The sequence below is a fragment of the Lolium perenne genome, chromosome 4 (assembly GCF_019359855.2).
Source record: "Lolium perenne isolate Kyuss_39 chromosome 4, Kyuss_2.0, whole genome shotgun sequence".
In the NCBI taxonomy this organism is placed as follows: domain Eukaryota; kingdom Viridiplantae; phylum Streptophyta; class Magnoliopsida; order Poales; family Poaceae; genus Lolium; species Lolium perenne.
The window spans coordinates 53,616,190-53,688,278 of NC_067247.2; the positions used below are offsets into that span (position 1 = coordinate 53,616,190).

Sequence of the window (72,089 nt, forward strand, 5' to 3'; positions counted from 1 at the left end):
GGATGATTTGTAATTTTTTTTTGTCAAGTCACAGTTTGAACATTGAGATTTTGTTTTTTGAATATGTCGACATCTGAATCTGTTGCAATAGGACATCATGTGCTCTATCTTCTTGCATGCAGGCACGCAGTGGACAGCACCATTATGTGGAGAATGGCCAAGTTAGTTTGCCCGTGGATTTCTATCTTAAGAAGCTCCGCGGAATTTTTGTAGGAGGTTTCGCTGCGCAAGCCCCGCTGATTGAGCTTTTGGCGTGCCTGGTGCGTGCAGCCCCTGGTTTGCTGCTTCTCAAGATCGACCCACATCACCATCTTTGTAAAGCAATGGGTAAATGGGCCAGGGACGATGTTGGTGACGAGGCGGCGAGGGATCACGCGCGGAACGCTGCAAGGGAGACCATCGGCCCTAAACTCCCACCCTCTGTGAAGCTCATCATCGAATGATTCGAGTAAAGTGGTGAGTTAGGATCTCATGATTGGGAGAAGGGCCTGCAGGATGATGATTTTCGTTTTCATTTCATTTTGTTGGCCTGGCTAGTGTCATGTGCCGGTGATGGGTGGATTTATTTTGAGGGATCATCAGTGTAGATTGCATGCCATATTGTAGGCTTAGAAAGCTCTGCTTGTTTCAGAATGGACGAAGTGAGGAGAAACTGAACTGGACTGAAATGCGACCGCGCTCTGTGGTTCAAGCTTTTGTAGATCAGCATCCATGCCTGAGTAATCTGAAGAATGAGGTAGACGCAGTGTTTCTAGCGGGGCACGATGCCCGCATGCATCACCGTGCTCAGCTTCAGCCTCCGCCAAGCAAGGCTTTCGCCCCGGCCAAGCACTGTGGCAAGAAGATTGCCGAAGCGGGAATGGAGATGGGTGGCGCAGATGAAAGCCATTGGCTTGAGCCACCACCCGAGAGGATAGGAACACCAACGTAGGAGAAGGGTGCCGACCACCACGGCTATAGAAGCCTAGACTGCCACCGCTAGGACCACCTCGGTACCAGCCAAGGCCACAGTCGCGCATGCCTGCTGCTGCGGCCAGAAACACCGGCCCGCCCAAGCCCATCTGGGACCGAGCCGGCCCAGAGCTAACTATCACACCTGCAGGAGCGCATCCGCCGCGAGGCAGTCGAGCCAGGACCGTCGCCATCGAAACACGGTCACCGTCTCTCCGCTGGGCCACGCGCCGTCACCGCCGGAATCCTACCGACAATCGCCGCAGTCGCTGCCTGGGCTTTGTCTGGTGGGAAGGGGGGGAGGGGGACAGGAGAGGAGGACGCCTGCGGCTGGCGGCGCGATCGCCCCGAGCTGCCTATGTTTGGGGGTCGGGGTCGGGGAGCTGAAAAGTGGGAAGCACGGGGGAGAGAGAGAGAGAGATAGAGAAGGGTTGAAATTGCCACCGACGAGTAGTCCCCCTCTCCTTTCGCCGTCTGGTCTGCACTTGGATTTCTCCTAGCTAAGAGATGATCTTCCAATAAAAAAGTTGTATCACCTCCTAGCTAAAAGTCTACATGCATAGGAGATCTGCCCTCCATTATTCTAGCACTTCGTTTTCAATTATTAGCAAAAATCAAAAGGAGAAGTGAGAGCCGTTCGACTGGAATAGATGGCAGATTTTAACTGCATACAAGAATAACAGTACTGTAGTGTAGAGGAGCCGAGCCCGTGAAACTGTATTCTACTAATCATCCTGCGGAATTGGGACGCTCGCGACGTTAAGTTCTTCAGAGACGATGACAGAAAACAAATGTAAGCCTAGCAAATATTATATGTAACATCACTCTCCCTTTTTTTGCTATGGTTTTACAGGTTTGTAAGTCCTGAACAGGAAAGCTTGATGTGCTAATCCGGCCTCCGGCGCGATCACATCATGTATATCATGTACGTAATATGTAATCTGGTGCTAATTTTCAAAAGTAATCTATTCAGGTGGAGACTCTCCAGAATTTTTTTGGATTGCAAAGCTTTGGTGCTTTATATATTGGAAGGTTTGCGTCTGCCCAGACAAAAATTGGGGCTGCCTTCAGTCCAGCGGCCTGACGCAAAGTGATCCGGCTATCTGCCGAAATGCAAACGAGGCCCAAATTAGGGATGGAAATGCGTCCGTGTGAATGAGCGACGAGTCCGCGTGCGTCCTCCTCTTCCTCCTACATGGCCAGTGTGAAAGTGGCACAGAAGCCACTTCCACTCCCGCCACCTCAAATATCATATTCACACGGCGGCAAAAACCCTACCACCCAACGATGGATGCTCTCGCTGCCGTCTACGCCATAAAAGCCGATGAAGCCAGCACAAAATGCCGCCCTAGCCAGCCAAGAGGCCGCACCTATGGCGGGCTCAAAGTGTGCTGCCTCCGCCGACCGCGATACGAGACTCAAGGTGCTGAAGAAGATGCTCACCAAGCAAGAGAAGCTTGTCAAGGCCAAAAGGCGACGGGACTGCCGCGCCAATGCACGGATACCCTCAAGTACAAGGAATCATCGTAGCACAATCTAATTACAAAAGGTTGTCGAACCCAAGAGGAACTGAAGTTAAACTATATATTCTCTAAATCCCTATAACTCACTTATACGACCTTTCGTGCAAAGAATTAACTACAATGTGTAAGCCTATAAGGTAATTTTAACTTATAAGTAAAAAATAGTTAAGTGTTGAAAAATAAATGCAGAAAGTAAAACTAGTGCAAGTAAGGTAAAATCAAGTAAAATAAAGAGAATATGTAACTCAAGGGAGCAAGTGTTTAAGTAAATTGTTTATTTACGTTTATTTAGTTGTCACAATTAGTGAAGCTCATAAAAATTTATACCATCAAGATGCCACATCTATCTTGCGTTAATAAATAAAGTTCATAGTTTCTTTTAGGAGGGCCATAAATAGGTGCAGCCAAATCCATTTGCAATTACGCCACAAGCAAACATAAAAGTTATTAAGACATAAATTCCAACCACTCGACCACTCCACAAAGTTCTAAGGTCCCATTAGATTATGCCCCCGTTGGTTAACCATGAATTAATATAAAATGCATCTTTAAGATTTAGGATCCGGTTTCTATCAATCCTCTATTCCTTCTCCTATCAATATGCAACAGTGGCAACCTTATGCATCCACCAACATATGTGTGCACTCATACATCAGTACATAAGACAATCATAGAAGATAACAAACTTGTATATAACCATAAACAAACTATCTCACAATTTCCATAAACAATTCACCACTCAAAACTAGACATAAAGACATAACAGATCATGGGAGAATGATAGATTGCATCACACATCATGTTTACCAAGAGATTACAATAGGAAGATGAAGGATGTTGTTGTAGGAGTTAATGAACATGTTGATGATGACCACGCCGTAGGGGGTGGAGCCAACCGGAGGCAATTCCGGCAGCGTTCCCCCCCTCCGAACTCCTTTCGATGGTAGCCTTCTGTCTCCCTATTTCTTGTTTTCAATCTCCGCCTCGCTTCGTATTGAGAATGCCCCGGGGACCCTTTTTATAGAAGGTTTTAGGTCAAAACGAAGAGATTGGCGGTGGAATCAACGACATATGAGGTTCGATGCTCCAGATGGACAAGGTGGCGTGGTCCCATCTTCTGACCGCTCCACCTGAGCCTTTCTGGGCCACACGAGGTTCCTCATGAGGTCCAAGACCTCCAGGTGCTTCTCTTGACAAAAACTTCTCCAGAAAAAATCCCGGGTCATTTTTTTGTTCGCGAAGGTCCTATCCTGCAGAGTTATAACCAAAATAAAGGAAATCATTGAAAATTTCCAAAAATCAATCTAAAAATGGATATAATGAGAGATAACACGCCAATATGATGGAATATGTGATAATAAACTAAAAAGTTCATGTATGCATTTTGCGTGCATAAATCGCCGATGACGCCGCAATGGTGGTCCACTCGATGGCCTTGAATATGCAGGCCAAAGCCAACGCCCGTGTGAGGCTGGCGCCTATTGTGGTGGAGCCATGCTCCTCGTCAAGCAAGAGGGGATCACCGGCCATGCTCTCCAGGCCTCGTTGGTGAGCTCTGCTAGTTCCCAACTGCCAGGGAAAACCTATGTAACGGCGGCCATCAAATTTTCTTCTCGCAACACCCTTCCCCGGTATCCAGGTCCACGCACTGTCCTACTTCTCCACCTCCAGCTCGTCGCCGGCTGGACTATACGGCGGGGCAGACTTCATGGCCTTATATCCGGACCTGAACCGCATGCGGGCAGGGACTCGGGTCCAGGCCCTGTTCGCAAGACTCTAGCGGTGCTGCTGGAGACGTGTCGGTGCCCACAATCTATATGCTGAATGACAGAGCCTTCCCCGACGATGGAGGATCCAGTGCGCACCCTCGATCCCGCTCACGTGTGCTTTATAAAGCACCGTATTCATCTTACGCCCGGTGAGCCATAGGCATACTAGGACAATCACGACGAAGAGTCCATGCATGTGTTGATCTATGGAGGTGGCTTTTTCCACGAAGGCCTTGGGACACATACCAGACCCAATACCATGGGACTGACATCGATTGGGAGCCATTGCTCGACGCGTATACCCAGGCAACGGAGCAAGCCACAGCTGTGTGCGATGATAAAAATGAGCGAGGAGGGCGGGGACATCTTGGGGCCCGATGATGTCGCAGATGATGGGGGTGATGCCGGTGTTGGCAAGAAGAAGGGGGAGAGGCCATAATACCGGTGGCTTCACCGACAAGGTGGACCTCGTGCTCTGCAAATCTTGACTGACCTGTAGCCAAGACTCTATATGCGGCGTCCAACAAAAAGGCAAAGCATATTGGCCGAAGGGGGCCCAAGAATTCCATGATATACGGCTACACAAGTTCCGTGAGATTTACAACACCCACAACGAAGAGTCCATCAAAAAAAGGTGCAACTACATCAAACAAGAGACCAATAAGTTTTGTGAGGCGATCGACCATGTCGTTAGCCACCCCGAGAGCGGCGTAGGCGTTGTGGCGGTGGTAAGGGCACGAGCATCATCCTTCCATCAATGTACTTACATACCCAACAATCCTAACATTTTGCATTTGTTGGTGCCCCGAGCCTTGGAGTATTTCAAGGAAAAACATAAGATTGGCTACCACGTGGTCCACCGTTGGAATGTGTTGAAGGAGGCTGCCAAGTGGAGGCTAGGCTATGTTGCCTACATGTCCAACGTCAAGAATGGCACAACCGGGGTCACGATGCCCGTCAATGGAGAAGACGAGCCTCCTGGATGGAATGTGTTTCCATCTTGTCCAAGGGGCACAAGTCCACCAAGGCTGGTCTCGTCCGCGAGGCTTCAGCCATTGCTTTGAGCGATACCTTGAAGTCGATGATGGCCGAATCTCAGGACACCATGGCCAAAAGGGACGAGAACAAGCGCCCGGAGAAGGAGGCCTCCGCTGCATCTACATCGACCTCACCAAATAAGCCATAGAGGTCCAAAGGCTTGATGCCCAGGCCAAAAGGCTTGACGCCGATGCCAAGTCTTGCGCAGAGGATAACCAGATCCTGCTCGCCGACTTGAGCATCATGGGTGCAGACCAACAGTCTTGGTTCGAGAAGATCGAGCAAGGAGACACATGATCCCCCCGTGTCTACGTCAAGAGCACTACAACCTCCTTCTACCTTTGCTACTCATGGCCCTTTTGTGTCCCTTTTGGATGCTCATTTCGTACTCTACCTAGTGAACTTTGTTATGGACTGAATTAGGCATATTTTTAGCCACTGATGCCATGATTTGAATTACCTAAATGTCTCTTAAATTTGCCCTTTTTTATGCATTTGTTTGATTCAAGCATACATAGGCTCAGGCAGACAAAATGCTTCGGTTCGCTGAGGCTACCTCTCGACGTAAACGGGCAATCATGATCAAATAGCCAATTTAATGTCTACAGCTCCAAACGGACAGACCTTTAACATTTATTTTGCGGCAGACCGCTGGAGCCTTTGAGCTTCTACACTGTGTCTGCTTAAAAGGGGAGCCAGGATTGGACAATCCTTGTGGAACGGCAATTGGTTTTGCTCACCACGTGTTATTCCAAATAATAAAGAGTTGTACTCGTGTGCGGCCGTCGCGAGAAGGAGGTCTCTGCTGCCATCTACATCGATATCACCAAATAAGCCATAGAGGTTCAAAGGTTTGACACCTATGACAAAAGGTTTTACACCGAGACCAAGTTTTACGCAAAGGACAACCGGATCATGCTTGCCAACTTGAGCACCATGGATGCGGATCAACGAGATTGGTTCAAGAAGAAGCGAGCCGAATCCGGCAACGAGATGCCTGATCGCACGTGTCTATGTCGAGAGCACTACAACTTCCTTCTACGTTTGCTACTCATGGCCCTCTTGTGCCTTTTTGGATGTTCATTTCCTACTCTACCTAGTGAAGTTTGTTATGGACTGAATTAGCCATATTTCTAGCCACTGATGTCGTGGTTTGAGTGACCAAAATGTTTTTTAAATTTATACTTTTTATGATGCATTTGTTTGATTTAAATATACATGGACTCGGGCGGACAAAATGCATCGGGCTGCTGAAGCTACCCTCAACGTAAACTACAATCATGATCGGATAACCAATTTAATGTCCGTGGCTCGGACGTTTAACATTTGTTTTGCTCAAGGCCGCTGGAGATGGCATTTGAGATTCTACACCGTGTGTGCTTAGTGCATCTCTAGCAGAGCCCGTAAAAACGCGAACTGAAAAAGTGAAGTTCAGTTCACCGAACTCGTGTATTCGGGTCGTAAAATGGCTGGCGCAGAATAGAGCTCGTAAACCAAAACCGTAAAAACATGGTTTATCAAAAAACTTTGCATACGCTCAAACAAACGACACAATCAAATGCAAACAATTCATACATAGTTCATAGTGCAGACATTAAAGGACACAATCAAAGCAAACAGTTCATAGTTCACCATCTCCTCTCACCACCGGCATCAAACCTAGGTTGGCCTGCCGTGACCATCATCGCAGCACCTCCTGGAGTCACATCGCCAGCACCTCCAGGAGTCACCGAGCCACCACCTCCAGGAGTCACCGAGCCACCACCAGTTGCCTCTTGACGAGCTAGTCTTCGTCTTGCCGTGATCTCCGCCGAGGCCTCCTTCCACCACTCCAGTGGCCGTCGCGGCACCGGATTGCGGGACCACATGCGTTCCCGCACGCCGCCGCTTCACCACGCTCGTCGACGAAACCGTGGTTGCTACCTCCGCGGGGGTCGCCGGGGTGGGTGGTGGTGCGGCGGAAGCTCCGGCGACCGCGGGAGAGGGTGGCGGCGCCTGCGAGCTAGCAACGGCGGCCGGCTGGGTCGATTCGAGACTCATCGGGGAGAAATCGGACGACGGTGGCGCAGAGGAAGGTGAGGACGCACAGGTCGGCGACACTGAGGAAGGTGAGGGCGCACAGATCGGCGGCGGCGGCGGTTGGGAACCTTCACGCGCAAAGTAGAGATTGTGTTCGGGCTGCGTTCGGTTCGCTCTGTTGGCCCCTACAAATACAGGCCGAGTATGGGTTTCGGTCTCGGAAAAGATATTTTCAGTTTTGCTTCATTTACGGTTACTAATCGGCGCCATTTTTCAGCTTGAATCCGTAAACTGACAATTATTTTTTGGTTTGGACCTTTTACCGGTTCTGCTAGGGACCAAGATTAGTGAATCCTTGTCGAACGGCAATTGCTTTTTTGCTCATCACGTGTTATTCCAAAGACAGAGTTGTACTCGTGCGCGGCCGTCGGAAGGCAAGTAGGAAATCGGATGGATCGGACGTCTGATTCCCAGTGCTAAATAAAATCCCTGCTCCCACCGCTGTGCCTGCCGGTACTGTAATCTCCAGCCCCTCGATCTTCCCATCGCGCTGCGGCTCCCCCTGTCGACGTCTACCTCGCTGGCGGCATGAGCAGCGCGCTACCGCCGCCGCCAAATTACCAAGAGCAAGAAGGTCTCTCTCTCTCCATGTCGATCTCGATTACCAATGCCCCCGATTGCTACCCTGCCTTAATTAATTGCTATTGATTGATTGTGCCGAAGCCCAAACGCGATTTTTCCATGTTATTACGGCTGTCCGCTGGGGGATTAGAGTCTGGAATTAGTGATTTTGCTTCAGGAAATTTGGTGCTTCTGAACTGCTATCGATGCTTGAAGTATTGTAGTATCAATCGAAAGTGGGGGAGTTGGAAGTAATGTTGGTCGTCAAGTCATATTGGGAGTACTATGTTTTTCGGCCATGAGTTGTAGGATTGCGTCATCTTAGGTCTTCCTTCTCTTTTTTGGGCGGAGAAAAGAGAGCTTTATTAAATGGAAGTAGAATTAGAAAAGAAAAGGAAGTAATGTTGATTGTGTCTTTGAACAGTTGGGCACGGTATCTCGTTCTGAACTGGAACAATGTACGGTATACTCTTTTTTTTCCAGGAGATTCTCGCGAGGACAAGAAGAGGAGATTACATCAAGGCCACGCTCGAGAATCAACTAGCAGACAACCGGATGAAGATCTGGAAAACATGTTCTCCTCGTTAACGATTGATAACATACTCTCTCAAGGAACTTCAGGTTGCGCTACTCCCACAAATCTGCTCAAGATGATGCCTAGTACAGGAAATCCACATTATTATACTGGATGTGTACCGCTTTGATGTTTCAACTGATAAATCTACTTCATATTGCTTTCAGGAGATTGTTGCGAGAATAGGAAGAGGAAATGATGCCAAGGATCCGTTGGAGATTCAACTAACCCATCACCGGATGATATATTGGAAAACATGTTCTCAGCGCTTGCGATCCAAGATTCCACATTTAATACTTCTGTTTCTAGTCGACCGAGGGAAAAGAGCTCTATTCTTCTATTCCGGGAGAACACTATTTTCTCCGGGGAAAATTCAGGTCGCGCCACTACCATTGAGTGCAATGATCCAGACTCTAGGAGTTCGAGATCAGACAAATTCATTGATAGAGTAAATGACCGGCTGCTGCGCCATGTCGGAACCGGGGTTAAAGTTTTTGAGGTTCATTTTGATCTGAACTCCACCCATGCTGCACACCTTGACAAATGGGTCCAGTTTGCGTCAAAGTCAGATGCAAAACTTGTGAGACTTCACTTGTGTAAAAATGGAACACCTTGTTCTGGGCATTCTGTGACTGCAAGTCGTTATTACTTCCCTTTGCATTGTTTCGGCGATGGACAAGGATCCTCTTTGTGGAAGCTATCCCTGACGAACTGCATACTCCGACCATCGATGCATTCCAGTACCGTTTCCTCTCTCAAAAGCCTTGATCTAATGTGTGTCACAATAGTTGATTCTGATATCCAAAACATTTTCTCTTGCTGCCCTCTTCTCCGCTATTTGAGATTGGGAAGGTGCCATGATTTGGTTAATATAAGGATTTCCGTTGAAACACTGATACAATTGGATATATATAATTGCAACAAGTTGGTGAGTATTGAGATTAATTCCACCAGCCTAGCCTTCTTTGGCTATGATGGACATGAGGTGCACATCAAATATGCGAGTACACCCAATATGAGGACAATAGTAACAAAGTTCCGGAACAAAAATTGTTCTCTTTCGAAGCATTTAAACGACATGAAAAGGATCAAGAGCGTCACCTTGACATTTCTTTCACCATGTGAGGTAAAGATGGTTCAAAATTTTGTTTATGCTACTGTAAATTACTGGGTCAACAGCTGTAGTAATCAATTCTCATATTTTTTTTTTGCAGGAGCACGGTTTCATTATGTACGCGAAGAAATTCTCTGTATTAAAGTTTATCAACTTGTTTATTTTGCCATCTTGGAATAATGTTCTTGCAGTAGCTTATCTCCTTGAAGCAACTCCTTGTCTTAGAAGACTGCATCTAGCAGTACGTCCTAATTGCCTCCAATTTTATTTTTCTTTGCAGATTTTTTTTTTAAATTCCACACCCTAGTGAATTATTTTCGTAAGCCCTCTTTGTAGTACTCTGGCTTGCTTTACAAGATCACGATAGATGAAACTACATCATACAGCATGCTTGGGATAACACATCGACTACTAGAATTTATCATTAGTGATCTTTATTTTGTTGTTAACATAAGTTTGTTAGTTTTAGGACAATTTTTTATTATGTCATCAGATAAATGTCCTATGTTTCGTTTCCATATCCTGAAATCAAGTCGTCTAACATAAAAATTATGAGGTACCACTTGTCACCTCAATTTATCATAGAAATGGTTTACCTTTACTGACATCAAGCATCTGTGTTAAGTAAAAGTCATGTAAATCGTCAAATTTTAGAGGCCTTTTCACTTAGGCTTGTGCCTCGCAAGAATTCACATGCCAAACTTGCTTCCTATACTTTGGTGGTCCTTATAGCTTATTCTAGTGACTGCCAGGATGATTACATTGGGGGATTTATATTTCTTATCAAGTCACAGTTCAAACACTAAGAATGAACTTTGAATATTTGAACTTCATGCAGGCATGCAGCGGACAACACCATTATGTGGACAACGACCAAGTTAGTTGGCCCATGGGTTTTTCTCTTAAGAAGCTCCGTGTAATTTTTGTAGAAGGTTTTGCTGCGCAAGCCCCGCTGATTGAGCTTTTGGAATGCCTGGTGCGTGCGGCCACTGATTTGCTGCTTCTCAAGATCGCTCTACATCACCATGTTTGCAAAACAATGGGTAAATGGGTCAGGAAGAACGTTGGTAACGAGATGGCGAGGGATCACGCGCGGAACGTTACGAGGGAGACCATCGGCCCTAAACTCCCACCTTCTGTAAAGCTCCTCATCGAATGATTCGAGTAAAGTGGGGTGTTAGGATCTCATGATTGGGAGAAGGGCCTGCAGGACGATGATTTTCGTGTTCATTTTTTGGCCTGGCTATTGTCATGTGCCGGCGATGGTTGGATTTATTTTGAGGGATCATCTGTGTAGATTGCATGCCATAGTGTAGGCTTAGAAAGCTCTGCTTTTTTCAGAATGGACGAAGTAAGGAGAAAACATGGGTCTACACATTCTCGCAGTAACAGGTCCTCCTCTGTCTATACTCAGTGTAGAGAAACTGAACTGAACTGTGAAATGCGAGTTAGGCAAAGGGGTGAGCCCCACGCTGTGGTTCGAGCTTTTGTAGATCAGTATCAGTGCCTGTGTAATCTGAAGAATGGAGGCAGACGGCAGTGTTTCTTGCAGCGCACATTCAATGGTGCCAGCTAGGAATATAATAGCTGGGTTAGAAGAGAGAGGAAAAAATATTCTATCGGCTCTTAGCTAAGAGATTATCTTCCAATAAAATAAATCTGGTACAAATATTTACATTCAGAAAACTCTACCTGAGAAACTGGTTACTTGGCAATTCTACCTAAAACCAACATAAATCCTACTTCGGCTCCATTGCTGCCAAACACATGTAAATGCCTTCTCAAGTTACCCAATGCAATGTTACGAATAGGAAATCCACCTTTTTTTTTTGGCTTGGTCGATGGCTTCTCCCTAAGCCCTAGCCATTGTTTTTCATGTCATTTACACTCACCACCTGAACCCAAACGGTCTTGTTATTGCAGAATGTGACTGAAATAAACCCATGTTACGGATTAACTGCATCTGTGTGCAACAAGCTCTCTTCTCTCTATGTTCTGTTGCAGACTCACTCGTCGTCTGACGCCCGGTCAACGTTGAACAAAGCTCCGTTACTACACGTTGTCAGCTCCATGGCGACAATATTCATGTTTTCGGAGGTTTTCTACACTTAGACAGGCTCAACACCGGGCAGAAAACTTCACCGCAAGAACATCATCGTCACCACTGTTGTGACGCTCAACACTCTTCCTTTGCCTCCTCCTTCAGGGACATCTAGTCAGCGAGCGTGCCCTCGCACGTCCCCGGTGGTGTGTGGGACTGTATTCTACCAATCATCCTATGAAAAATTTGGGATGCTCACATGGTTAATGTCTTCAGAGACGATGATCACCTTCCAAATGTAAGCCTAGCACTAGCAAATATTTTACATGACATCACTCTCTCTTCTTTCTTTGGTTTTACAGATTTAAAATTCCTGAACAAAAAGGCTGATATAATCTGGTTCTAATTTTGAAGTAATCTATTCAGGTGGAGACTATCCAAAAAAAATTGTAATTGCAAAGCTTTGGTGCTTTATATATTAGTGTGTATGGAAAAGAATTATTTTTAGGGGTTTGCTGGAGTTGCTCTCATAGCTTCTGCAGCGTATTTTTGACAACTTGATCACTCTTTATTTATTATACACACGAGTTACATCATTTAACAGGATTTGTAAAATAAAGCCAGGAGGATCATCCAGCCAAATAGATGGAGGAGAATTCCTAACTGATCTAGCTAATTCATGAGCCACTACCATTGCTTCCCTTGGGGCATGCTCAAATGATATTTTCATGAACTCACATGCGATGCAGAAGCAATCGTCAAACACCACGGCTGCAGCTCGGTGGCTAACAGCTCCATTTATCATTGTCTCTACTACTTTTAGACCATCTGAACCGATGATAATCCTGTGGCATCCGACAGTTTGAGCTAAATTCAGCCCTTCTCTTAGAGCATTCACCCGCATCATAGACATGCTCGATCTTGGTGTTGCTCGCTGCAATGAACTGTCCTTTGTTGTCCTGGATTACAGGTACTGTGGTACCTTTTAGTGTATCAGCATCAAACGATGCATCAACATAAACTCTGACATGGTCCAGGGGAGGTCTCATCCAAGTCACTTTCTTAGCTTTGGCATGAGGGGAATATGCCTGCTCCGTAGTTTGCAATCAGCGAGCTGATAACCACTGCCGATCTTTTTAGGTTGTACCTTCTCACCATTGACAGCTAGTCGACGCTCCCACCATAACTACATGCAGGTAATTGCAACCCAGAACTGAAGTTTGCTGTTCAGAATAAAGGAGATATTCCAATACCGCTAGTCCTGCAAGATCCAAGGCGCAAGCGGCACGCCTCATCTATCTTGAGGTCAAGTCCAACATTTTGCCTTACTAATTTTCATTTTACCATTGTTTAAACAAATAAAAGCTACACTAATTGTTTAAACAAATAAAAGCTACACTAATTTTCATTTTTTATAAATGATGAATGTAACACAAAACAATAAATAAAGTTACACTAATATTGTGTTTACAATTTTAGGATAAAAATTAGAAAGTAAAACAAGACAAATAAAATAGCTTTGTGGAATATAGAAGGAAGTGAAGCTCACAACCAAGATATGTGCCATATAGATGTTGACATGGGATCTAGGATGGTCAGCAGGACCCCCCAACAAGACTCTAAGAGTCCACATCAACAACGCTACTAAGAGTCCACATCAACAACGCCACAAAGAGATCTTGAGGCAACATGCTAAGTATACCGATTCGTTCAGACTCCAATTGCAGAGTATTGCATCACGTGGCACTTTCCCCACATGAATGGAGGGAGCAGGAAAGTCAGACGTGCATATTTCAAAAACCTAACTCCTCGAATGAATTGTTTGTGGAATTTCCTAAGCAGTGTATGATTGTCCTAGCCATGTTGTTTACTATCGAACGCTGAATCTCTTCCATTTTTCTCCTCACATTCCCCAAACAAACACCGCTACTTGCTAGCCATCCTTGTGATTGAAGCGTGTTAGGAGCCCAATTGATAACCCCCAAGTGCTGGGGATAGTTGTAGGTGCTCTCAATGTTGAAGTATAAAGGTATCTAACCACAGGAACAAGAAGGTAAAGTTATAAAAAAAAATCAAACGTGAGTGCCAATTCTAGTTATCTATGCACTAAAGACGTTAAATAATAAGGAGCGATAGGTTGCTTGGAATTAAAATGAAAAAAAAAATGCAAAGACTGGTCCAATCCTGTAGAATGCAAGAGGACATGACGAAGGTTAATTTACTCTTATGAAACAATGGAAATTGGGTTTGTTTGATCTCTCTCAACAATGGTGACATGGTTATGAGAACTGAATCCTACGTAAGTGTTATGCAAAATAATCACATGGACTATATTTCCTAAACAAGTGAAGTTGAGAAGGAAAATACCATATGAGTTTGATGTCAGTTCGATGTCACTGAGTGTGCAATTTTTTTTCACTTTGCCCTAAGTATTTGTTCTCCATTATCCCTAGATGCATGTATATCGGAGGATGTGGTGCTGCTGTCACTCAGTGATGTCATTTTATCACTAGGCTAAATGTCTCAATACTGCTAATACACGTCATACTCGTCATTCTATTACACTTAACATAGATGAACTCTATAGATTAAAACTAGAGTGTGATGGTAAATAGGTGGGGACGTTTATACTTAAAATAACACCCTAGTGATTGATCTTATAATCATTGCTGAGTAAACAACGAATGAATTAAGAAGAATGTCCAACTAGTGGATAAAATTTTGAGGTCCCATAAATCCCCCACAACATGCATCCAAAGAATTAGCTCGTGGTTTCCTTCACCTCTGACTAAATCATTTCTACTTCAACAAACTATAATGCAATACTATCTATATGCAAAAATAATGAGAGTACAACATGCATATATATAACATCTCAACATAACAACACGTCCATCATATTGTAACCAAAGATCTACCATAGGAATTAAAATATTACACCGTAATCATGTAGGGCAGATCATATGGACTAACATGATGGTAATACATAGAGAGATGCGATCAAATTATTACCACAACCCCCAAGTCTTGGGTCCTAATACTCCCTCCCTGTGGTGGAGAGCGACATGGAGGCATTGATGAAGGAGGAGATTCCGGTAGTCGTTTCCGATTCCAATATTCTTCCTCTCATGGCGGACTACATAACTTCCATTTAGTCTCTCCACCTCTGTATATCGCGAAATAAAATTCTTAAGGGTAAGATGGTTTTAGGTCTAAACCAATTTGATGGCACGAAAACAAGGCAATCAAACGGGAAGTCACTAATGCTCTACTTTGGCTTGTTGGATCCTTCTTGAAAATTCTAAATCATACTCTTTGTCTCTTAACCTTACCCTTTTTCGAGTCCCGAAGCTGCCTAAAAGTTAAAAAAAAACACTAACATGAGATTTTTGTTTCATCCAGAGTTAGATACCAAGATAATGGGATGTTGTGAAAATTCCTGTAAACCATTTAAAACAGTGGTAATACAAAAAAAAAATTAAATAAGATGTAAATATGTTGGAATATGACCTAATAAACTACATAGGTCATTGATACATTTTACGTCTATCATCAACACATCGATCAAATTAATTATTCAAAAAGTCGGGAAACATCACTTTTACATGGCAATGCAGTGAGCCAGCGCGTGCCCGACGTCGGTAAGGGGTGGTAAATCAAGCTCATTAGTTAACATTTCTCTTTCCATTATCTCGCATGAGTTTGCACGTCCTCATGATCTGTCGGCGCCCAAGATAACTAACTTGTTAGATTTTTTATTCCAAAAATGCATTAACCAATTTACAAGCAAATAAAGCAATCCTTTGCACGCATAATATAATAATCACTTAATAATAAGATCAATTGTGCTCACCCGGCCATACAAACTATTGAAGACCGAAATTAGTAACCAAACTAAGTAACAACATCACATACATGTGGTATGGAAATATTTAAGCTTGTGCTTATTGGAATTCGAGACCATTAACAAAAATGCATGAACCAAACAGATTAAGCAATCCTTTGCATGCATACTTTGGAACCATTTTGTTAAAACAACCCAATAGTAGTCACAGTTCTCAACTTAATAAAATAAAGGAACTATCGGTGTAAGCTTGTCAATATTAAGCAAAAAACTTGAATGCATAAACCACCAGCAAACAAATGAGCGCCATCATTTCCATATATACTATCATTGCAAGCATCTAAAAATTTAAAATAAAAAAGAAGATTGTTGTTGCAAGCATCTAAAAAATTAAAATTAAAAAGAAGATTGTGGTTGCAAGCATCTAAAAAAATTAAATAAAAAAGAAGATTGTAGTTGCAAGCATCTAAAAAATTAAAATATAAAAGAAGATTAACTTGAATGCATAAACCACCAGCAAACAAATGAGCGCCATCATTTCCATATATACTATCATTGCAAGCATCTAAAAATTTAAAATAAAAAAGAAGATTGTGGTTGCAAGCATCTAAAAATTTAAAATAAAAAAGAAGATTGTGGTTGCAAGCATCTAAAAAATTAAATAAAAAAGAAGATTGTAGTTGCAAGCATCTAAAAAATTAAAATATAAAAGAAGATTGTAGTTGCAAGCATCTAAAAAATTAAAATATAAAAGAAGATTGTGGCTGCTGGGATTCGAGCCCAGGTCTCCACGGCCACAACGTGGAATTCTCACCACTAAACTACAGCCACATTTTGTGTTATATTCCTGATGGAAATCTATATCTCTGAAAGGAAACAAACTTTTCCAAAAGCATTTGCCTTCCTATTCTTTGATGCCGATCAGGAGACCAGAAACCCAACGCAGAACTCTCATCTCGAGAAAAAAAAAAAGCAAGAAACCTTCCCTCCCATCGCCGCCGAAGATGCCTCAGCACCAGCAGCCGGCGACCGGCTCCCACGCCCTGGACTCCGCGCCACTTTTCGCCATCATCCTCGCCGCCGTCCACGTCCTAGCCCTCGTACTACCCCACATTTACCATCTTGTTTCCCTTCCCCCTTCATCGCTCGTCCGATCAGCTGGCCTGACCATCCCGCCCTTTTTACGCATTCTTCCGCAGGTGTTCTGGATCTACAAGCTGGCCTCCCAGAAGCAGCCGACCCGGACGAAGACGCACTGACCGATCGCATCTCACGATCTTGTGCTTGCCTTTTGTGATCGGTAATGGTTCCGTTCCATGATTCAGTTCACCCTCATCTCGTTTTTTTTTTTTTTTTGTTCCCGTTCTCCCCTTGATTCAAGGACTGTTGGGGTGGTGCAGATTTCGTCGGCTAGTCGCAAGGAGTTTGATGGGGTTGGCTTGGTTCGTTTGCTCCAGCCAGGAGGCTTTGCCATCTCTAGGGTGATCAGTGAAGATGGTGGCTGATAGTCTTCATGTGTCCACCTTTTTACTGGCAGAATGCTTAGCTATATTTTCTTTTTTCCTTTCTGTTTTGCATTCTCTTGTATTCTGAACTCCAAGTTTTCAAAAGATATATGGTGTGTATGGTTTCTTGATTAATATTCTTGTCCATTAAAGTAGCAGAGTACTGGATGATGATCTGGAAAACATGAATGATCCGGACTCTAGTAGGGCAAGTCATGACGGTTCATTTGATCTGAACCCCGCTCATGCTGTCCAACCTTGACAAATGTGTCTAGTTTGTGTCAAAGTCATATGCACAATGCGTGGGACCTCAGTTGTGTAGATATGAAATTGTGCATTCTGTGACTGCAAGCCGTTAATAAATTCCCTTTGCATTGTTATGGCGATGGACAAGGATCCTCATTGTGCAGGCGGTTGCAACATTTTCTCGTTCTACCTTGTTCTCTGCCTCTTGAGAAATGTACCTTCAGCTGTAATCACTTAGTTCGCAGTTTCCAACTGTTGCAATAAATTTTTTCGACAAAGAACGCTTTATTAGTTGCAGTAATAAATTACTGTCACCGTTTCAGTTGTTCTTCTACATGAGCCCAGTTTCATGCTAGATGCAAATAAATTTATTGTATTGCAGTTTGTTAACCTGGTATGTGTCGTCCATCCCTTGCAGTTAGTCTCTAATCAGTTTTTACCATTTGGAAAGTGGGGTAATTAGAATTTAGTAACATGTTTAATATAACAATGTACCGAAAAACCAGATCTGAACCCCATCTCATATGCTCCTGATTGAATAAACAAATTCAAAAAAATAGCAAACAAATTTTTTTAAAAAATCTGTAATTTTTGTACAATGAACAAGAACAAGTGTTCTAACTGCACGCCAAAAATCTCAGAGAAAATACATGCGTAGTGGTCTGTGCAAAAAAAAAAGACAAAATGCGGTGCTATTTCGAACATCTAGATTTGTTGCTGACAGCACTCCGATTTGTCTTTTTTGCATAGACCACTACATATGTATTTTCACGGAGATTTTTTGTGTGCTGTTAGAACATTTGTTCATGTTCGTTGTGCAAAAATTTCAGATTTTTTTGAATTTGTTTTCTGTTCTTTAGATATTTTTTACTCAATCATGAGCATATGAGCTCGGGTTCAGAAACACCTCTCCCCAATTGTAAAAACAATTTAATATTTGGAATCACCAACACTTGGGGAGCAGGCCATGGAGTAGTTCTTGGTTTTCATGGAGCGGTTTCTTGACGCCCCAATGGTTACCGCGCCATGGGAACTAGACCGTGCTGCAATGATGCTTCCGCAACTAAAGTGCGTCAAGGACTGGCTCAATTCTTTTGGAAATCAGCAATTCTGCCCATCAACGCACATGACGACGGTGAGGAGGCTTCCTCCATTCACCGACATGAGTGTGTTCTTGACCAATGTATGTTGCGGTGCACACGTTGATAAAATAATTTCAGTCCTCGCCTTTTTCATCTTCCGTATGGGCCTTTAGTCTTTTGATTAAATATGTTAAATACACGGAATCGACCCAAAACTACAAGCAAGGGAATCAACTATTATCGCCATAAAGGAAAACATCACCCCTTTCCTTTATATATAGTTCGCCAAGTAGCCTTCATAGGTTTCTCATGTGGAACCATAGAAGGAACTCAAGGAGAAGAACCCGGCTCGGTAGGTGAAGCAAAACCAAGTCAAGATGCTATGGTTTGATGGAAGTTAAAAAAATTCCTGTGGCCTTGTTGTAGAATTGTGATTGGCAATGGGAAAATACACGGTTCCTGGTAGATCATTGGCTCCATAATCGCCCTCTCTCTGGACTTTTCCTAGACTATACCCAGTTTCACTAAACCAAGAGATCACTGTTAGTAAAGCATTTTCTACCGGGATCAGAAATCTTAGATTCGGAAGGGCTATGGTTAGACAAAGAAAAGAACAATGGCTAAGAATGTGTGGTGTGTGTGGGGATGTGACTTTGTCATAAGATTCAGATAAGATGTATTGGAAATTGTCCGAGTTTTCATTGTGAGATCTTTTTATTACGCTCTACAGAATTATGGGGTAGTGTCGTACATGTTTATGTGAAATGTTAAGATTTCTATGCGAGTTAAAACATTTCTTTGGCTTGTGCTGAAAGGTAGCATCTGTACAAGGGATGTTCTCTTGCAAAGGGGTGGGTCATTTTCGAAGAGTTGTTTATTCTGTGGAAACAATGAATCGATTGACCATCTTTTCTTTTCTTGCCCTTTAGCAAGACATGTGTGGAATGTGTTGAGTGTTTCTTTCACTTTCAACTGTCTATTCACCAATGTCCATATTTGTGTGAACATCTGGCTTAAAGGGTTGCGGGGTCTGGACCGAAATGTTGTTGCGGTGGTGATAGCAGTGGTTTTCTAGGGATTTGGAAAACAATAAACTTAGCATGTTTTTAAAAGAACTGCCCAGATGAACCGATTGCAGTGGTATATAAAATCCGCTATTGGATTAATTTCTGGAGTTCTTTGCATGTGAAGGACATTGCAAAGGATATGGCAAAGGATCGATTACAATGGCTCGCAAAGCTGGTGGAATGAATCGCAGCTGAGGTGTTCAACGCTTGGAGGAGATGGGGGTCATGGACCCCAAGACTGGCAATGTAGAAGAAAGTAGACAAGAAGGCATTTTGACAAAACAAAAAAGACGAAGACCTGAAATCATCGAAACCTGTAGCTTCAGAGAGAATGCTTCAAACGTGAGGGTCCACAACTCTAGGATGTGTTGCTTGTAATCTATACACCCCTTTGCTCTTGTGTATTCTCATCATCTGGCTTGGACTGTTTAGTTTCTTCTTTCTTTCAAACAAACTCTCCGGAGGAAACCCTTTTATTCAAAAAAAAAATAGAAAGAATGATGTCAATCTCTTTGTTGGCAATTCCAAACATGGAATTGTTCGGACCTTTGCAATATTGAATGTGTTCGTGACCGACTGTGTAGAGATGATAGAATGAAAAAACAAAAAGTGCTATAAGGGCATGTACAATGGGATATCCTTAATTTGATGCTTACAAAAAGAAACCAGTTTTTGTTGAACAGTAGTACTTCCTCGACGGCGGACGGCGAGGGAGCTGCAGAGGCGGGGGAGAAAGAAGACCGGAGCGGCGCCAACGTATGAAGGAGCGCGGCTGGCAAGCCGGTCAGCCGCCAGGTCGAGCCGCCCCGTCTAGCATCGGCGACCTCCTTCACGCGTTCGCGATGGTGGCGCCATCAAGCTCGTGCGAGTCCTAGATGATGGAGTCCGGGAGCTCGTGGGCGTCTGCAGTATGCTGGCGTGCGGCCGTGGACGTCCGCGGTAGGCCGACGTCCGTGCGAGGAAGCAGGCCAGCGACGGAGCTGAGGATCGACGGCGACGGAGAAGAACCCGTTTTTGAAATAGGATTTGAAGCCCAGATTTAAAGCACTTAGGATGTATCGCGGGGGTTATTGCAAAAGTGAAAATGAACTGCGGGAAGGGAGAGTTGCGACATCTTTAACGTGACGGAGGGAGTAGTACTTATCTAACTAGACACATGCCTAATAGGAGCCTTTCATGTGCAAACAAATAAGAACATATGCTTATGAAAATGCTTGATTTATTTTTGTAAATACCCCTTTAAGGAAAAATGTGGCTAAGATTAAAATTTTGTGGATCAAAATATCAAATGATAAAACTCGGATTAGGTTATTGGGGTCGGTTATAAACTTTCCTCAAAAAGAAAAGCCTATTTGGGTCGGTGATAGTGGGCGGCAGGAAAACCTACGGAGTATTAGAATTGGAATTCCTCCTCCGGCTCCCACCCTTCTGCAATCACCCTTGTGCCGAGTTTCCGCTTCCGTCCTCCCCCCTCGCGCTGCCGCTACCTGGCATGAGCCGCCCATTAACGCCTCCTCCGCCGCCAAACTACCAAGAACAAGAAGGTCTCCCTCTTTCTAGATCTCGATCAGTAATGCCGATTGCTACTGTAGCTATCTTGCCCCAGGGAACAACGTCAGTAGTCATCAAACGCGATTTCCCCATGTTAGGGCTGTCCGCTGCGGACTGATTAGTGTCGGCGGCGTGCGTATTAACTGATAGTTGCTCCTAACAAGTGATTTTTTTTTCTCAAAAGAAAACTTGATTTTTCTTTTTGTACGGCTGGGCCTGACATCCAGTATTCCGGTGTACATTATACCCTTTTCCAGGAGATTGTCGCTATGATAAGAAGAGGAGATTACAGCAAGGCCACGCCGGAGAATCAAGTAGCCTACTACTACCGGATGAAGATCTGGAGAGCCTCTTCTCATCGTTAACGATCGGCAACATCGTCTCTGAAGGAAATTCAGGTTGCGCCACTTCGATCCGACATTTGCTATCTGGTTTCTAGGTGTTCTAATACCAAAAGAATTTATGCTGCCTTTAGGAGTCACAAAGCCATTGACTTGTTGTTCCATGGTTTTTCTAGTCGAATTTGCATATTTAGGCTTTGTACAGGAAATCGACATTCTACAGCTTTTAGGAGTCACAAAATTTGTCAAATCAGGATGTGCATTGCTTTGATCATTCGAGTGAGAAATCTACTTCTTATTGCTTTCAGGAGATTCTTGCAAGAATAGGAAGAGGAAATCTGGCCAAGAACCCGCTGGATATTATTTAACTAACAGATTACCTGATGATTCGTTGGAAAAGATGTTGTCATCGCTTGCGATCCAAGACGCCGCAGTTACTAGTTCTGTTTCTGGACGACCGGAGGAACAGGACTACTCTCATCTTGTATTTAGTGGGCACAATCTTTTTTCTGAGGAAAGTTCAGTTTGCACCACCTCCACCGAGTGCAATGATCCAGAATCTTGGAGTTTGAGATCAGACGAATTCATTGACAGAGTAAACAACCGGCTGCTGTGCCATGACGGAACTGGTGTTAACGTGTTTGAGGTTCATTTTGATCTCAACTCCACCCATGCTGCCCACCTTGACAAATGGGTCCAGTTTGCGTCAAAGTCAAATGCACACTCTGTGAGACTTCACTTGTGTAAAAGTGGAATATCATGTTCTGGGCATTCCAGGACTGCAAGTCCTTATAACTTCCCTTTGCATTTTTTCGGCGATGGACAAGCATCCTCTTTGCTGAGGCTATGGATGACGAATTGCATATTCAGACTATCAATGTATCCCATTAGCTTTTCCTCTCTCGTAAGCCTTTGTCTAATGTGTGTCACGATAGCTGATTCTGATATCCAAAGCATTTTCTCTTGCTGCCCTGGTGTCCGCATTTTGAGATTGGGGAGCTGCAATGATTTGGTTAACATAAGGATTTCCGGTGAAAGACTGTTCCATTTGTATATATATTATTGCAAGAATTTGGTGAGTATTGAGATTCATTCAGCCAGCCTAGTCATCTTTGAGTATGATGGACATAAGGTACTCATCAAATATGCGAGTACTCCCAATATGAGGAGAATATCAACAAAGTTCTCGAACAGAAATTGTTCTCTCTCGATGAATTTAAATAAAATGAAAATGATCGAGAAAGTCTGCTTGACATTCCTTTCACCATCGAAGGTACGCTAAGATGGCTGATACCCAATTGTTGAGTTAGCAGTTTCTATCTGTCATAATAATCGATTACCATAATTGCTTTATCTGCTCTTCTGCAGGAGCCCAATTTCAAGCTATATGCGAAGAAATTCACTGTATTGAAGTACATCAACTTGTATATTTTGCCATCTTGGAATAATGTTCTTGCAGTAGCTTATCTCCTTCAAGCAACTCCTTTCGTCACAAGACTCCGTCTAGAAGTACGTCCTAAATGCTCTTCATTTTTTCTTTGTTTGGAGTAAAATTAGAATGTCACATAGTCGGGCCATGGATAATGTTCTCAGTCCTATGTTTGTATATGCTACTGGCTTACAAGGTTAGGTTTGATGAATTACTTCATACAAAATGCTTGAGATAACAGGTAAAATGCTAGAATTTATTATCACCTGTGGCTTATCTCCTTGAAGCAACTCCTTGTGTTAACATAAATTCCTTAGCTCTTGGATAATTTTTGCTTATGTACATTAGATTCCTTGACTGGTATGTAATAAGCTGTGTTTCGTTTCCATGTCCTGAAATGAAGTCATCTAAAATATATACCAGTACCACTTGTGATCTCAAATATCCTAAAACAGTTTAACTCCAATGGCATTGAGCATTTATGTTAGATAAATCAAAGTCATATAATTCGTCAACCTTTAAGAGAGCTTGTTAAGTCACAGTCCAGGCAATTGTAAAGAGCTCACAACAGTTGGGTCTTCCTTGCATGCAGATGAAGGCATACGGCGGAGAACAGCATCATCTGGAGAATGTACAAGTCAGCTGGCCAGAGGACATCTCTCTTCAGAAGCTCCATTTGATTCTTGTAGGAGGTTTCGCTGCACAACCCCCGTTGATCGGGCTTTTGGCGTGCCTGGTGGGTGTGGCCCCTGGTTTGAAGTTCCTCACAATCAGTCCACGCTACCATCGTTTGAAACGAATGGGTACATGGGGGAGGGAGAAGGATGGTGCCAAGGCGGCGAGGGATCACGCACGGAAAGTCGCGAGGGAAGCCATCGGCCTTAAGCTCCCGTCGTCTGTGAGGTTTGCCCTCCATTGATCTGAGCGGGGCAAGCCTGGTGCTGAAATCGGACGATTTTGATGGTCCGAGAGCCCCGGTGAAGCTTTTTCTTAGGGAGAAGAGGGCTTCAGAATAATGATTTTTTAGTTTCCCTTTTTCGTTTTGGTGGTCTTTTCTCCCCGTGTGTGGTGTGGTGCTGGCAGTGTACAGAGTTTATTCCGGGGGATCATTAATTTGGCTGGATTGCATGCACTCCGTAGGCTTATACCATATGGTTTATTGTTGCGTTTTGCTAGAGCTGTCGATGCGTGTTTATTTGTGGTGGTGTTATCTGTTTTGCTGCTGCCTGTAAAACAATGTGGGGCAAGTTAGATGTCGTTGCCCCAAGTGCTTTAATAATACTTGCGGTTTCTTCAATGGAACCTGGGCGTGACCCTTTTCCTCTAAAAAGAAACATGGGGCACACATTTTCTTGCGGTTGCTCTCTATTTATAGACTTCAGAAACGTATGATTGTGTGAAATCAGGGCAGCCAACAGTGTTTAATTTGTTTCGAGCTTTGGCAGAATCATCATCCATGTCGGGCTGCCGTGTCTTATTTTGTTAGAACATGATTAGGACCTGCATATCTGAACCTGAAGCCACCTGGAGAATGGAGGCAGGCGTCAGTGTTTTGACCAGATATCCCCGTGTCCGATTTTTTCATTTCGATACCTACTGCTCCTCTTCTTCCGCTGTGGTGCACAGCAAACGTTTTCGTCTTCTCTGTCGTTTGGAGTCGACCAAACTGGGAATCAGAGCTCAGAAGCTAGTCTCGAATAGAGACGCCTATTTCCACTGTGTGCAGTGTGGGTGGAGCTTCGATTGCCAGAAAAGGGTGTTCTCTTAGATTCCATTTGAAATGTCTCCGAAGAATAGAAGCTGCGCTCAATCTCAAAGATGGTTCAGGCTTCCTCAGAGTTCCATCCTCTGATATCTGAATGTTGAGGCAAAATCAGTCAAATTTCCTGTATTGGCATGGGTTCTTTAATAATATTCCGGGTTTATTACACAATAAGGTTTCGTGGTGTAGTTGGTTATCACGTCAGTCTAACACACTGAAGGTCTCCGGTTCGAACCCGGGCGAAGCCATACTCGTTTTTAAAATTTTCTTTTTGTCGCTGCTGAAAAAAAATAAAAAATTCTAAAACGAATCAACAAAACACAGGAGCTCTAAAATGAAGCAGGGGTTTGGACATCGTCTCAAACTGTCGGCGACCACGCCAGTACGCTGCCTGGCCATCGACAACGCCAAAGACGTTTTTAAAATTTTCTTTTTGTCGCTGCTGAAAAAAAAAAAAAATTCTAAAACGAATCAACAAAACACAGGAGCTCTAAAATGAAGCAGGGGTTTGGACATCGTCTCAAACTGTCGGCGACCACGCCAGTACGCTGCCTGGCCATCGACAACGCCAAAGACGATGCATGACCCCGGCTGAAGGTACATTCAAAATCAATGTTTTTTTTAGAAACATAGCACAACGTAGATGCTCATATTTTTTTCTTTGTGAAATACATTCACATGCACACACGCGCATACACTCACCTCTATGAACGTATACACGCACACATTAGAGTGACAACCACCCAACCTCAGGTTGGTTCTCATTCAAAATCAATGTTGATTGCGCTAGGGCGTCTCTATCCATACACAGACAGTGCGTGGCATTGTTCTACGCTTCTACCATGGCGACTAAGTGACGAAATGTGAACATAACTAGTTGAATGCACGTGGAAGACCTCGTGAGCGCATCTCTAACATCTCTAACAGAACTTGAAAACCCTACCGTGAACTTTTTTGGCCAGTTTACGGGTTCGTGCCGAAAGTGGCACAGACTAGAGCCTAAACTCGCGGTTGGCCCGTAAACTGAGTTCGGGGGCCCGAGAAACGCGACGCGCGACCCTATTAAAACGGGCCACAGAGGGGAGTTAGGTTTCCAAACCCTACTCCCCTCCGCTGCTTTGCCGTCTTCCACCACCTAGCTCCGACGACCAATCCGTCCACCTCCTCCGCCGCATTCTCGAAACCGCCACCTCCCCATTGACGCCATGGCTAGCCGGAGGCGTTCGGATGGGCGGCGGAGACTTGCCGCCGCGTCCCCCACATTTTCCGCTCGAATGAGGAGCGCCGGAAATGCAACATGTCTGAGGGCGCGCGCAAGCGCAACGCCCGGAGGTGGACGAACTGGGGGCTCACACCCCCGGGGAAGCTTGACCGCTACGCAAATGGCGGCGAGGGCTCCTCTCCGGCGGGTCGTGTCGTCCCCCTCTTTCGCCGGTCTACGCGAGCAACTCAGAGGTCGAGGAGGACGCGGCGCCGCTACATCTCTCCCCCGGCGACTACGTCCACGACGACGAGAAGGAGGAAGCCGTAATCAAGCAAGTCGTGGCTGTCTCCGAGGTGGAGGCGCGCGCAAGGTTCCACCGGGAGGAGGCCGACGTTGTCCGCCTGATCCACGAGTATGAGATAGCGCAGAGGGAGGCACGCGTTCGTCGCGTGAAGCTCGAGATCGTCGAGTTCAACGCAGAGTAGGCCGCGCACCTCGCCTTCCTCCGCCTCCCCGTCCTCCGCCACGCGTAGAGGCCTGCCGGGGCCAAATTTTGTTGAAATTAGGTCACGCTGACGGAGGAGTATTAGTTAATTTTACGTTTTATGTAAAATTATGCACGTATGCTGCTCAGTCGCAACAACAAACTATCCTTGTTTCGTAATTTCATCGCCGAATTCTCCCGTGAAATTTTAATTTTATTCATATTACGGGTACTATTCCACGCGAGTGCCAAGCTCGACTGAACCAACGATTTTTAGGAGACTGAATTCACCGTTTTCAATTTTCAGTTTCGGTGAGTTCAATCTCTGTTAACATCAGGAAGACTTGGCCATACCCAAATTGACCTACGAGGCGAAGTACATCACGACATCCATATGCTCCTCCCACGTTCTACACTTCTACCACGACGACTAAGTGACGAACTGTAAACATAATGCATCTTCTCATACATGAATGCTGAGGCAAAAACAGCCGAATTTCCTGTAACACGACCGTGTGTTTAAATTTGGTTCAGGTTTTAATAAATAAGAAGGTTCCGTGGTGTAGTTGGTTATCACGTCAGTCTAACACACTGAAGGTCTCTGATTCAAACCAGGGCGAAGCCATTATTTTTCCAAATTTCCTTTTTGCCGCTGCTGAAAAAAACATCAAGTTCTAAAACGAATCAATGAAAACAATAGAGCTCTAAAATGAATCAGCATTTCTTTCTCCTCATACCAACACTTCCGTGATTTGGACTTCGTCTCAGAGTCTCAAACTATCGGCGAGCACGCTGCCCTGCCAGGTTCAAAATCCTCATGAACATAACATTTGTCCTCCTTTGGTAAGCATCAGGGCAATCAAATAATGTAAGAGATAAAGAGTTACTCTCATTAGAAGGTAGGCATGGGTAGCTAATCTATTCTTTCTCCTTTTGTTCATCACTCTCCTCCTCTTTTTCATCTAATGAGCTTTCAGGTTTAGCAATTTCCTCTTTCATGGGTTCCTGCAAATTGTGGATACATTTTTGTGAATAATTGAGTCTCTCTTTATAATCAATGATATACGGAGTAATAATTATTGCTGAAATTTTCTGTGCAATAATCAAGGATAGAAGAGACATAATCTTTAAGGTTATGACAAGCAACACAAGTTTCATAATTTTTAGACATGAAGGATTCTATTTCAGAGGCTCCCATAAATAAGACAAATTGTTCTACTTCTTCGAATCCAAGATGAATATAGTTATTCCAATGATAGTTCGAAATTAAAACTTCTTCACTAAAGCCACATTGGAATTTAAGATGTTTAGTATCCTGTTTAGAGCAACAATTTATATCATGACGTTTAACCAAAATTTTAGCAATTGTATCCAACTTTTTCAACATGCCACTCATTAGTTTTCCCGTATATGATTCTCTATACTTCATAAATAATTCTACAAGTTCCATAGAGTATAAAGCAGGTCCTTCCATAACAACAATTTTTAGTTTTTTTGAATTTTCAAATTTTTATGGATTTTCAGATATATAGGAAAAATAAAACAAGACAAAAATAAACTAAACAAAAAAATGAAATAAAAACAGCGAGAGAGGTGGAGTGTACTCCCCAGGTAAACTTATAAGTAGAGTTATGCTCCCCGGCAACGGCGTCCAAAAATAGTCTTGATGAAATATAGGGGATCGCAACAGTCTTCGAGGGAAGTAAAACCCAAATTTATTGATTCTACACACGGGGAGCCAAAGAATACTTATAAGTCTTGACAGCGGAGTTGTCAATTCAGCTGCACCTGGAAAAGCACTAGCAACAGGGTGATGTGAAAGCAGTGGTAATATGATGCGGCGCCAGAAAATAGTTGGTACTACTTTAATGGCGTGTTGACAGGGAAATGTGATGCAGCAGTAATATGAGAGCAATAGTAACACAGCAGTAGCAGTAACACTGAGGCAATAACACTGAAAAATATCCCAACGTGTAGTTGATTGAAAAGCAATGATGATAAAATAAAGGACCGGGGTTCCCGGCTATCTGCACTAGTGTTAACTCTCTAAATAACAAGTGTTGGGTGAACAAATTACAGCTGGGCAATTGACAAAATTGAATTTAGCATTAAGACAAAATATCCAGTCTATTAATATCGTAGGCATGTTTTCCATATATATTCATACGTGCTCGCAATGAGAAACTTGCATAACATCTTTTGTCCTACCAGCCCGTTTGCAGCGGGGCCTCGAGGGAAACTACTGGTAATTAAGGTACTCCTTTTAATAGAGCACCTGAGAAGAGCATTAACACTTGGTGAAAACATGTGATCCTCACATCAAAGCCATCCCCTCCGGTTATACCAATTCGAGATCACTTTGGAGCCTCGGGTTCTGGACAAAGACATGTGCATACAATTTGTAGATACAATCTAAACAACAATTATAGAGCCTAGATCTAAGACCATGCCACTCGTGCACTAGTGACAAGCATTAAACATAATAATATTGCAGCAACAAATACTTCACAAACTTATAAGATATGCTGAACATAATGATCAATCCATCGGATCCCAACAAACACAACACCGATTACATCATATGGATCTCAATCATGTAACGCAGCTCATGAGATCATTGTATTGAAGTACATGGGAGATAGTACCATCTAGCTACATCCAAGAACCCATAGTCCCTGCGGGAACTACTCACAAACCATCAAGGAGTCGAAGTGGAGGCGATGGAGTCGATGGTGATGGCTCCGGGGGCACTTCCCCGTCCCGGCAGGGTGCCGGAACAGAGACTTCTGTCCCCGGAAACTTGGTTTCGGTGATGACGGCGGCTACGGAACTTTTCGTGGACGGAGGGTGATTCGTTGCGGAGTTTTTAGGTCAGAGGGGTCTTATAGGTGAAGAGGCGAAGCGAGGGGGTGCACGAGGCGGCCATACAACCCCCAGGCACGGGCCAGGGATGGCCGCTCCTGGGCCTTGTATGGGCGGCCTGTAGCCCCCCTCCGGCTCTCCTTCTGACTCCCGGGGTCTTCTGGTATATTAGAATTTCTGTGATTTTTTCAGAGTTTTCCGAGCACTTTCATTTTTGGACATTTTCTGCAATAAACATACATAATAAACAAGAACTGGCACTGTGGCACTTGTTAATAGGTTAGTCCAATAAATGTCATAAAATGATGCAAAGTGCACATAAAACACATAGGAATTAATCTTGAGACTACCCGTGTTATGATGATTGCTTCCGCTCTTCCGCCGCATTTCTGGGCTGAGGCTGTCGCTACATCGACTTACCTCATTAACATGCAGCCTTCTGCTGCCCTTCAAGGTGGCATTCCTCTCGAGCGTCTCTCTGGTAGTTCTCCAGACTACTCGACTCTTCATTTATTTGGTTGCGTTTGCTATTTCCTCCTACCTCCTCGCGAATGCACCAAACTGACCACTCAGTCTGTTGAGTGTGTTTTTCTCGGATACAGTGATGAGCATAAAGGCTATCATTGTTGGGACCCTGTTGGTCGTCGGATGCGCATCTCTCGTGATGTCACATTTGATGAGACGCGTCCCTTCTATCCTCGCCCCACCTCTGGTACTTACCCGGTGGATGATATATCTTTTCTTCTATTTCCTGATGCACCTCCCGCTGTCCCTTCTTCTCGACCTCTTAGTTCGGACGCGCCCCCTTCGACCTCGGCGCCATCCTCTGTTTGAGATATGCCCAAGAGGCAATAATAAAAGTGGTTATTATATATCTTTATGTTTATGATAAATGTTTATATACCATGCTATAATTGTATTAACTGAAACATTGATACATGTGTGATATGTAAACAACAAAGAGTCCCTAGTATGCCTCTTAACTAGCTTGTTGATTAATGGATGATTAGTTTCATAATCATGAACATTGGATGTTATTAATAACAAGGTTATATCATTATATGAATGATGTAATGGACACACCCAATTAAGCGTAGCATAAGATCACGTCATTAAGTTATTTGCTATAAGCTTTCGATACATAGTTACCTAGTCCTTATGACCATGAGATCATGTAAATCACTTATACCAGAAAGGTACTTTGATTACATCAAACGCCACTGCGTAAATGGGTGGTTATAAAGGTGGGATTAAGTATCCGGAAAGTATGAGTTGAGGCATATGGATCAACAGTGGGATTTGTCCATCCCGATGACAGATAGATATACTCTGGGCCCTCTCGGTGGAATGTCGTCTAAATGTCTTGCAAGCATATGAATAAGTTCATAAGAGACCACATACCACGGTACGAGTAAAGAGTACTTGTCAGGAGACGAGGTTGAACAAGGTATAGAGTGATACCGATGATCAAACCTCGGACAAGTAAAATATCGCGTGACAAAGGGAATTGGTATCGTGTGAATGGTTCATTCGATCACTAAAGTCATCGTTGAATATGTGGGAGCCATTATGGATCTCCAGATCCCGCTATTGGTTATTGGTCGGAGAGAGTACTCAACCATGTCCACATAGTTCGCGAACCGTAGGGTGACACACTTAAGGTTTGATGTTGAAATGGTAGAACTTGAATATGGAATGGAGTTCGAAGTATTGTTCGAAGTCCCGGATGGGATCCCGGACATCACGAGGAGTTCCGGAATGGTCCGGAGAATAAGATTCATATATAGGAAGTCATTTTATAAGATTTAAAATGATCCGGAAGATTTTATGGAAGGTTCTAGAAGGTTCTAGAAAAGTCCGGAAGAAATCAAATTGGAAGGCTGAGTCCCGAAGGGACTCCACCTCCCATGGCCGGCCAACCCTAGTGGGGGAGTCCAAGGTGGACTCCACCTAAGGGGGCCGGCCACCCCCCCCACATGGAAGGGGGGAATCCCACCTTAAGTGGGAGTCCCACCTTGGGTAGGTTTCCCTACTACATGGAAGGTTCTTGTGTTGGGGTCTTATTCGAAGACTTGTAGTCCAACACTTGGGGATCCACCTATATAATGAGGGGCATAGGGGAGGGGGCCGGCCACCCCAAGACCACAAGGTGGCCGCACCCTATAGTGGCCGGCGCCCCCCTCTCCCAAACCCTAGCCGCCCCCTCTCTCCTCCACCTCTCCCGCACGCTTAGCGAAGCTCCGCCGGAGTTCTCCACCACCACCGCCACCACGCCGTCGTGTTATCAGATTCAAGGAGGAGCTACTACTTCCGCTGCCCGCTGGAACGGGGAGAAGGACGTCGTCTTCATCAACACCGAACGTGTGACCGAGTACGGAGGTGCTGCCTGATCGTGGCACCGTGATCAAGATCTTCTACGCGCTTTTGCAAGCGGCAAGTGATCGTCTACCGCAGCAATAAGAGCCTACTCTTATAGGCTTTGGAAATCTTCAAGGGTGAGTCTCGATCATCCCCTCGTTGCTACCGTCTTCTAGATTGCATCTTGGCTTGGATTGCGTTCTCGCGGTAGGAAATTTTTTGTTTTCTATGCAACGAATCTCTACAGTGGTATCAGAGCCGTGTCTATGCATAGATGGTGATGTATACGCACACTCCTTTTCCTGTAGACAGTGTTGGGCCTCCAAGACCAGAGGTTTGTAGAACAGCAGCAAGTTTTCCCTTAAGTGGATCACCCAAGGTTTATCGAACTCAGGGAGGAAGAGGTCAAAGATATCCCTCTCATGCAACCCTGCAACCACAAAGCAAGAAGTCTCTTGTGTCCCCAACACACCTAATACACTTGTCAGATGTATAGGTGCACTAGTTCGGCGAAGAGATAGTGAAATACAAGTGGTATGAATGTATATGAGCAGTAGTAACGGCACCAGAAAATAGCTTGATGCTACAACTGGCGTGCAGTCAATGGTGGTAATATTGCAGGAAGTACAAATGCAGTAGAACAGTAAACAAGCGATGATTGCAGTATTTGGAAACAAGGCCTAGGGATCATACTTTCACTAGTGGACACTCTCAACATTGATCACATAACAGAATAGATAAATGCTATAATCTACACTCTCTTGTTGGATGATGAACACCACTAATTGTGTAGGGCTACGAGAGCACCTCAATGCTGGAGTTAACAAGCTCCACAACATTCGATGTTCATATTTAAATAACCTTAGAGTGCATGATAGATCATTGCAATTACACCAAGTACTAACATAGCATGCACACTGTCACCATCACACTATGAAGGAGGCATAGATCACATCAATACTATCATAGCAATAATTAACTTCATAATCTACAAGAGATTATAATCATAACCTACGCCAAGTACTACACGATGCACACACTGTCACCATTACACCGTGGAAGAGGAATAGAGTACTTTAATAACATCACTAGAGTAACATAGATGAATAGTGATACAAAACTCATATGAATCTCAATCATGTAAGGCAGCTCATGAGATCATTGTATTGAAGTACATAGGAGAGAGATTAACCACATAGCTACCGGTACAACCCTTAGCCTCGATGGAGAACTACTCCCTCCTCATGGGAGACAGCAACGGTGATGAAGATGGCGGTGGTGTCGATGGAGAAGCCTTCCGGGGGCACTTCCCCGTCCCGACGGCGTGCCGGATTAGAGACTCCTGTCCCCTAGATCTTGGCTTCGCGATGGCGGCGGCTCTGGAAGGTTTCTCGTACCGTGGCTTTTCCGTATCGAAGATTTAGGCCAGGGACCTTTAAATAGGCGAAGAGGCGGAGTCGGAAGGTCGACGAGGCGGTGACACCATAGGGGGCGCGGCCCACCCCCTGGTCGCGCCAGCCTGGTGTGTGGGGCCCCCAGGGCTCCCCTCTGGTGGCTCTCGGGTGTTCTGGAAGCTCCGTGGAATTTTAAGATCTTGGGCGTTGATTTCGTGCAATTCCGAGAATATTTCCTTACTAGGATTTCTGAAACCAAAAACAGCAGAAAATAGGAACTGGCACTTCGGCATCTCTTCAATAGGTTAGTTCCGGAAAATGCATAATAATGACATAAAGTGTGAACAAAACATGTAGGTATTGTCATAAAACAAGCATGGAACATAAGAAATTATCGATACGCCGGAGACGTATCAGCATCCCCAAGCTTAGTTCCTACTCGTCCTCGAGTAGGTAAACGATAACAAAGATAATTTCTGAAGTGACATGCTACCAACATAATCTTGATCATACTATTGTAAAGCATATGAGATGAATGAAGTGATTCATAGCAATGGTAAATACAATGGTTAAACAATTGAATCATATAGCAAAGACTTTTCATGAATAGTACTTTCAAGACAAGCATCAATAAGTCTTGCATAAGAGTTAACTCATAAAGCAATAAATTCATAGTAAAGGCATTGAAGCAACACAAAGGAAGATTAAGTTTCAGCGGTTGCTTTCAACTTATAACATGTATATCTCATGGATAGTTGTCAATGCAAAGCAATATAACAAGTGCAATAAGCAAGCATGTAAGAATCAATGCACAGTTAACACAAGTGTTTGCTTCTAAGATAGAGAGAAATGGGTAAACTGACTCAACATAAAAGTAGAAGAAAGGCCCTTCGCAGAGGGAAGCAGGGATTAAATCATGTGCTAGAGCTTTGTAAGTTTTGAAATCATATAGAGAGCATAAAAGTAAAGTTTTGAGAGGTGTTTGTTGTTGTCAACGAATGGTAGTGGGCACTCTAACTACCTCGCCAACCAGACTTTCAAGAGCGGCTCCCATCACTACTAGGGAAAGGCCCATTGCCGGCGCACCTAAAACGCCCATTGCCGGCGCACCACGAGCCCGCCGGTGCGAACGCGCCGGTGATAAATGGGCACTGCCGGCGCACCAGGTAGTGCGCCGGCGATATGTCGGCTACTGCCGGCGCACCACCCAAGCTTCGCCGGCAAAGATATATTCCACCGGCGCACAATCTGGTGCGCCGGCAGTAGTGCTTCCAGCACTGGCGCATGCCACGTGCGCCGGCAGTATGTCATTTAGGTGCGCTGGCAATTAATTCGAAAATTCTTTTTTCCAGCTTTTTTCCAGCATATTACAATACATATTTGACAGCAGTATATATTTACAACGCAGTTCATATTTATACAGTATTACATGCAATATGAGAAGCACATAGAGAGCCAAGTTGCATTTCGGTATCAGTACACAAATACGCAAGTCTCGTTTCGGAATGTGTTGATTCATACAACACATGTGCATATGCAACACCGAACGACGAAGTTTCACAAAGTTAGAAGTCTTGGTACATAGTCGTCACAAGTATCGTCATACACCTCACAATGTAGGTCCTAACCTAAACTAGAATCACATAGAACATGACCAACATGGTCATGACCATCATCACGAAGGCCATGGTCTTCATCCGGTTCCTCCTCATGTCCCTCATCTCTCCCGCTAGATAACGGGCGTATCTTCCTTCCGCCTCCACCCTAGTGGGGTATCCCTTGTAGATGTTGCCGCTGAAACGGTGCACCTGTCTCCGACAGTCCTCCCAGTCGTCGTAGACTCCAGGAACCCTCCCCTTGTACACGACATATGTCGTCGGCATCTCCATTCACAAGACAAGTAAAACGTTAGTACCAATGCAATGAACAAGTGCCAACTCAAATAAGAGACAAGTAGTATGAACTAAATAGCATGTGCCTCATACTTTGTTGGTCGAAATAAATAATAACCTACAGGGATGGGGTCAGTGAGGCTAGGTAGGATGCACAATAGATTGATATTTGTGGCCATCACACCAAGCCTCACTGGCCCCACCCCGGAGTGTACAAGTGACCGAACATTTTAATCATCGGCCAATGTAATTAAGAAGTGCGAACTCAAATAGAAGACAAGTAGTGCGAATTAAATAGCGTGCCTCATACTTTGTCGGTCGAAACAAATATTAACATCCAGGGATGGAGTCAGTGAGGCTAGGTAGGATGCACAATAGATTGATACTTGTGGCCGTCGCACCAAGGCTCACTGGCTCCACCCCCGAGTGTACGATTGACCGAACATTCTAATCATCGGCGAACTCCAAATACGAGGCAAGTAGTGGTCGAGTAAATGCAAATAATTATTAAGCTATGTACGCCATAATCTTGAAATATATAGCAAAGTAAATGAAACTACGTACACAGGTTCACATGCCCATGCATAAACCTAAATAAAAGCACCTAGTCGATTCTATGGGAATATATAGCAATTATTACGATACGGAAGTTCAAGGACATATCGTTCAAGCTTTAGCAAGTGTTCCCGTCGTAGGATCAGGTTGTACGCCTAGGGGGGAATGGACGGCAGCCCTCAAGCGAGTTGAACGGCCTCTCATCACGCGACATCTCCAAGCGGAGGTCTATCTCGTCATTAGGTGGTAGACCATAGCCGTAGAAGAACTCGCTGCACCTATTGTTGACATCCTGCAGATTATCGTGCAAATGAACCGCTGGATGCGCCCCCACTTCTTTCTAATCACTCTATCAGGGACATCCGCCATGTTTGCAAACCTGTTTCTGAGATTCTCTGGCAGCAACATGTCATCTGCGTACTTTATGTACTCCTGCATCTGAAGGATGGCGTACCACGCGTCCATCCCATTGTCGGGCATCGATCGCTCGAGGCAGGGAAGTTGGTTGTGTGGGTTAAGACCAAGCCTCCTCGGGATTTCCTCTCTACTTTGAGGGGGCCTGCCTTGTTGGCGAAGCCGGTGAGAGCATCATTGAGAAGGGCCCTGATGTGGGAGTAGTCTTTCTTGCGGTCCCTACCCGAGTCGAGATAGACTGCATGCGAGTGTTGCGGGTGCACGACGATGAGGGTGCAGAACTTGTCTCTGCGGAAAACACACGGATTAACCTTTGGAAATGCAAATGGAGATATAGGATAGAATGGTGATGGGGGACTAGCGAGTGATTACTTACTCGGGAAGTAAGGGATGAGAATGGCGCCCTTCTTAATGTTCGCCAGCATGAAATCCTCGACCTGCTGGGTGGCAATCGCGCGATCCCCAGGGTTGCAGATGATGCTCTCCCGCATATAGAAGGGGTCCATTATCGCGATGGTCGGCGTCCCCTCCTTAACAATCTGGGAAGACAAGCTAAGAGCAACTAGGCGAACCACACTAAAGTGGAGCGCTTGCATGCGATAGATGCTGAAGATGTCGTTGAACCGGATGAAGCACAAGTCCGCGGGGTACTTCTCGACGAAGTTCATGCCAGTTGGCACCTTCGCCACGAAGAGAGGGTAACCAGGATCTTTTGATTTGAGAAGAAGGTTCTCCACATGCAAGACAGTCTCATGCAAGCTCCTCATATCCGGGGTGAGTTTCTTCACGACATGCTCCGGCAGCATCGGTTGACCCAAGTGATGCAGAGGTCGCCAATTGTTTGGCAACTTGTCAAGGAGTGGGACCTTGTCCTTGGATTTGGCCGCCGCCTTGTCTTGGGCGTCCTTCTTATTTTGCCTCTTCCTCTTCTTGGGTTGTACTGATGGACCCTCCATCGCCGTAGTGGCCGTAGCACGGAGTGTGTTTGGGCTCAACATATTTTTGACGGCGGCGGTGGCGACCTCCTCAGGATTTTCCTCCTCAGCCGTTTCTTGAGAATCGAACAGCTTCTTGGAGCACACATATTTCAAGCCCGGCGCATCCTCATGGACAACTTGTGAAGACGTAGGAATATCCCATTGGAAGTTGTCACGTTCGTATTCCTCGGCCTCTGGCGCAGCTGGCTGTTGTGGTGGGGCGCCGACCTCCGGCGCAGCCGGCCGTTCGGTGGGGCGATGACCACGGCGCCGCCGGCTGTCGTGGAGGGACGCTGACATGTGGCGCCGCAAGGTGCTTGTCTTTGCTTGCCGTCGACCCCGAGTAGGTGTTGATCCGAATTAGGGTCTTCGGCCATAGCAGTACCCAACCCTTCAGTGAGGCCAGATTCAACGGGCTATCGTCATTGGCACCATGCGGTTGATTAGGAGGAAACAAATCCTCATAGCCCGGTAATGCCCGATCCACTTCAACCCGGTAAACGTCATCCGCCATATCTCGTGTGTGCCACTTCTTATCCAGGGGCCGAATGATGGACCCCTCGCGACGTCTTTGAGTTCGTCGTTTACTCTCATCAAAAAGGTGCATGGCGTCGAGAGCGCCTGCGAGAACATGTGTATGGCGTTAGAGAGAGGGCAAGGATGACGAAACTAATATATTAACTTGATGTACACATTAGTTAATTATCGTGAGGGCGTTGAGCTCGGCTAATGTCGACGGGCCAGCACATGCGGCGGCGGGCGTGCAAGTGACGGAGGGGCTGCTACCCGGCATGGACGGTGAATCCCTAGCACCAGCGACATTGCCGGCGGCCGGAGGAGTCTCCATTATAACATTGTCATTGCCGGCGGACGGCGGCACCATCGAGTTGCTGCCGTTGAAGCTAACCACTTGCATTTTCGGGGGGGGGGGCTTGTTTGCCACCCTCATACCACGCTTGTAGAGCGTTGAAATCTGCTTGGACTCCAGCGGCGACTTCAGCTTTGACTTCAGTGTACGAGTGTAGCTTTGAGTTGCGGTACCAGTTGCGGTACCAAACCAGCTTGGACTTGGGCTAGGATTGACTCCCTCATTTCCTCCGCCTCCCGCTGCTTCCTCTCATTACGCGCATTTTTATCGGCCGCAGACGACAAGCCATAGTGACCATGCTTGTAGCCTGTACCGGCGCCAGCCACACGGCCTCTATGCGGCCTTCTCGTCGGTGAATGCTCATTAACGATGTTTAGCGCCCGTACGAGAGGCTTGTCCCAGGCTACCCTGCCCGTCGACGCCCGGGACGAGGGAGCCTTCGTCACCTTGGGAGCCTTGAGAAAGTCTTTGTCTTTCTTCTTCCTGCGGAAGAAACGCGAACCATTTAGAAATGTTGCTACTATTATATGAACGATACTTGATCTAATAAAACCGGTAAATTGCTTACCAGCTTTTTTCTCCAACGCCAGACCTTCCGGTCGTTCGTGAACCAAATTATGTCGGTTACGACCTTCGGGTCCGTGACAAGTTCCCCGGTTAGTTTCTTCTTATGGTACCGGGACCTGATGAATCTTCTTTCAAGCGGGTCCTTGTACTTGAGCCAGGGGTTCTCAATGCCGGCATTTACATACGCCTCGTCCTCCTTCGCCCAATAGGGCTCCTTTCCCTCGTACCCACGGCTCCCAAGGTTGTGGTTGCCGATGTTAAGCTCCCGCATTTCCTTCCCCCACAACTTGCGATTCTTGGTTGCTTGTAGCTCTTCATTGGCCACAAAAGCATCAAAGTCCGCCTGGGTGACATGCGGAAAGGCGGAGTGGACCTCTTCGAAACCTTTGCCCTCAGCAATCAGCTTCCGCACCATGTACTTATAGCTGCTGAGGTGTTTGGTGAACTTCAGGAGGGCTTGTGAGTTCACAATGTTGTTGGTTTGATGACTGGAGGCGTAGTCGCCTAGGAACTTGTATCGTGCGTGCAACCTCGCAATGAGCTGGGCTCGCAAAGGCGCTTTGCTCTCAGCTTGGAGGTCCGTCTCGTTGAGATTGACGACCTCTCGGAGGATACATGCCAGTTGGTTGCCGTACCCCTTGGCAACATCCTTAGGCTCCACCGGCAAACCACTGGCGGGGTCCACCTCTGTGACTGTGTCTCTGCCGGTGCCGACCGTGTTTTGGCGCCTTGCCTTCCGCGGCCTCTTGGCTCCACTTGTCCCGGTGCCACTACTCCCAGCGGCGCCGCTAGGATCGTCGCCGGTTGCCTCATCGCCGCTAGGCTCGTAGGTACTACCCCCGGCGGCGGCGCTTGCCTCGTTGCCGCTCGGCTCGTCGGCACTACCCCCAGCGGCATCCTCCATCTCATGGTCCTCGTCGCCGCCAACACCAGCGGCCTCGGCATCCTCCTCCGTCCTAAAGAAGTGCCTATTGTAGTGCTCCTCTAACTCTTCTTGAGACGACATGGTGGCTTGCACTAATAGAAGATGAAAAAGAGTTAGAATTCACGGAAAAATTCGGCATGACCTTTGCTAAAAATTGGTCATGCCGAGTGCTAGAATTGCCGGAACGGAAATGAATCGACATTCCGGCACTCAATAGCAACTCAATCCCTGCAAATGTACAGAAATGCAAAAAGAAGACCATATACTTTAGCACCATTTCATTCTTGATCATTTAGTGTGGAGAGCAGCACCATTGCATCAGCATGCACAGCACCATATACATCAGCATACACAGCACCATATACATCAACGTGCACTTAATCATTTCATATACATCATCATGCACTTAACATCAGCAGCACCATGCCAGTAGCATGCATTTCATTTTCAAACCAGAGAACAAATTCAGTAGCATGCATTTAACCAGAGACACAAAATCATTTTATATGCATACTGAATTCCTGACACAAAATCATTTCATAGCACTTACAGTAGCATAAAATAGCACTTGTTCTTACAGTAGCACCAGCTATGTTTAACAGTGTACATCAGTTGACAGCATCCATTTAAAACCAGAGAATGAACATAGCACTTGTTCTTTTTAAATGAACCAGAGAATGAACATATCACTTGTTCTTTTTAAATAAAGTAAACCTACTGCTAGTGAATAAATGTGAGGCATTTTATGTATTCAAAAATAAGAAGCAAATACCAATGAATTTTTGCATATCAACCAATGAATTTTATATATCAACCAATTCTTGGCAGTAGGCATTTAAATGAAGAACCACTACTGCATATATAGCAGCAGTAGCAACTGCTGCTATAAGTGGAATTAAAGTGGAATTAAAGTGACATTCCTTCACCTTGTACATGCACTGGCCAATTAACTAAACAAAATCAATTTTCATTTTAGCTACTGCAAGTAAAATCAATTTAGAGCCAAACCTCTATTTCATTTTCTTTTTTTGGCAGTAGGTAATGATGCATTTTCATTTTGAACCAAATTAATTTACAACCAGTGAGCATGCATGAGCATTTTGAACTAAACAATTGAGCATTTTGAACCAGTAGCAATTTATGGCAGCATTTTTGCATTTCATTCTTGTTAGGAGCATGAGCATGAGCAAGCAATTTTGCATTTCATTCATATTATTAGCATGAGCATGCAACACCTACAGTGGCAGCAATTCATTTTGTATATCAGCATTTCATTCTTGTTATTAGCATGAACCAGAGAATGCATTTCATTAGGCATTTAAATGAACCAGAGAATGCATTCTTGCTATATATGAACCCTAAAAATTTAATAAACATGAATCAAGAATTTAAATGAACCAGTAGTAGCATTTGCTACTGCCAACTAGTGTTCATTTCATTTAAATGAACCATGTACTGCTAGCAAATTTTATTAACTAAACCAACATATATAAAGTTCATTTTCAACATATATAAAGTTCATTTTCTTTTTTCCTACTGCAACCTGCAACTAAATCAAGTGACATATATATGGTTCATTTTAAAATTGGTTTAGTTTCAAACAAGAGAGCATACAACATACAGAGCTTGTACCCACTTATAATAGCATGGACTGCAACAACAAGATTATCCAGAAATTCTTCTATGCACCAACAATATCATGCATTATTCCAATATCAGCCATTCTTCTATGAACATAAAGAACCAAAACCAGAGAACAATACTGCTAGCATTTGAAGCTACTGCTAGCTTTTCAAACCAATTTTAGCATTCAAACTTCCTTTTTGGGCAATTTTGTTGGACATCAAATTTAAATTAAGTAAACAAACTTCCTTTTTTGCTACTGCTAGCAATTAACCTCCTTACTGCTAGCAATTAAAATTTGCATTTCTTGCAATGTTAACCAAAGGTAATCATCCATGAACCAGGGTATGAAAAAAGCATTAAATTTTACTGATGCCATTCTTGCATTTTAGCTAAATGAACCAGGGTATTAAACACGAATTAAATGAACCAGGGTATGAGACGAGGAAGAACCCTAACCGGCTTGGGTCACCGGAGATGAGGAAGAACCCTAAACAGAGAGGGAAGGGGGAGGGAAGGGGAGAGGGAAGGGGAGAGGGAAGCTCACCAATGGCGCGCGGCTCCTTCTTCTCCAACGGCGGCGCCGACGTCCCCTCGCGCGGGCACCTCCTTCTCCTCCAATGGCGCGCGGCACCTCCTTCTCCACGGGTCTTCCGCGGCGGCGTACGGGGCAGGTGGTGGGGGATGGTCGAGGGGATGGTGGAGGGCGGTGGCGGGGCGCAGAACGGCGGCGCTCGAGAGGGGGACTTGAGGTGGCGACAGAACGGCGGCGCTCGATCGACGGTGGGGGTTGGAGATGTGGCTGTGCGGGGAGAAGGAAGAAGGGGAAAAAAGGTTAAGTCCTAATTACAGCTGATCCAGGGTTATTGCCGGCGCACCACATACCTGGTTCGCCGGGGACAAGTATACCCCCGGCGAATGAATAAGCCTGGTGCGCCGGCAATAACCCTGGATCAGCTGTAGTATTTTTTTTCTCTTTATTGTATGTTTCTTTTCTTTTACCCCAAAAATTTATTTCTTTTCTCTTTATTGTATGTTTCTTTTCTTTTACCCCAAATACTGTAGTATTTTATTTTTCTTATCTTTTCAAGATAATAATGAAGCAATATGCATGAGTTATGTAAAAACATGAAGATATATATATGAGTTATATATACATACACAAAATATTGACCAAAAACAATATTAATTAGTCATACATAAAATATTGGCCATGACCATATGAGTAGTTATGAATTACACAAAATATGAGTTATAGATTGCAAATAAATTTTTACATCATTGATTGAGAAGAGTGTTTCGCTTTCTTCTTGCTTTTCTTGCTCGTCGTTGAATAATTTAGCCCCGTGTCGTGACTTCTTCTTTTGAAGGGTCGACCTGACCTCGGTAGCGTGGTCCTGCTTCTTCTTGTGGTGTATGTTGTGTCTTCGTCCTCGGATTCTTCCATCATTGGGTCTCCGACTTGTCCTTCGAAGTCTTCCTCGTTGGCGACTCCATCCATTCCGACGATGGTCCTCTTGCCTCTCCTCACGATAACACGGCTAGGCCTGGATGGGTCGGTTATGAAGAAGCATTGGTGCACGTGTTCTGCCGCACCCATGGCTCATTCTCGCGGTGGCGTTCGTGGACTTTGATTTGTTGGCTTCGGGTAGAAACATGGTGGTGAAATACCGGTCTTCTTTTCGACGCTCTTAGCCCATCCGATATGGAACATCGGCACTTTCTCCCCAGCGTAGCTAAGCTCCTGCATTTCCTCGATTCTTCCGTAGTATCTAGTCTTTACGTCACCCGTCCAGGAATCCATTGTTACCCCTGAGTTGGTAAACACTGTTCTTGTCTTTTTCTTCCGTGTAGAATGTGTACCCGTTGATATCGTACGCTTGGTAAGTCATGATGTTGGGCGCGGGGCCATGTGACAAGGCCAATACTAGTTTATCCTTGTCGAATCCATTGGTGGGGGATTAGCATCAATGTGGTCTTTGAACCAGCGCGAAAGAGGAGTTGTGCTCTCTGTATATTTCTCGCTTCCGTCATCATCGGCTTGCCACTTGTTCTCTATCATGGTTTTGTGCTCTTTCAACCAAGGATCGATCAAGTCAATGTGTTGTAGCGCTACTAAGTTGGCCCTGTCAAAGTCGGAACTCCGACCAGACATGTGCACGTGCAGTTCCTTCCTTCCATTTTTGTGGCCTACTCCCTCGAACCTACAGAGGTACTTGTTTTGAGGCAAACCAACAGGGTCCTCGATGTCTAGATAATTCGTGCAGAAAGAGATGCACTCTTCGGTGAGCCAGCCCTGTACGATGCTTCCATCTGGATGTGACCTGTTACGAACGTATCCTTTAATGACCCCATTCATTCTTTCAAACGGCATCATGTTGTGTAAGAATGCCGGCCCTAGACTGACGATATCATCCATGATATGGACCAACAGATGGACCATCACGTCAAAGAATGCAAAGGCGGGAAGTACATCTCCATCTCACATAGGATCACCACGATCTCTTCCTGGAGCCTTGCGAGTTTCTTCACGCTTATCGACTTCCGAGTTATGACGTCGAAGAAGTTACAGAGTCAGATCAGCGTTGCACGGACATGGTCATCCATTATACCTCGGATTGCAACCGGAAGAATCTGCGTCATCATCACGTGACAGTCATGAGACTTCATGCCGCTGAAGTTTCGTTTTCTTGGGGTCCATGTATCTGCTTATTAGCCCGGAGTAACCGAAGGGCACTCTGACTCCTACAAGGCAATTGAAAAATTGATCGACCTCGGCCGGACTAAAAGTGAAGCAGAGGGGGACAGAATAGTCCGGCTGCTTAATCCTTTTGCGCTTCTGACCGCCGTCCGCCTCCTCCTCCGACTGTCCCTCTTGGGCCGGCGGGATCTGAAGCTCTTCCCTGATGCCCAAAACTTTCAGGTCCTGTCTTGCTTTCGGCCCATCTTTGGTCCGGTCCGGCATGTTGAGAAGAGTGCCAAGCAAGCTCTCGCACACGTTCTTTGTAATATGCATGACATCAAGGCAGTGAGGTGTATCGAGAATTTTCCAAGACGGCAAGTCCCAAAACACGGACCTCCTTTTCCATACACCAATGAGCGGCGTCGTTTCCTTTTTCTTCTTCTTCTCTCCGTGCTTTTGACGAATCTTTCCTGCGCAGGGCACTCCTTCCAACCTTTCAGTAATGTATCGATCTCTTCGCCGCTCTTCTTACGTGGAGGTCCTCGGGGTTCATTTGTACCATCGAACAGATCTCCACGCTTTCTCCACGGGTCAGTTTTACGTAGCCACCTTCGATGCCCCATGTAAACTGTTTTCGAAGAGCCGGGATCCTTACCAAGCTGCAAAAACATCGTCTCTTCCATGCACCTGACACATGCCTTGTGTCCATGGCACACCTGGCACGAAATGTAACCGTATCCGAGGTAGTCCTGCACCGTCGTGATCAACGCGGCTCTCAAAGGGAAATATTCTTCCGCGACGGCGTCCCATGTATCTACCCCTTCCTCCGCCCACAATGTTTCAAGCTCCTCCTTTAATAGTTCGAGATACATGTTGATATCGTTTCTTGGCTGTGTCGGCCCTTGAATTAGCATACTCATCTGTATGTACTTCCTCTTCATGCACAGCCAGGGCGGGAGGTTGTAGATCCATACAAACACGGGCCATGTGCTATGTGTGCTGCTCTGGTTTCCGAACGGATTGAATCCGTCCGTGCTCGCACCCAACCTGATGTTTCGGGATCTGCCCCAAAACTTCCGAATTCATTGTCTAATGCTTTCCAATCGGCTTGCATCCGAAGGGTGCGTTAGCACCGGGTGCTCAATCCGCTCTTTATCATTCAACACCGCCTCCTTTCTTTCTCGCGTGCCGCCGCATGAGCTTTGCTTCCTTGCGGTCCGCGTAGAACCGTTGAAGCCGGGGGGCGAGCGGGAAGTACCACACAACTTTCCGAGGAGCTTTCTTCTTCCCTTTCTTGTACCGTTCAGCTTCACACACAGGACATTTGGTCTTGTCCATGTGCTCCTTGCGATACATGATACAGTCGTTGATGCAGGCGTGATACTTTTCGTGGGGTAAGTCGAGAGGGCATGTGATTCTCTTGGCCTCGGCTAGACTACCAGGACACGTGTTCCCGGCAGGAAGGAGATCTTTCACGTATTCCAGGATGTCGTCGACGCTTGTGTCCGTCCATCCGTGTTTCGCCTTCATCTGCAGCACATCGAGAGCTACTCTCAAGCGAGACTCCCCCAACCCGCGACCTGAGTCGTACAACGGAGTATTCGAGTCTATCTCGAGTTGCTCAAGCTTTGATTTCCGCTTGGCGCCTTTCGTCTTTTCGAGAAGCAGATCTTGAAGATGAGGGTCCCGCACGACTGAAGCTAGCGGCACCTCTTCGTCGTCGTCAAGGTTATTGTCGTCGTCAAGGTTATTGTCGTCGTCAAGGTTATCGTCATGTGCGACAAACTCTTCATCGTCATCAGTATCATGATGCCCTCCTTCTTGCCGGCCATTTTTACCACCTGCCGCCGTCGCCCCATTGACCTCCGCGCCATCATCACTCATCCATTGAGTGTGTCCATGCATGAAACCATTAGTGAGCAGGTGCCCCTGCAATTTGCCTGAATACGGGTCAAACCATTTCCCTCGTTTGCATCTCCGGCACGGACACAATACCTCCGTGCGGTTATTTTCATACATGTCGATGATCGCGTGTTTCAGATATCTCATCACGATGCTTTCACTCATCTCGATAACCATTATCGCTCGCATGGTAAGATTACATAATTCATTAGAACCATGCATCCGTCGGTAGTTTTCACGGAAAATTTCGGCATGACCTTCCTACACGGTAGGACATAGGAGCGCCGAAATGTGCCGAAACGGAAACTTGAAGAATCAACATTTCGGGCGCAACGTTGGCAACTCATTTTCAACGCCAACACACACACAAGCACAAGCACAACATATATATATGCCACACACGAGAGCTTTTCTTCAAATGTCCAACATACATCGATTTCATTCCTTAATTTGTTCATTAATCACCTATTTGTTTGATATATTCGTCGATAAGATCGAGACGACGCGCCGCGACAATGGCGTATGGAAGCTGACTTTCTAGATCTAGATCTAGATTGAGCGGTCAATGCGGGATAGTAGATCTAGATCTACATAGGGGGATGTGGGAGATGCATGTAGGAAGGGAAGATTTGCTCAAAAAGTCTGCTTTTGTTTGGTCAAATTGGTGAAATTGGGGATAGAAATGGGCAACAATGAGCTGGGTTGGGAGAAGGCTCGGGTTTGTGTGGAGGAGTGGAGTGGTAGTAGTGGGGGGAGTGGTTGTTGAGCAGAAATAATGCCCAGGTTACTGCCGGCGCACCCCAGGGGCTAGTGCGCCGGCAGCACATACCCTTTCGGCTATATCACCCCGGCCAGGCCCAAGAATCATTGTCGGCGCACCGGCCCCCGGGTGCGCCGGCCAAAGCCAACATTACACCGGCGCCCCACCGGGCCCGGGCGCCGGCAATGATTCTTGGGCCTGGCCCGAATCGGCCGGGGCCATGCCAGGAAATAGCGCCGGCGAGTCTTTCCCCGAGGTGCGCCGGCAGTAGTCCTTCATCGCCGGCGCGGCTGAAATGTGGTGCGCCGGCAATCCTTTCCACCGGCGCATGTCCAAGGTGGTGCGCCGGCACCACTTGCCTCCACCTATAGGCTTTTCCCTAGTAGTGCATGAAGGACGTTATCTCTACCAGCAAGGTAGATCATCCCTCTTCTCTTTTGTTTACACACGTATTTTAGTTTCATTATGAGTGACACTCCCCCCAACCTTTGCTTACACAAGCCATGGCTAACCGAATCCTCGGGTGCCTTCCATCAATCTCATACCATGGAGGAGTGTCTATTTGCAAAATTAAGTTGCTTACTGATGAGTCAGAGCAAAACATGTGAAAAGAATTATTAATGAGGTTTGATTAATCGGGGCTGGGAACCCCATTGCCAGTTCTTTTTGCAAAATTATTGGATAAGCGGATGTGCCACTAGTCCATTATGAAAGTCCGTCAAGAGTAAATGACAAGGTTGAAAGATAAACACCACATACTTCCTCATGAGCTATAAAACATTGACACAAATTGAGAAGTATTTTGAAGGTTTAAAGGTAGCACATGAAGTATTTACTTGGAACGGCAGAGAAATACCATGTAGTAGGCAGGTATGGTGGACACAAATGGCATAGTGTTTGGCTCAAGGATTTGGATGCACGAGAAGTATTCCCTCTCAGTACAAGGCTTAGGCTAGCAAGGCTATTTGAAACAAACACAAGTATGAACTAGTACATCAACACTTACATAAAGGACATATTGCAAGCATTATAAGACTCTACACTGTCTTCCTTGTTGTTCAAACCCTTACTAGAAAATATCTAGACCTTAGAGAGACCAATCATGCAAACCAAATTTCAGCAAGCTCTATGTATTTCTTCACTAATAGGTGCAAAGTATATGATGCAAGAGCTTAATCATGAGCACAACAATTGCCAAGTATCAAGTTATTCAAGACATCATACCAATTACTACATATAGCATTTCCCGTTTCCAACCATATAACAATTAACGAAGCAGTTTCAACCTTCGCCATGAAAATTAAAAGCTAAGAACACATGTGTTCATATGAACCAGCGGAGCGTGTCTCTCTCCCACACAAGCATTTATTTATTCAAACAAAACAAAAACAAAAACATAAAGATGCTCCAAGTAAAGTACATAAGATGTGACCGAATAAAAATATAGTTTCAAGGGAGGAACCTGATAATTTGTCGATGAAGAAGGGGATGCCTTGGGCATCCCCAAGCTTAGATGCTTGAGTCTTCTTGAAATATGCAGGGATGAACCACTGGGGCATCCCGAAGCTTAGAGCTTTCACTCTTCTTGATCATATTGTATCATCCTCCTCTCTTGACCCTTGAAAACTTCCTCCACACCAAACTCAAAACAACTCATTAGAGGGTTAGTGCATAATCAAAAATTCACATGTTCAGAGGTGACCCAATCATTCTTAACACTTCTGGACATTGCTCAAAGCTACTGGAAGTCAATGGAACAAAGAAATCCATCCAACATAGCAAAATAGGCAATGCGAAATAAAAGGCAGAATCTGTCAAAACAGAACAGTCCGTAAAGACGAATTTCTAAGAGGCACCAGACTTGCTCAAATGAAAATGCTCAAATTGAATGAAAGTTGCGTACATATCTGAGGATCACTCACGTAAATTGGCAGATTTTTCTGAGTTGCCTACAGAGAACCCTGCCCAAATTCGTGACAGCAAGAAATCTGTTTCTGCACAGTAATCCAAATCTAGTATCAACCTTGCTATCAAAGACTTTACTTGGCACAACAATGCAATAAAATAAAGATAAGGAGAGGTTGCTACAGTAGTAACAACTTCCAAGACACAAATATAAAATAAAGTTGCTGTAGTAAAATAAACACATGGGTTATCTCCCAAGAAGTTCTTTCTTTATAGCCATTAAGATGGGCTCAGCAGTTTTAATGATGCACTCGCAAGAAATAGTATTTGAAGCAAAAGAGAGCATCAAGAGGCAAATTCAAAACAAATTTAAGTCTAACATGCTTCCTATGAAAAGGAATCTTGTAAATAAACAAGTTCATGAAGAGCAAAGTAACAAGCATAGGAAGATAGAACAAGTGTAGCTTCAAAAATTTCAGCACATAGAGAGGTGTTTTAGTAACATGAAAATTTATACAACCATATTTTCCTCTCTCATAATAACTTTCAGTAGCATCATGAGCAAACTAAACAATATAAATATCACATAAAGCATTCTTATCATGAGTCTCATGCATAAAATTATTACTCTCCACATAAGCATAATCAATTTTATTAGTAATAGTGGGAGCAAATTCAACAAAGTAGCTATCATTATTATTCTCATCAAGTGTAGGAGGCATATTGTAATCATAATCAAATTTACTCTCTATAGTAGGTGGCACCAAAAGACCACTATCATTATAATCATCATAAATAGGAGGTAACGTATCATCAAAGTAAATTTCCTCCTCAATGCTTGGGGGACTAAAAATATCATGCTCATCAAAACCAGCTCCCCAAGCTTAGAATTTTCCATATCATTAGCAACAATGGTGTTCAAAGTGTTCATACTAACATGTTCCATGGGTTTTTTAATTTTCGCATCAAACCATCCATGTCTTAACACAGGAAATAATTTTAAAAGCTCACTGTTGCTTTCCATTATGCCAAACTAGTGTAAAACAAGAAACAAAAAGATGCAATTGCAGGATCTAAAGGAAATAGCTTCGAGTACTTACAACGGCGCCGGAAAATAGCTTAGTAGCCGAGATCCGGAATGTGAGTACCTTTTACCTTTCCTCCCCGGCAACGGCGCCAGAAAATAGCTTGATGTCTACGCACACTCCTTTTCCTGTAGACAGTGTTGGGCCTCTAAGAGCAGAGGTTTGTAGAACAGCAGCAAGTTTTCCCTTAAGTGGATCACCCAAGGTTTATCGAACTCAAGGAGGAAGAGGTCAAAGATATCCCTCTCATGCAACCCTGCAACCACAAAGCAAGAATTCTCTTGTGTCCCCAACACACCTAATACACTTGTCAGATGTATAGGTGCACTAGTTCGGCGAAGAGATAGTGAAATACAAGTGGTATGAATGTATATGAGCAGTAGTAACGGCACCAGAAAATAGCTTGATGCTACAACTGGCGTGCAGTCAATGGTGGTAATATTTCAGGAAGTACAAATGCAGTAGAACAGTAAACAAGCGATGATTGCAGTATTTGGAAACAAGGCCTAGGGATCATACTTTCACTAGTGGACACTCTCAACATTGATCACATAACAGAATAGATAAATGCTATACTCTACACTCTCTTGTTGGATGATGAACACCACTAATTGTGTAGGGCTACGAGAGCACCTCAATGCCGGAGTTAACAAGCTCCACAACATTCGATGTTCATATTTAAATAACCTTAGAGTGCATGATAGATCATTGCAATTACACCAAGTACTAACATAGCATGCACACTGTCACCATCACACTATGAAGGAGGCATAGATCACATCAATACTATCATAGCAATTATTAACTTCATAATCTACAAGAGATTACAATCATAACCTACGCCAAGTACTACACGATGCACACACTGTCACCATTACACCGTGGAGGAGGAATAGAGTACTTTAATAACATCACTAGAGTAACATAGATGAATAGTGATACAAAACTCATATGAATCTCAATCATGTAAGACAGCTCATGAGATCATTGTATTGAAGTACATAGGAGAGAGATTAACCACATAGCTACTGGTACAGCCCTTAGCCTCGATGGAGAACTACTCCCTCCTCATGGGAGATAGCAGCGGTGATGAAGATAGCGGTGGTGTCGATGGAGAAGCCTTCCGGGGGCACTTCCCCGTCCCGGCGACGTGCCGGAACACAGACTCATGTCCCCCAGATCTTGGCTTCGCGATGGCGGCGGCTCTGGAAGGTTTCTCGTACCGTGGCTTTTCTGTATCGAAGATTTAGGTCAGGGACCTTTAAATAGGCGAAGAGGCGGAGTCGGAAGGTCGACGAGGCGGTGACACCATAGGGGGGCGTGGCCCACCCCTGGCCGCGCCAGCCTGGTGTGTGGGGCCCCCAGGGCTCCCCTCTGGTGGCTCTCGGGTGTTCTGGAAGCTCCGTGGAATTTTAAGATCTTGAGCGTTGATTTCATCCAATTCCGAGAATATTTCCTTACTAGGATTTTTGAAACCAAAAACAGCAGAAAACAGGAACTGGCACTTCGGCATCTCGTCAATAGGTTAGTTCCGGAAAATGCATAATAATGACATAAAGTGTGAACAAAACATGTAGGTATTGTCATAAAACAAGCATGGAACATAAGAAATTATCGATACGTCGGAGACGTATCAGATGGTTGCACGAGTAGAACACAATGGTTTTGTGGGCGTTGATGCTCTTGTTGTCTTTAGTTTGAGTACTTTGCATCTTTGTGGCATAGTGGGATGAAGCGGCTCGGACTAACTTTACATGACCGCGTTCATGAGACTTGTTCCTCATTCGACATGCAACTTGTATTGCATAAGAGGCTTTGCGGGTATCTGTCTCTACTACTATAGTGAAGATTTAATTTACTCTTCTATTGACAACATTAGTATCACCGTTGTGGTTCATGTTCTTAGGTAGATTAGATCTCTCTCGAAAACCCTAAACCACGTAAAATATGCAAACCAAATTAGAGACGTCTAACTTGTTTTTGCAGGGTTTGGTGATGTGATATGGCCATAATGTAATGATGAATATGTATGAGATGATCATTATTGTATTTTGGCAACCGGCAGGAGCCTTATGGTTGTCTTTAAATTTCATGTTGAGTAGTATTTCAAAGTAGTTGTAATAGTTGCTACATGAGGTGAACAACCATGAAGACGGCGCCATGGACCTTGACGCTACGCCGACGATGATGGAGATCATGCCCGAAGATGATGGAGATCATGTCCGTGCTTTGGAGATGAAGATCAAAGGCGCAAAGACAAAAGGGCCATATCATATCACATATGAACTGCATGTGATGTTAATCCTTTTATGCATCTTATTTTGCTTAGATCGCGATGGTAGCATTATAAGATGATCCCTCACTAAAATTTCAAGATAATAAAGTGTTCATCCTTAGTAGCACCGTTGCCAAGACTTGTTATTTCGAAGCATCTCGTGATGATCGGGTGTGATAGAATCAACAAGTGCATACAACGGGTGCAAGCCAGTTTTGCACATGCGGATACTAAGGTGGCCTTGACGAGCCTAGCATGTACAGACATGGTCTAAGAACACGTGATACCAAAAGGTAGAGCATGAATCATATGATTGATATGATGAATACTTTGAGTGTTCGCCATTGAAATTACACCTTGTCTCGTGATGATCGGACTTAGGTGTGGTGGATTTGGTTCGTGTGATCACTAAGAAAATGCGAGGGATATTGTTTTGGGTGGGAGTTCACCTAGATTTTTAATTATGTTGAATTAAAATTTGAACTCAATTTGTCATAAACTTAGTCTAAACTATTGCAAATATATGTTGTAGAGATGATGTCCCCAATCAATTTTAACCAGTTCCTGGAGAAAGAAAAGCTTAAGAGCAACGGTAGCAACTTCACCGACTGGTTCCGTCATGTGAGGATCTTCCTCTCTGGCGGAAATCTGCAATATGTGCTTGATGCACCGCTAGGTGACCCTCCTGCAGAAACTGAAACCGATGAAGTAAAGAATGTTTACGCGACTCAGAAAGCTCGGTACTCTCAAGTTCAGTGTGCCATCCTGTGCAGTCTGGAAGCCGATCTTCAAAAACGTTTTGAGCACCACGATCCTCATGAGTTGGTCAATGAGCTGAAAGCTATATTTGAAACTCATGCGGCCGTGGAATGCTATGAAGCATCGAAACACTTCTTCAGCTGCATGATGGAAGAAGGCAGCTCCGTTAGTGAGCACATGCTCGCCATGACCGGGCATGCGAAGAAACTCAGTGACTTGGGAATAGTGATTCCTAACAGACTGGGGATTAATCCTGTCCTTCAATCACTGCCACCAAGTTACAAGAACTTTGTGATGAACTACAATATGCAGAACATGAACAAGGAGTTACCTGAACTCTTTGGCATGCTAAAAGCTGCAGAGATTGAGACCAAGAAAGAACACCAAGTGTTGATGGTCAACAAGACCACCAGTTTCAAGAAACATGGCAAGTCTAAGGGAAAATTCAAGAAGGGTGGCAAGAAAGCCGCCACACCTCCTATGAAACCTAAGAACGGCCCTAAGCCTGATGCTGAGTGCTATTACTGCAAGGAGAAGGGACACTGGAAGTGTGATTGCTCCAAGTATCTGGCTGATCTGAAGAGCGGCCTTGTCAAGAAGAAGAAAGAAGGTATATCTGATATACATGTTATAGATGTTTATCTCACTGGTTCTCGTACTAGTACCTGGGTATTTGATACTGGTTCGGTTGCTCATATGTGTAACTCGAAACAGGAACTAAAGAATAAACGAAGACTACTGAAAGATGAAGTGACGATGCGCGTTGGAAACGGATCCAAAGTCGATGTGATCGCTGTCGGCACACTTCCTCTACATCTACCTTCGGGATTAGTTTTAAGCCTAAATAATTGTTATTTTGTACCCGCGTTGAGCATGAACATTATATCTGGATGTTGTTTAATGCAAGACGGTTATTCATTCAAGTCTGAGAATAATGGTTGTTCTATTTTTATGAATAATATCTTTTATGGTCGAGCACCTGAAAAGAATGGCTTATTTCTGTTAGATCTCGATAGTAGTGATACGCATATACATAACATTGATGCTAAGAGAATTAAATTGAATGATAATTCTACTTATATGTGGCACTGTCGTCTTGGTCATATTGGAGTGAACGCATGAAGAAACTCCATACCAATGGATTACTTGAATCACTTGACTTTGAGTCACTTGATAGATGCGAAGCATGTCTAATGGGAAAAATGACTAAGACTCCATTTTCTGGTATGATGGAGCGAGCTACTGACTTATTGGAAATCATACATACCGATGTGTGCGGACCAATGAGTGTAGCATCACGCGGTGGTTATCGTTATGTTCTAACCTTCACAGATGATCTGAGTAGATATGGGTATATCTATTTCATGAAACATAAATCCGAAACTTTCGAGAAGTTTAAGGAATTCCAAAGTGAAGTAGGAAATCAACGTAACAAGAAGATTAAATTTCTACGATCTGATCGCGGAGGTGAATATCTGAGTTATGAGTTTGACATGCATTTAAAGAAATGAGGAATACTTTCACAATTGACACCGCCGGGAACACCACAACGAAACGTTGTGTCGGAACGTCGTAATCGAACTCTCTTAGATATGGTTCGTTCTATGCTGTCTCTTACTGATTTGCCATTATCATTTTGGAGTTATGCATTAGAGACAGCCGCATTCACTTTAAATAGAGCACCATCAAAATCCGTAGAAACGACACCGTATGAATTATGGTTTAATAAGAAACCTAAGCTGTCGTTCCTTAAACTTTGGGGTTGCGAAGCCTATGTAAAGAAGTTACAACCGGACAAGCTAGAACCCAAAGCGGAGAAATGTGTCTTCATAGGATACCCTAAGGAAACTATAGGGTACACTTTCTATCACAAATCCGAAGGCAAAATCTTTGTTGCTAAAAACAGAACCTTTCTTGAGAAAGAATTTCTCACTAAAGAAGTGACTGGAAGAAAAGTAGAACTCGATGAGATTGATGAATCTTTACTCGTTGATCAGAGTAGCGCAGTACCGGAAGTTGTACCTATACTGCCTACACCGACAACAGAGGAAGCTAATGATAATGATCATGAAACTTCGAACGAAGAAACTACTGAACCTCGCAGATCGACAAGGGAACGTGCCACTCCTGATTGGTATGATCCTTGTCTAAATGTCATGATTGTGGACAACAATGATGAGGACCCTGCGACGTATGAAGAAGCGATGATGAGCCCAGATTCCAACAAATGGCAAGAAGCCATGAAATCCGAAATGGGATCCATGTATGATAACAAAGTATGGACTTTGGTAGACTTACCTGATAGCCGCAAGGCTGTCGAGAATAAATGGATCTTCAAGAGAAAAACAGATGCTGATGGTAATATTACTGTCTATAAAGCTCGACTTGTCGCAAAGGGTTTCCGACAAATTCAAGGAGTTGACTACGATGAGACTTTCTCACCTGTAGCGAAGCTAAAATCTGTGAGGATTTTTTTAGCAATAGCTGCATTTTTCGATTATGAGATTTGGCAGATGGATGTCAAAACGGCGTTCCTTAATGGAGACATTGAGGAAGAGTTGTATATGGTACAACCCAAAGGTTTTGTCGATCCTAAAAATGCTGACAAAGTATGCAAACTTCAGCGTTCAATCTATGGACTGAAGAAAGCATCAAGAAGTTGGAACCGACGCTTTGATAAGGAGATCAAAGACTTCGGGTCTATACAGTGTCATGGAGAGGCCTGTATTTACAAGAAAGTGAGTGGGAGCTCTCTAGCATTCCTGATATTATATGTAGATGACATATTATTGATTGGGAATGATATAGAACTATTAAGCAGTGTAAAAGGTTATTTGAATAATAGTTTTTCAATGAAAGACCTTGGTGAAGCATCGTATATATTAGGCATCAAGATTTATAGAGATAGATCAACACGTCTAATAGGGCTATCACAGAGTACATACCTGGACAAGATTCTAAAGAAGTTTAGAATGGACGAAAGTAAGAAAGGGTTCTTACCTATGTTACCAGGCAAGGTCTTGAGTAAGACTCAAGGACCGGCTACGGTAGAAGAAAGAGAAAGGATGAGTCAGATCCCCTATGCCTCGGCAGTAGGCTCTATTATGTATGCCATGCTATGTACTAGACCGGATATAGCACATGCTGTTAGTTTGACTAGTAGATATCAAAGTGATCCAGGAATGGAACACTGGACAGCGGTCAAGAATGTCCTGAAGTACTTGAAAAGAACTAAGGATATGTTTCTTTGTTATGGAGGTGACCAAGAGCTCGTTGTAACAAGTTACACCGATGCAAGTTGGAACACTGATCCTGATGACTCTAAGTCACAGTCTGGGTACGTGTTTATATTGAATGGTGCTGCAGTAAGCTGGGCAAGCTCGAAGCAGTGCACGGTGGCGAAGTCTTCAACAGAATCAGAGTACATAGCGGCTTCAGAGGCTTCATCGGAAGCAGTATGGATGAAGAGGTTCATTGTAGAGCTCGGTGTGGTTCCTAGTGCATTGGACCCATTAGTCATCTACTGTGATAACATGGGTGCCATCGTCAATGCACAAGAACCAAGGTCACACAAGAGGCTGAAGTATATCAAGCTGTGTTACCACTCGATTCGCGAGTACATCGAAGATGGAGAAGTAAGATTTGCAAAGTACACACTGATCTGAATGTAGCAGATCCGTTGACTAAAGCTCTCCCTAGGGCAAAGCATGACCAACACCAGAATGCCATGGGTGTTAGGTACATTACAATGTAATCTAGATTATTGACTCTAGTGCAAGTGGGAGACTGTTGGAGATATGCCCAAGAGGCAATCATAAAAGTGGTTATTATATATCTTTATGTTTACGATAAATGTTTATATACCATGCTATAATTTTATTAACCGAAACATTGATACATGTGTGATATGTAAACAACAAAGAGTCCCTAGTATGCCTCTTAACTAGCTTGTTGATTAATGGATGATTAGTTTCATAATCATGAACATTGGATGTTATTAGTAACAAGGTTATATCATTATATGAGTGATGTAATGGACACACCCAATTAAGCGTAGCATAAGATCACGTCATTAAGTTATTTGCTATAAGCTTTCGATACATAGTTACCTAGTCCTTATGACCATGAGATCATGTAAATCACTTATACCGGAAAGGTACTTTGATTACATCAAACGCCACTACGTAAATGGGTGGTTATAAAGGTGGGATTAAGTATCCGGAAAGTATGAGTTGAGGCATATGGATCAACAGTGGGATTTGTCCATCCTGATGACGGATAGATATACTCTGGGCCCTCTCGGTGGAATGTCGTCTAAATGTCTTGCAAGCATATGAATAAGTTCATAAGAGACCACATACCACGGTACGAGTAAAGAGTACTTGTCAGGAGACGAGGTTGAACAAGGTATAGAGTGATATCGATGATCAAACCTCGGACAAGTAAAATATCGCGTGACAAAGGGAATTGGTATCGTATATGAATGGTTCATTCGATCACTAAAGTCATCGTTGAATATGTGGGAACCATTATGGATCTCCAGATCCCGCTATTGGTTATTGGTCGGAGAGAGTACTCAACCATGTCCACATAGTTCGCGAACCGTAGGGTGACACACTTAAGGTTTGATGTTGAAATGGTAGAACTTGAATATGGAATGGAGTTCGAAGTATTGTTCGAAGTCCCGGATGGGATCCCGGACATCACGAGGAGTTCCGGAATGGTCCGGAGAATAAGATTCATATATAGGAAGTCATTTTATAAGATTTAAAATGATCCGGAAGATTTTATGGAAATTTCTAGAAGGTTCTAGAAAAGTCCGGAAGAAATCAAATTGGAAGGCTGAGTCCCGAAGGGACTCCACCTCCCATGGCCGGCCAACCCTAGTGGGGGAGTCCAAGGTGGACTCCACCTAAGGGGGCCGGCCACCCCCCACATGGAAGGGGGGAATCCCACCTCAAGTGGGAGTCCCACCTTGGGTAGGTTTCCCTACTACATGGAAGGTTCTTGTGTTGGGTTCTTATTCGAAGACTTGTAGTTCAACACTTGGGGATCCACCTATATAATGAGGGGCATAGGGGAGGGGGCCGGCCACCCCAAGACCACAAGGTGGCCGCACCCTATAGTGGCCGGCGCCCCCCTCTCCCAAACCCTAGCCGCCCCCTCTCTCCTCCACCTCTCCCGCACGCTTAGCGAAGCTCCACCGGAGTTCTCCACCACATCCGCCACCACGCCGTCGTGCTGCCGGATTCAAGGAGGAGCTACTACTTCTGCTGCCCGCTGGAACGGGGAGAAGGACGTCGTCTTCATCAACACCGAACGTGTGACCGAGTACGGAGGTGCTGCCCGATCGTGGCACCGTGATCAAGATCTTCTACGTGCTTTTGCAAGCGGCAAGTGATCATCTACCACAGCAATAAGAGCCTACTCTTATAGGCTTTGGAAATCTTCAAGGGTGAGTCTCGATCATCCCCTCGTTGCTACCGTCTTCTAGATTGCATCTTGGCTTGGATTGCGTTCTCGCGGTAGGAAATTTTTCTTTTTCTATGCAACGAATCCCTACATACTCTCCTCTGTCTAGTTCACCTAGTTCTGGCTTCGGACCCTTCCTCTGCTGTTCCTTCTTCCTCTTCTTCTTATGAGTCGTCTTCCGCCGATGAGCTTCCCTCTTCACGGCCTGTTCGTCAGCTTCGTGCTCCAGACCGTTATTCTCCTTGTCAGTATGGTCTCTCTGTTGCCTCCGAGCCGACTTCTTATCGGGATGTGATGTCTACTCACGCTTCTTTTCCTGTAGACAGTGTTGGGCCTCCAAGAGCAGAGGTTTGTAGAACAGCAGCAAGTTTTCCCTTAAGTGGATCACCCAAGGTTTATCGAACTCAGGGAGGAAGAGGTCAAAGATATCCCTCTCAAGCAACCCTGCAATCACGATACAAGAAGTCTCTTGTGTCCCCCACACACCTAATACACTTGTCAGATGTATAGGTGCACTAGTTCGGCGAAGAGATAGTGAAATACAAGTGGTATGAATGTATATGAGCCGTAGTAACGGCGCCAGAAAATACTTGACTGTCTACGGCGACAGAAAATAGCTTGCTCGCGTGCAGTAGTAATATTGCAGGAAGTAGAGATGCAGTAAAACAGTAAACAAGCGGTGATTGCAGTATTTGGAAACAAGGCCCAGGGATCATACTTTCACTAGTGGACACTCTCAACATTGATCACATAATAAAACCACTCTACACTCTCTTGTTGGATGATGAACACCATTAATTGTGTAGGGCTACAAGAGCACCTCAATGCCGGAGTTAACAAGCTCCACAACATTCGATATTCATATTTAAATAACCTTAGAGTGCATGATAGATCAACACAACTATACCAAGTACTAACATAGCATGCACACCGTCACCGACAGACTATGAAAGGAGGAATAGATCACATCAATACCATCATAGTAATAGTTAACTTCATAATCTACAAGAGATCACAATCATAGCATATACCAAGTACTTCATGATGCACACACTGTCAACATTACATCATGGAGGAGGAATAGACTACTTTAATAACATCACTAGAGTAGCACATAGATGAATAGTGATACAAAACTCATATGAATCTCAATCATGTAAGGCAGCTCATGAGATCATTGTATTGAAGTACATAGGAGAGAGATTAACCACATAGCTACCGGTACAGCCCTTAGCCTCGAGGGAGAACTACTCCCTCCTCATGGGAGACAGCAGCGGTGATGAAGATGACGGTGGTGTTGATGGAGATGCCTTCCGGGGGCACTTCCCCGTCCCGGCGGCGTGCCGGAACAGAGACTCCTGTCCCCCAGATCTTGGCTTCGCGATGGCGGCGGCTCTGGAAAGTTTCTCGTACCGTGGCTTTTTCGTATCGAAGATTTAGGTCAGGGGGCTTCTTATAGGCGAAGAGGCGGAGTCGGAAGGGCTACGGAGCCGCCACACAATAGGGGGGCGCGGCCCCCCTCTTGGCCGCGCTAGCCACACGTGTGGGCCCCCTGTGGCCCTCCTCTAGTCCCTCTCGGGTGTTCTGGAAGCTTCGTGGAATTATAAGATGCTGGGCGTTGATTTCGTCCAATTCCGAGAATATTTCCTTACTAGGATTTCTGAAACCAAAAACAGCAGAAAACAGGAACTGGCACTTCGGCATCTTGTCAATAGGTTAGTTCCGGAAAACGCATAAAATCATCATAAAGTGTGAACAAAACTTGTAGGTATTGTCATAAAACAAGCATGGAACATCAGAAATTATAGATACGTTGGAGACGTATCAGCATCCCCAAGCTTAGTTCCTACTCGTCCTCGAGTAGGTAAACGATAAAAGATAATTTCTGAAGTGACATGCTATCAACATGATCTTAATCATACTATTGTAAAGCATATGAGATGAATGCAGCGATTCAAAGCAATGGTAAAGACAATTATTAAACAACTGAATCATACAGCAAAGACTTTTCATGAATAGTACTTTCAAGACAAGCATCAATAAGTCTTGCATAAGAGTTAACTCGTAAAGCAATAAATTCAAAGTAAAGGTATTGGAGCAACACAAAGGAAGATTAAGTTTCAGCGGTTGCTTTCAACTTTCAACATGCATATCTCATGGATAATTGTCAACATAAAGTAAAATAATAAGTGCAATAAGTAAGCATGTAGGAATCAATGCACGGTTAACACAAGTGTTTGCTTCTAAGACAGAAAGAAGTAGGTGAACTGACTCAACATAAAAGTAAAAGAATGGCCCTTCGAAGAGGGAACCAGGGATAAATCATGTGCTAGAGCTTTTCAAGTTTTGAAATCATAAAGAGAGCATAAAAGTAAAGTTTTGAGAGGTGTTTGTTGTTGTCAACGAATGGTAGTGGGCACTCTAACCCCCTTGCCAGACAGACCTTCAAAGAGCGGCTCCTGATACGTCTCCGACGTATCGATAATTTCTTATGTTCCATGCTTGTTTTATGACAATACCTACATGTTTTGTTCACACTTTATGATGATTTTATGCGTTTTCCGGAACTAACCTATTGACGAGATGCCGAAGTGACAGTTCCTGTTTTCTGCTGTTTTTGGTTTCAGAAATCCTAGTAAGGAAATATTCTCGGAATTGGACGAAATCAACGCCCAAGATCTTAAAATCCCACGAAGCTTCCAGAACACCCGAGAGCCACCAGAGGGGGGCCACAGGGCCACCAGATGACAGGGTGGCGCGGCCCAGGCCTTAGCCACGCCCCCCTATTGTGTCGCCGCCTCGTCGACCTTCCGACTTCTTCGCCTATTTAAGGGTACCTGACCTAAATCTTCGATACGAAAAAGCCACGGGACGAGAAACCTTCCAGAGCCGCCGCCATCGTGAAGCCAAGATCTGGAGGACATGAGTCTCTGTTCCGGCACGCCGCCGGGACGGGGAAGTGCCCCCGGAAGGCTCCTCCATCGACACCACCGCCATCTTCATCACCGCTGCTATCTCCCATGAGGAGGGAGTAGTTCTCCATCGAGGCTAAGGGGTTGTACCGGTAGCTATGTGGTTAATCTCTCTCCTATGTACTTCAATACAATAATCTCATGAGCTGCCTTACATGATTGAGATTCATATGATGATGCTTGTAATCTAGATGTCATTATGCTAGTCAAGTGGATTTTACTTATGTGATCTCCGGAGACTCCTTGTCCCACGTGTGTAAAGGTGACAGTGTGTGCACCGTGTGGGTCTCTTAGGCTATATTTCATAGAATACTTATTCACTGTTATGAATAGCATAGTGAAGTGCTTATTTATATCCCTTTATGATTGCAATGTGTTTTGTATCACAATTTATCTATGTGCTACTCTACACTACAAGAAAATTTCTGATAGACAACGTCTCAAAATCGTCCGCTAAGGGGTATTTTTCGTCGCCTATGGGCCTAACCCGACGATATGGGTTCTGTTGTCGAAACTGCGTCAGGCAAAGTCCTACGACGATTTTTTCGGTCCGTCGCGCTTGGGCGCCCTTCCGCCACGGAAAATCGGACCGTTGCAGAAGTGTTTCCGGGAGCCCGTTGACTGCTGACGTCATGCAAACTGACACGTGGCAGACGCCATTAACTGGCAGTTAACGGCGTTAACCGCTGAAACCCCGTGGTAGATGGTAGGCCCACACGAGTCCTGCCACGTCTTAAGCGGGCCGGCCCATTAAGTTTGCTGGCCGGGCCAGCTGACTTAGTTTGACCGGTCAACTATATAGCTGGGCTGGTCCATTAGTTGCGTGGGCCGGGCCTAACCTCTAAGGTTGACTGGTCAAAAGATTAATGGGCTGGCCCACTAAGCATGTGGGCCAGGCCGAATGCACTCATTTGACCGGTCAACAGGCAAAAGGGCCGGCCCACAAAACATGTGGGACCCACTTTCCTGTTATCGGGCCGGCCCATTTACCAAGTGGGGTCCACCTTAAAGCAAGTGGGCCGGCCCAAGAAGTTATTGGGCTGGCCCAATTAGCATGTGGGTCCCACTTTCCTGCTATCGGGCCGGCCCATTTAGTACGTGGGGTCCACATTAGATCAAATGGGCTGGGCCAAAAGCACAGGTGGGTCTCACTTTCCTGTTAAAGGGCCGGCCCATTTAGTATGTGGGGTCCACCATATAGCAAGTGGGCCGGCCCAACAAGATAGTGGGCCGGGCCAAAAGCACAGGTGGGTCCCACTTTCCTGTTAAAGGGCCGGCCATTTAGTATGTGGGGTCCACCATATAGCAAGTGGGCCGGCCCAACACGCAAGTGGGCCGGGCCAAAAACACAGGTGGGTCCCACTTTCCTCTTAAAGGGCCGGCCCATTTAGTATGTGGGGTCCACCATGTAGCAAGTGGGCCGGCCCAACAAGATAGTGGGCTGGGCCAAAAGCACAGGTGGGTCCCACTTTCCTGTTAAAGGGCCGGCCCATTTAGAACGTAGGGTCCACCATATAGCAAGTGGGCCGGCCCAACAAGATAGTGGGCCGGGCCAAAAGCACAGGTGGGTCCCACTTTCCTCTTAAAGGGCCGGCCCATTTAGTATGTGGGGTCCACCACAAAAGCAATTGGGCTGGCCCAACTAGTTAGTGGGCCGGCCCAGTAGTTTGTGGGGTCCACCTTATAGTAAGTGGGCCGGCCCAATTAGTGTGTGGGGTCCACCATAAATCAAGTGGGCTGGCCCAATAAGTAAGTGGGCCAGCCCGTTTAGTTGCTGTTTATATGCCAGCATAATAGGCGCTTTAGGATTTTGCGGGCCGGCACATATGTGATTTCGCTTAATTGGGCCGTTTAAGGGATGGGAATTCGTGATTTAGATACTTAGAATATTTACGCAACATTGATTTCTGTCGGATAGCCTCACTTACCACAAGCACCAAAGAAAAAATGCGCGAAAGAACTATAAAAACTAACTAAATATTACATCAGCTGCAAGGCTTTGAAAAAATATTACAGAACCCAGCGAAATTGAATGGTAATTAAACCTAGCAATACAATGAAGCGATCCGGCAATCTTTTAAGTTGTCCATGCAGCACCTATATCTGAAACAAAGACATTACAAGTTAAGACAGCAACAATGGAAAGGCAAATACACTACAATATTGTTTGCCAAAGAATTTGGAAGTCATCATTTCGTCGTTATAACAAGATCATTGTAATGCGCACAATAAGCAAACAAAGAGTGCATGCCGCATACCAACAGCTAATATAACAGAGCATGTTAGAATGAAATAGCAGACTTACTACTGTCGAGTCCCATGCAAACCAACATGTTTAGGGAGTACAAAATTGGCATGAACAACATAGTAGCAGGCTATAAATTTTGTAACAACGACTGAGCAAGATGAAGTTATGATGGCTACATCTACAGAGCAGGGAATGTAAACCAAACATAGTAGCAGGCTGTAAATTTTGTAACAACGACTGAGCAAGATGAAGTTACGATGGCAAAAGCTAAAGAGGAGGGAATGTGAACCAACATGTGCCAAGTGCAATTACTTCATTTTGGCCGTGAACTAAATAATACTCCTGAACTTATAGTGAAGGGGATGCAAATCAAGATGTTTCGGGATATAAACTTGTAATGAGCAACACATAGAGGATAGTTAATGCTGGAGCTTAGGATGGACCAGATACAGAATATAGTGGGATCACCTATGAACTTGTATAAGAGGGAATGCAAACCAATATGTTCAGCATTCCATATGTGAGCGTCATGCCAAGTCAGAGAAACAAGTCAATAATGCAGCTTTTGAAGAACAAGATGGCACGCAAAATTATTATCTAGTAATATGACAAGTTTATTTGTACTACAGGCTAGATAGCAGAGTGATAGCATGCCAAACTAAGTCCTTACTTTGTTAGCTTACAATGAAGTAGATACAAAACAATGGCATCACCTGTAGTACAGGGAATGCAAGCCAACATGTTCATGGAGTAAAAAATTGGCACAAACAACATAGTAGCAGGCCATAATTTTTGTAACAACGACTGAGCAAGATAAAGTTATGATGGCTAGATCTACAGAGCAGGCAATGTAAACCAAATATAGAAGTTACGATGCCAAAAGCTATAGAGCAGGGAATGAGAACCAACATATGCAATTACTTAAAATTGGCCATGAACTAAATAATAGCAGGATGTTACTATAATACCTATAATTTTTGTAACAACGACTGAGCTAGATAGAAGTTATGATGGCTACATCTACAGAGCAGGGAATGCAAACCAAAATGTTCAATCGCTTAAAGTTAGCAATGAACTAGAAAATAGCAAGGTGTTACGGTCATAGCTAGGAATGAACTAAAAGAGCTTCGGACAAACAAGCATCGAACCCAGAACATGGCGCTAAAACAAGGGACTTACATTAGGAGAAGCACTCTGTGGGAGTCACAGCAGATCTTCCTGGGGTTGATAGATCCGGTGATGAAGTACGCAACATGTGCTACTTGGGGTTGGAGAGACGGCCATTACACTTCATGGTTACTCATCTCATCTGCAAAAACGTAACGGCGCGTCGTTAGCACAAACAGGTTCCCCCAAGATTAAACAAGAACTTGCAGGCAAGCAATAGAAAAGCGACAGTAGAAGAGTTTAGATCATGCACGGCGCCGGTGAAGCAGATCCGGTTCATGCACAGCGGTGTCGGTGAGCAAGATCCGATGCGGTGGACGATGGATCCGGCGAAGCGGCTCCGGTGGGGTGGACGATACCGTAGCTGAAGCGACTGCTGTAGTCTTCTTGATTAGCATTTGTTTTCGAGGTTCGGCGGGGATGATCCGGTCCGGTTGATGACGGCGTCGATGAAGCGGCTCCGGCAGGCAGCCGGATGACGAGGATCGCAAGGCCTCAGGTAGGCCAGGGAAGTCCGGCGGGGATGTTCCGGTGCGGTGGTCGTGGAGGTGGGAGATAGGGACTTGGAAAGTTCCGGTGGGTGGTCTGAGGGAAATGAATTTTTTTTGGGAGGGTTTCCGGGCTAGGGAGGTGGTGATCCAAAAAATGATGGGCAGACCCCCCCACCAACCGACTTTGCTGTCATCTCCACAGGGGTAGAATGGGAATTTGGAAGCGTGTGAAATTTTTGTATTTTGTGGGCGGGAAGTTTTGCCTCTATGAGATTTTGAATTTGGCTAAGGTCCAACTATAATGATAAAAAATTGTGAGACCGTACTAGTACCTCTGTTCATGGCCGAGTGCAAAATCAAATCATCATCACATTAAATACCGGTTACTACCATGATCATCATCTATCTTCTGGACAGAGATCCAGTGCCCCCACGTTCACAGGGCGCAGCGTGACCTGAGGCTTCCCATCCACCATTCGTTTCAATCCAACGGCAAGGAAAGCAACAGCGTGACCCGATTAATTTCTGCTGAACTGAAGAGCTGCTGTGTTCTCTCGAACCTGAACAAATAGAGAAGGGAACAGAAGATGATTTCGGTTCCGAGCGCATCTGGCCGGGCCAAACATGCGTCTGGTACAAACTCCAGCGGGACGACGCATAGTGACTGGGCCGTTCGCAGCGACGCAAACATGCCCAAATATGCGTCTCGGATCCGTCGCGCGGACGATGCGTGGACGCGTAAAGTGTCCGCTCGCGTCTGGCGAACGTTTCGTCGGGCCCGCTTGGCAGTGACCCAGCGTCGATGCGTCTTCTTAGGGCGCCGCTTCGGCAGTCTGCGGCCGTGTAATGGCGATGCCTCGCGTGGCGCGCGCCGTCACCTACCTCTGCGAATGGCGACGCCACGCGTGCAGCGGCCGTCGCCTGCCTCCGACATATTTATACAGGGGTGCGCGCATATCGTCTCCTCCCACACTAAACCCTAGCCGATGTCGCTCAACCTCCTACTCACCGCTGTTTAGTGTGGGAGGAGATGATATGTGTGCGCTCCTGTTTATATAGGTCGGAGGCACGCGGCGGCCGCAGCACGCATGGCATCGCCATTCGCAGAGGTAGGTGACAGCTCGTGCCACGCGAGGCATCGCCATTTTACGCGACTGCGGACTGCCGAAGCGGCGCCGCTGAGAAGACGCATCGACGCTAGGTCACTTCAAGCGGGCCCAACGAAACGTCAGCCAGACGCGAGCGGACACTTTACGCGTCCACGCAGCGTCCGCGCGACGGATCTGAGGCGCATATTTAGGCATGTTTGCGTCGCTGTGAACGGCCCAGTCACTATGCGTCGCTCCGCTGGAGCGTGTACCAGACGCATTTTTGGCCCGGCCAGATGCGCTCGGACCGAAATCATCTTCTGTTCCCTTCTCTATTTCTTCAGGTTCGAGAGAACACTGCAGCTCTTCAGTTCAGCAGAAATTAATCGGGTCACGTTGTTGCTTTCCTTGCCGTTGGATTGAAACGAATGGTGGATGGGAAGCCTCAGGTCACGTTGTGCCCTGTGAACATGGGGGCACTGGATCTCTGTCCCTATCTTCTTAATCCAATTCAAAAATGCGTTTGAAATATTTCAGGATTGGTGGGAGATTTTGCCGCCCGACTGAGATTAAATTAAACCACACGTTCGACAATTCAAACTTGAGACCTTGGCTATGATACCATTTAAGTTCGAACTGATTGAAAAAGGCTATGCAATTAATTTATATAACATCCACAGGAACAACTACCAAGTTGATCCCAACCGCAGATAAATGCATCCACCAACAAAAGTAGGAAAGGTGCCATAATCTAAGGAAACATTTCACAAGACCAATGTACTCACTATGTAGTGTTCATCTCCAATTATCTATGGCATTTTCTTAGTCTTTGGGAGATTATAACGAACTTGATTGGTCTCGTGCAGTAGGGCATCACATGCTTCTAATCTCGATCTCAACATGTCAACTTTTGTTCTTAGCATAGCTGTTGCAACTCGTTCTACTTGGAGTTGTTCCTCCAAAACTTGAGCAGAGAAAGACTTGGACTTGGGCTTCAAAACCCAGCATTTCGCAGGAAAGAGTTTTTGGTGATATCTTTATCTTTCCCATGTTTTGCCATCTCGAATTTCATATTAGCATGACAAGTTTTGAGTTGTGTAAAAAGAAAAGTTATTACAGAGAAAAATGCAGATGGTAGATTTAATGTGTAGGAACGACTTTTAATCATACAAGTTGGCATGCACGACTATAATAAGGACCATCTATCTTGCTAGCAGGCATAATTATTAAGGTATTATTAATGGGCTACCATGTTCATAGTCTTCGAAGAAACAGCCTTTATTGCATTACGAGCAGAAAACAGTTCACACGTGCGCTCACATTCAAATTTTCAGCATGCAGCCGATTTATGGTTTAATTGAAGTACACAACAGGATATTATTTCACACAAAATACAGCAGCGACATGGAACATATCTAATTTTAGTACAACAACAAAATTTGCAATTATTACAGACCACGAAATTTTGAACGAAATTTTGAGCAGTAAGTAATTACTGACATTGGCATCAAAGATCCACTTGGTGAACAACGAGAATCAAAGTTTATTTAGACACCTTCAATTCCCAGACACATCACAACTGGCTTACCATGACAAGTGCATAGGAGATTCTTTAGAACATTTTCTGTCAAAGTTTGCCTATTTTTCAATTCATGTATCTCTTGGCGTGTGTTGGCAATTATTTCATCAGTATCTTTGTTTTCCCGCCCAAATATATCAACTGCCTCTTGGAGTGCATCCCCCAAATCTCTTTGTGCCGGATTAAGTTGAGCAATAGATACCATGGGCCTATGCGAGCAATATGCACTCTCACTGCTGCTTTGTGAAACATCAATACTTGAGGCATTGGCCCTTGCTTCTGGCTTTGTAGCTTTATTTGAAGCCTGAAATTTAGATAAAACAAGTTACAACATCATATGATGCAATAAAAGACCTCCAATTTCAAGAGCATCATTGAGCTGATATAACATAGCAAGCAATCCAAAATAGAGCCTCGTACATCTATTTCTTCTGGAACGGTTGGTGTACTGGACTCAGTGGACCAATGAGAGCACATGCCACTATCACTGTTGCTCTGTGAAATGACCGCAACACTTGATAAATGGGTTGTCCCTACTGACATTACAGCTTTGTTTGCAGGCTGAAACTAAGACAAAACAAGTTAAAATGCAATACAATACACGGCAAACAAACAAGACCTTGTTGACATAATTTTGAAAGAACCATGGGCAGATATAACAAAGAAACCAGTTAAGCCACATGCCTCTTAGAACAAACCAAACTAGATCATGGCGATGATGTATACAATGAACCAAGCAACTAGACATCATGTGCCCAATAACGAAGCCAGGTCACTGCACAGAAGAAATCTAGCAAATAGCCAAATACAGTCAAAACATGTGCATGTTGGATTGGATACAATAAGGAAAATAATGTATGATTGATTTAAGCATGACTCAGATAGTGCCTTCGACAACGTAGAAGGTCAATGCAACAATTAATTGTATGGCTTGAATGAAGTGCCATAACATTTAAATTAAGCATAACGAGGCATTGCTTAATCTGAGAACTGAGTGCTAGCCCAGTGGCAAGGCTTGCGAGTGCACAGCCAGCCCACCCGGGTTCGAGTAGCAACGGGACCGAATTAAACACGAATGAAGCGAGATGTCAGTACAAGTAGTGGCAATAGAAATGCAAAATCCATAACAGGGCCAATGACAACATTCACTTGCCAACAAAATCTAAGGCTTTAGCTTTCATATACCATCAAAATTTAAAATAGTGTAATCCCCCGAAAGAGTATCATGGTATCATTTAATCTCAGCCATCTCACCCCTAATACCAAACATGTATCATTTAATCTCAGCCGTTCTTTTGTTTTACTCAAGAAAACATTTTTGTTTTGGGAGTTTATAGAAGCACAAGCCATCGTCTACATTGGCACTGTGTTATGAAAAATATCATCTTCATCGTACATGGTTATGTGAAGATATTGATATATAATTTTGTGCTAGGAAAACAAATAGCAATTACTATGTTACAAGAACCATCTTCAAGCTCGAAGATACGAAGTTCATTGGTCCACCAACCAAGGCTGATAAAATATTATATATTAATTTAGTACTAATATTTCGTATTTACTCATATTAAGGTCTAACTTTTTTCCCATGACAAACCAATTTTGATATAAAATCTAACGGTGGCCATGTGTGGGTCACATAAAAAGTATTGAGGTAGTAAATTTATACATAGATATTGGATAATGTATTTTAAATTTCAAAAAATATGGTACGGAGTAGAAATATATAAATTAGATAGTCTTGCCGTGCAATATGCATGCCGCAAAAGGTAAGATAGATCCTTAAAAATTCTCGACTCTAATCACAAAAATATACATAATCCTAATGGGGTGTCCATGAAAAAGTTATGTCACTTTCGTATTAGGGTATACTTCTATTTCATACTGACTAAAAAACTTAATTGTAGTGAACTGACATATTACTCCTTCCATTACTTCTTTTAGGGTGTATTAGTTTTTCAAAAGCCAAACTTTAGGCTTTGTGAGTAATTTTAGTAAAAAATAATAATTATCAACATCAAATAAAATATGGAAATATATTTTAAAATTATATATGTCGTGACGTGCAAAGCACGTGCTACTTACTAGTAGATTACTAGAAAATGAATGAAGCAATTGAACATGGAGTGTATTATATAAACAGCCATATCATTTGAATATGGATATACCACATCATGTCAATGGGACTCAGAAAAACAAAGCTAGACATTTAAACAAGTAATATAACTATTTTTTTCACAATGTTTCAAGTAGAATAGGAAGCTAGGTTAGGAATAAAGCAATCATGTTTCAAGTAGAATAGGAAGCTAGGTTAGGAATAAAGCAATCATGTTTCAAGTAGAATAGGAAGCTAGGTTAGGAATAAAGCAATCATGTTTCAAGTAGAATAGGAAGTTAGGTTAGGAATAAAGCAATAAAAAAACACGAAGTGCATCATTTCAGCTAGGATCATTTCTATCAAACTTCATGCACTAGCCATGGAACAACAGGAAAACTCAATGAAGCAACAGGCAAAAAATTAACATAATAGAATTTCAGGACTTGTTTAACATAGCCAAATCATGTAACTTATACCCAGGCATGCCGGATGCCAGATGGGTCAAAGGCAGTGTGCAATGTTCCATATGGTAATTGTTTATATTTTATTAGATTCCATTAGGCAACTTAGGTAGTGCAACATACAGAAAAATGATGCAATTGAACTACGCACAGGAGGTAAATTAACATTCCAAAAAAAAACAGGGAACTTACGTGAGCTTTTTTTTGAGTCACACGGACCTCATCAGGTACTTGGATAGAAGAACCTGGTGCCTCACTGTTTCTCCTCTGCATGAAGGAGAGGCCAATTGTAAACAGAAACAGGATCCAAGATATAGAAGTTTGCATTAAGCAATATACAAAAAACAGCAGGTACTTACATGATTATAGGAGAGCTTTACTCTACGTTTCTGAGTGTAAGATGTGCCTGCTGCACGTGTAATAAAAACAAACAGTTACGAGTCAAGGATTTGCTATAATTAAATTGACACCAAACAGTAGTAGAAGCATTATGACGTGCATAAACATGTAATACAGGATCGCAGAAAGATATCAAACATGATGTAACTAGAGCAGTAGCCTACGGCCAAATAGTGAAAAATTGTAATTGTGTCAATGGTGGACTTGTATAGCCTACCCCAACTTGTTTGGGAATAAAGGCTTTGTTGTTGTCAATCGTGGACATGTAGAGCATTCAACGGTTCATGATTGGTGGCTCATATTTTGTAGAGTTTCAGCGAATGGGTGGGTTAAATCACTCAGACCACCACACTCTGTATTTATATCATCTGAGTTAGGGTTACAATACCACTTGACATGGGCCTCTATGGGCCTCACACTGGATACAATATTACTAAAGCGCTACTACTAAACTCACTCATGGTCCAACACACCCCCTCAAGATGATCATGGGTAAACAACCATGGCCATCTTGCAACAACAACATGACACATATGACAACGACGAGTAATGAACTTTCAGCATAACTCCTAGGATACATGACAGCATTGCACTTTCCATCATCTTGTCATCTCGATTCATCTCTTCATCAGCAGCGAAGACATCCAGCTTCAACCATCTGGGATAGGCACAACTCCTAACCATACACGTCCTCAACAACCCCGGCTACCTCACCACACAAGTTCCGCAGAACCATCCACACTCGCCTCAATGTCCTCAGCCTCTCTTCTCCACTGCCCGGCCACTGACCTCTTCCGTCTCTCCCACAAACCCCCAGCCAACTCCTGCCTCAACCATCCACTCCTCAAGCACCCATGCCTATCCCCCAGTCAGGCCTCAACCAGTCTCACCTAAGGCACACATGCCTTTCCCCTGGACATATCCACAACCATCACCATCACTACTAAACCGCAGCCTCATCAACTCCATCACGACTCAACCGCAGCCTCATCAACTCCATCACAACATATCCTCACAGCCTCACATCTCCATTTTCTCCTCACTTCCACTCGGATGGCGCCTCGTCTGCGCGCCCTGGCCAACCTGGCAGACCGCACCTGGCCACATCGACCGGCTCGCGCTGGTCAACGTCCAGCACCAACCTCCGGCTCCGCCCTGCGCTCAAAGGCTCGGCCCACTCCTCACGCCTCCAACATCTCCCCCTCGCACGGATCTAGATCTCTCTACCACGGATTAACTTCCTCTTCTCTCCTTTCTAAACCAAAACGATTTTCACCCTCTTCTTTGTCCCCGCGCGAGCAGCCGTCGATCTCACACAACTCACATCGCTGTGTGTGATAGCCGCAACCCACGCAGAGCACCTGATGCGGCCTCCCGCCGCCGGGATTTCTACATCTCAACGGTGGTTTTTGTGGTCAAAGGAAGAACTTGTATGGTACTGTTTGGGGCGGCTAGCACTAGCAGGAAGGAAACCTAGGCTCTGATACCATGTAGAGTTTCAGCAAATGGGTGGGTTAGGTCAGGGAAAAAATACTTATGCGTCGTGTTTAAATCTAAAGGATGAGGTGGTTACCAACGAAAGCACTTGTAAGTTAAAAATATAGCAAGAATTCAGAAATACGATCAGTGCAATACTCCTAACAGAACAAAACGCGCAGGGATGTCTGGTTACCTATTTCTGGGCGGCGTTTAGACGTGTTCCGCGTTCTTACGGGTGACGTGGAGGTCGGCGAGGGGACTGCTGTTGCGGTGGGTGCTGGGGAAGCAGATCTTGGGGGGTCGGAGAAGGACATGCTGGGCGGTCAATGAAGTGTTCAGCGCACCGGCCGAAGTAGAAGGTCGGTGAAGCAGATGATGTGCAGTGCACGGGGACGTCGGTGTCGGCGAAGCTGGTCAGGTGCGGTGGTCGATAGAGTCGGCGAAAGAGATACGGTGCAGTGGACGCTGGAGTAGGTGCGGATCAAGCGGATAGGGCAGCCTCGAGGTTTGAAGCCGTGGCAGCTTGAACGGCGAAGTGCGGCGGTGATTTTCCGGTGCGGCGGCCATGAAGGTGGGAGGTAGGTAAGAGGGGCGATTTCTCTGAGGGCTTGCGGGCGAAACTAGGGCGAAGCTGGGCGATAGAGGAGAAAAAGGGAATTTCGCAGT

At 44.7% G+C, this 72,089-nt stretch overlaps 3 protein-coding genes and 2 non-coding genes across 5 annotated transcripts in view; 4 read left to right on the forward strand and 1 right to left on the reverse strand.

Annotated features, from left to right (window-relative positions):
- LOC127292559 (uncharacterized) overlaps nt 1–705 on the forward strand; it is a 4,232-nt gene extending 3,527 nt beyond the window's left edge. The window contains exon 6 of the mRNA XM_051321977.2: nt 123–705. Within this exon, the coding sequence (XP_051177937.1) occupies nt 123–443 (321 nt within the window). The 3' untranslated portion in view covers nt 444–705. The remainder of the gene's footprint in view (nt 1–122) is intronic.
- Nucleotides 706–7,691: 6,986 nt separating this feature from the next.
- Nucleotides 7,692–10,972, forward strand: LOC127292560 (uncharacterized). Its single transcript, XM_051321978.1, has 5 exons — nt 7,692–7,934; nt 8,405–8,542; nt 8,663–9,621; nt 9,710–9,850; nt 10,448–10,972. The coding sequence occupies exons 3-5, from the start codon at nt 8,752–8,754 to the stop codon at nt 10,766–10,768; spliced, it is 1,332 nt and encodes a 443-aa protein (XP_051177938.1). The 5' UTR covers nt 7,692–7,934; nt 8,405–8,542; nt 8,663–8,751; the 3' UTR covers nt 10,769–10,972.
- Nucleotides 10,973–16,253: 5,281 nt separating this feature from the next.
- TRNAH-GUG (transfer RNA histidin (anticodon GUG)) lies at nt 16,254–16,325 on the reverse strand. The gene has a single exon. It is a non-coding gene; the product is annotated as a tRNA-His (tRNA).
- Nucleotides 16,326–20,760: 4,435 nt separating this feature from the next.
- LOC127292561 (uncharacterized) lies at nt 20,761–23,890 on the forward strand. The gene is made up of 5 exons (XM_051321979.1): nt 20,761–20,938; nt 21,203–21,343; nt 21,595–22,559; nt 22,655–22,795; nt 23,308–23,890. The coding sequence occupies exons 1-5, from the start codon at nt 20,887–20,889 to the stop codon at nt 23,632–23,634; spliced, it is 1,626 nt and encodes a 541-aa protein (XP_051177939.1). The 5' UTR covers nt 20,761–20,886; the 3' UTR covers nt 23,635–23,890.
- A 761-nt stretch (nt 23,891–24,651) lies between these two features.
- TRNAV-AAC (transfer RNA valine (anticodon AAC)) lies at nt 24,652–24,725 on the forward strand. The gene has a single exon. It is a non-coding gene; the product is annotated as a tRNA-Val (tRNA).
- The last annotated feature ends 47,364 nt before the right edge of the window (nt 24,726–72,089 follow it).

Bases quoted from the DNA above. Each gene is read 5' to 3' on its own strand.
- LOC127292561 (XM_051321979.1), top strand. From the start codon at position 20,887: ATGAGCCGCCCATTAACGCCTCCTCCGCCGCCAAACTACCAAGAACAA. The intron at 22,560-22,654 runs GTACGCTAAGAT...GCTCTTCTGCAG, and splicing joins CATTCCTTTCACCATCGAAG to GAGCCCAATTTCAAGCTATA. The intron at 22,796-23,307 runs GTACGTCCTAAA...CCTTGCATGCAG, and splicing joins TCACAAGACTCCGTCTAGAA to ATGAAGGCATACGGCGGAGA.
- LOC127292560 (XM_051321978.1), top strand. From the start codon at position 8,752: ATGTTCTCAGCGCTTGCGATCCAAGATTCCACATTTAATACTTCTGTT. The intron at 9,622-9,709 runs GTAAAGATGGTT...TTTTTTTTGCAG, and splicing joins CATTTCTTTCACCATGTGAG to GAGCACGGTTTCATTATGTA. The intron at 9,851-10,447 runs GTACGTCCTAAT...AACTTCATGCAG, and splicing joins TTAGAAGACTGCATCTAGCA to GCATGCAGCGGACAACACCA.